Source organism: Onychostoma macrolepis, chromosome 24 (genome assembly GCF_012432095.1).
Source record: "Onychostoma macrolepis isolate SWU-2019 chromosome 24, ASM1243209v1, whole genome shotgun sequence".
NCBI classification, from domain to species: domain Eukaryota; kingdom Metazoa; phylum Chordata; class Actinopteri; order Cypriniformes; family Cyprinidae; genus Onychostoma; species Onychostoma macrolepis.
In genome coordinates this window covers 1,430,686-1,502,774 of record NC_081178.1, presented here as the reverse complement: position 1 = coordinate 1,502,774, position 72,089 = coordinate 1,430,686, and the positions used below count along the sequence as shown (strand labels likewise).

Below are 72,089 nucleotides of genomic sequence, written 5' to 3'. Positions count from 1 at the left end.
GAGCTCACAATATCATATTATGGTTGAAAGCTGCTACAAACCATGAAAATATTAACAAATTCACTTCACACCATGCCTTTAACATTATAAAATCCGGTATGAGTGCTGTTAATGGGAACAAAATCTTTTTAAAAATTGTTTTCAGTATTTGGAACAGAGCTGAATTAAAATAAAATATGAATATTAGATGGAAAAACTTAAAATGAAATGTTGATTGGTAACTAACTGAAATAAAAAGTTTTAGAAAATTTGTTATGTGGTTGTGTCATTTTTAACTTTTTTGTATTTCTAGAACTGTAATTTTAGTTCTTGAACTTTATTTTATTAAATATTAACTATAAAATATTAACTACAAGTTTTAGTAAATTTGTTTGCAAGTTTTAATATTTCTAGTAATTTCGTTTTTTTTTTTACTTAAAATGATTCTAGTTAGTTACGAAGGCAAAAGTTCTATTCTTTAAGTTTTAGCAAATTTGTTACACCATTTTGTCATTTTTTTAGGTTTTTATAATGAATGAATGAACTAAAATGATGAAAGCAAAAATGTAGAAATATTAAAAAAATACTGAAAAAGCACAAGACAAATACACAAACTACTAAAACTAAAACATAAAAGCCAATTCAAAATATTAATAAACATTACAATAGTACATAATACTAAAATGACAGTATCTCTAATAGAGCAATGAAAATACTCCTAGTTATTAAAATGAGCATAAATTAGGTATAAAAATATAAAATGTAAATATTTTAAGTTACAGCAATACAGATGTTTTTCACATTGAATTAATAACGAAAGGGAAAATGTGCTGAACTGTGATGAAATTAAAAAAAAAAAATTGCAAATATGCATTCTTTTCAGATATAAATATTCATTACTATTTGCATTGCTTTGGGACCCTTCTGCACCCTTTTAGACTCAAAATACAATTCATATTCAGCATTATTGATTTAACTGCACAGACAATCAGATGAGAACAAAATTTGGATTGAATTGATTTGAATAATTTTGTTTCATAATTGATGAAGTCTGCAACATTAAAATTGTTACTTTTCTGTTTTGTTGCCATGACGCTGCTTTGAAAAAAATCTGCATTTTATAAAGCACTACAGAAATAAATGACCACACACACACAACTGAGCGCAGACTGTGTACGCTCACTTTTACCATGCGAGTAAAACACAAGCTCTTGAATCAGAAGAAACAGACTGAGATGGTGTCATTACCCCGTAACCTCAGCGTGAGGCCAGATCTCAACAAACAGCACATCTGAGCACAGACCGACTGACACAAAAGCCAAGGGAGGCCACTGGAGGGCCGGGACGGCTCCAGCAGACGGGCCCCGGCTCCGCAGACACAAACAGAAGGGGACACAAATACACAGACGGACACAAAAAAACACACCCAAAGAGCTCGCTGATTCTCAGCAGAACAGAGTACGAGAGCCATCAATTGTCTGCTGAATGGAGCCCATCCCGGACGGGCCCCCTATTTCTGGGCTTTTCTCTAGGGGCCAGAAACAAACAAGGTCGGTCACAACGATGCAGACATTCAGCCATCAGCTCAATGACAGAATAAAACCTGAAATTACCTTGAAACTCCAACACTCGCCATGAAAAAAAACAAAACAAAATACAATAAATAAAACAACACTGGGATTGACTTCAAACTTTTTGATTGAATTTTTATTGATTTACACTTTTCATTTTCTTCACTTCTGAGCCAAATCCATCCATCACTGCGCAATAGAGCTGATTTCAGTCATAATTCAGTTTAACTACTATGCTAGAGTATTATAAGTTAACTTTTAACAGATACATTACTGTTTATAAGTTTGGAGTTGGAAAAATGTATTAAAAGAAGTCTCTTTTGCACACTAAGGCTACTTGTATTTGATCAAAAATACAGGAAAAACTGTGAAATATTGCAATTTAAAACAGCTGTTTTCTATGTGAATATCTGTTAAACTGTAATTTATTTCTGTGATGCGCAGCTGTATTTTCAGCATCATTACTGCAGTCTTCAGTGTCACATGACCTTCAGAAATCATTCTAATATGCTGATTTGCTGCTCAACAAACATCTCTGATTATTATCAATGTTGAAAACAGTCGTGCACAATATTTGTGGAAACTGTCATACATTTATTTTTCAGGATTCACAGATGAATAGAAAGTAAGAAAAAAAACAGCATTTATTTGAAACAGAAATCTTTTGAAACATTAGAAATGTCTTTACTGACACTTTTGATCAATTTAATGTGTGCTTGCTCAATAAAAGCCTTAATTTCCTTAAAAAAAAAAAAGATTATAATATATATATATATGCATTTAAATATGCAGTCCTTCTCTCCAGGCAAATTGACCAAAAAATAATAAAGATAAATGTGAAGAATTTTGCCATATTCACTTTCCACAGGTGTTTTACTTGCATATTGAATTATGCACTGTGTTGAGATTTAGGGTTAAAGGAAATTCATAAACTTAATTTCTGCCAGGGCATTATCTGTTTTTCCACAGATGTTTTTCTTAAAGTGTATTTAACACATTTAACATTTAATATTATGCACAGGCCTATTTACCTTTAAGAATCCATGCAGGAAAAAAAAAAAAAATGCATGTGCAGGTCTGAAATGTGATTCAAGGCCATTAAAGTATTCTCATGTCTGAACTCGCATGAACTTATAATGAACTTTTCACAGCATGTGACAAATCTTTAACAAATACATAAATCTACAGCAGAGTGTGCTGCAGAGTTCAAATGCACAAATTTGCACACATGCTCAAGGTGTATTGCATGTTTATTTATCCAATATTTTGGCTAATTTGACCAATGCATTGGCACCCAACCATCAATGCATAAAATGCATGCAGATTTATTGTTTCAACTGTCTGAGCTCAGTACTTCAGGAACTGTAATTGCTATTACTATAACACAGTCTGATGCACTGTAAACGTATGCAACCCAGTAATTTCATGGAATATTTGAGCTAAACTAAGCCCGAGCTAAACCGAACCCTCGGTGTGCTCACGAGCGCCACATGTGATGCACGACGAGGCCCGTGCGAGAGATAAATCCTGCAGAATATCACTGTTTACATACAGCATCCTGACCGCGCGGCTCGGCCCAGATAAGCGGTATCTGCGCAGGTAAACAAACGGCACAGCGAGAACAGCGAGTGAAACCGCAATCTCTCTTTGCTCTCTTCAAACACGCTCGCCTCATTTAAGAAAATAATAGAATCGGCAACAATAACAAACCTGGGAAATTACCCAAGACTTGCCAAGCAAGCATTTCATTTGCAATTACACAAGTGTAAATACGACACTCAATGGACTCTGATCATCCGAATGAAACACAAGACCCTGAAAACGGCCCTCAGAGAACAACGACACGCAAGGAAGAGGAATACGAGCATGCAGACTCATCACAGTAATCAGCAGTAAGCAGAAAAGCCTTTAACGTTTTAATTAATTCTGAACTTAACAACGCCAACTCTCCAGCTCCAGCTCATCTTTATATGAACTCCATGCACCTACATATAAATATACCTACACAACATATGCAATACAGAAAGATGGCTTTGCTTTATTCCAAAAAGTCTCTAAATAAAAGAAAAACATGAAACAGATTATCCAGATGATGCTGCTGAAGAAATACTTCAGTCAAAAATGTGTTCACACAACACACAAAAAAAAACACAAACGTACTTAAAAAGCTATTTATTGATTAGGCTATAAATATCTGGCACAATTACTCAGCTTAGTTAGTTGAGTTTGTTAATTCTGCTAAACCACTTTAACCAAACTTGTAATTCTTCTCCGTATTAAATTTCAATGTGTAACTCATTAAAAAAAAACAAAAAAACTCACGCTGGACAATATACAACCAAACAAAAATTTTGAAATACCAAATTAAGATTGAATTTTTTTTTATTATCATCATTATTATTATTGATCTCTGGCACAATCAATCATTTCAAATGTTTAATCTGTTGTTACACGATGATCAATCATTATCAATAATTTCTGAATTCAAGTACAAGCTTTTGCAAATGGTAAATTTGCCATTTATGAACTTCATGCATCCACATTTTGCATGAAGTTGCATATAAATCACCCAACATAAAACGAATATAACAAAAAAGACATGAAATACAGCAAACTGGCTTTTCTTTACTGCCAGTGGTCCCTAAATAAAAGAAAAACACGAAGCAGATAAATTATCCATAAAACACCTTGGAAAAAGAACGTCAAAATGTGTTCAAATAACATACAAACGTACCTAAACAGCAGTTCATTGCTTATAATATCTGGCAACGTAGTTAGTGGTGTTTGCTAAGTGGTTTACTACTGCTAGTGCCAAACTCGTGACAGTATTAAACTTAAAAGTGTAACTCACAAAAAAAGCGCATAAAATAAAATAAAAATAAAGCCATTTCTTGATTATTCTTAATCTCGGTCACAATCGATCACTTTAATTGTTTAAGCTTATTACCAAATGATCCATCATTCCTTGATATCATTTCCAAATTCAAGTACAAGCTCCTGCAAATGTCTTAAATTTGCCCTTTTATGAACTTCAGGCATTCTATTAAAGTTGCATATAAATATATAAAATAACCACCCAAAATAAATAGGCCAATAAAAAAAGAGCAAGCTGGCTTTTCTTTATTCCTAAAATAAAAGAAATCCCTTAATAAAAGCAAAAAAAAAACCATGAAGCAGATAGATCATTTACTACAGTCCTTGAAAAACAAAGTTCACAAGTGCTGTCGAAGAAATGCATCCGCCAAAAGCAAATATCATTTTAAACACACAAAAATGCTGACATACCTAAAAAAAAAAAAAAAGGGCTATTTATTGATTGCAAACCTCTGGCGCAACTATTGGTATTTGCCAAGTCAAGCATCATCACTATTAATGCCAAAACTAGTTTGACAAAACCCCTAACACTCAACATAAGACGATAAAGTCCTACAGAATAAAATCCCAGAATACTTCAACAATTTCTGCCATGAGAACGATGCTTTTAAATAAATCTCTTTGTTATTGCTCATTTTGATCTCCTTTATCACGGCCCAAAATGACTTTATGTTGTGCATTATGGGTAATAATCCAGACGGCCAAAGACATTGTCTGAACACAACCATTCAGGGCTTCACTTATCAAATCAGCTCCGATCTAAACCGTAGGTTGAGTATCTCCAAGTCAGGAGGAAAATACACATTCATGAATTCAACAATTCTCCTCATCCAGGGCTGAAAGTCAATTATGGGCATTTTGAGCAAATCCCAGCATCCCATCTCTGTGTTTGGATAACATTTCACGTTCTCACACAAAGATCTGACACGGCACAAAACACAAAAGAGACTGTCGAGGGTCTAGCAAACATTGCTTTTTGTGTAAAACTGATGCTCACTGAAGTCCATTTAATACATGACTTAAATACAGTTCAGTGAAACAGATTCGTATAAAAACAATGCAATGCATTCGCCTCAATGTGCTGCTCTCAACATGCATATGGCTGTTTTATCACAAATTGTGTTGTGACCGGCTCAAATATGCCCTAAAACAGAACACAATCTGTCTTTATAACTACATACAACATTTGCAATTAAAATGAATTTTCAACAGCTGATAACCTTCAATGTGATTTTTCATTTGACTCGCTCCTGATTGGAAAAGTTGCATTCCAATGAAAATCTTAAACTTCCCATTGGTAGTTATGATAGATGATTGATTAACCAGTCAATAATTGGCCTTTTTTAAAATGACTGCCACTGCCTGATGGCCTGAATCTTTAACAAAAGTAAATTTCAGAGTGCATGCATTCTGTTTAAATGCAATCGTTTAATTTTATTCTACACAGTAAAAATTATGCATGGAATTTGTGAGAAATGTTAAAAATTCAATGCAATATGATGCAACAAGTTCTTGCATGATTCAGTGATTCTACAAACCTAAAAAGATGAGTTCTTAACATCAAAACCCCCAAAATAACTAACACAATTAAGACAAAACAATAGTAAAAGTAGCCTATAAATACACTCAGCAAACAGCCAATAAATAATAACAGTAGTCGCAGAGTGTATTCATGCTGCAATGCATGCTGGTAAACCCTTAACCCTCAACAAGAATTGGATGACTGACTGTCAAAACAATAAGCGTTCAAGTAACAATTGGGTTTCTGGATGTGGATTTGTGAGAAGCTCAATTCAAACAATATATTCCTGAGAGATCAGCACTTCATTTCAGAATGTTTGGAATTCAAACTAGTGGTCGACCGATATATCAGCCGATATTTGGCATTTTTCAAATATCGGCATTGGCCGATAAGTTTTTCTGTGTGGCCGAAGTGTTCGAGGCGGGACTTTTATTTTGATGGCGGTGAGTACGGCAGCACCTGAGCACACACCGCTCACATTCTCCCTCTTGTTCGCCGTCGTCGTTCAGTTCTGTCTAATACGGACAGAAGTCTACCTAATAATCAGTTAAAATTAAAATGTATACAAAAAGCATCATAACAATTGCTTTAATTAATAATAAATGCAAACAATATTTCTCGTTTGCCGTCAGCATTCAGCAAATACGCATTTACATCATTTGAACAAATCGTTGAATGACTAATGAACATTTAATTTCACAAACCTTGCAAATTTAGTCGAATCCAGCTGCGAGAACTTGTGAAGTGTGCATGTGTACATCCTGCATGATCGCGTGTTTTCTGCGTGACTTTCGGTGTGAACTGTATGCGGACAGGAGGAGAGTTCAGCTTCACTAGAGATGCGCGGTCGAAAAACTTCAAACTCGTGATTTTAAATTATGCTGTGCTTTATGCATTTGCCCACTGTCATATTCATGTCATTTTCACTGTGTGCTGTATATAAAACGAGTGTTACCTTGGCTTTATTTGAAAAAATGATTCCCAATGCACACAAACTTCCCAGAATACCGAGTGCCCTGTTGGTTACAGTGTTTACTTAATTTTTAATTATATTTTTATTAAATATTTATTTATTATATTAAAAAAAAATACTTTGTCTTCTAAAGTATAAGTATGTTTATTTTACACATTTATTTTTAAATTTAAATTTAAATTATTTTAAAATTATTTAAAATAATTTTAATTATTTGAAATTTCTTAAATATGAATTAATATAAATAAAATTATATCGACTTAATATCGGCCACCCATATCGGTCGACCACTAATTCAAACCCATTCAGATTATTTTGTTATTATTGGTAATAATTTAATAATGATTTGTGAAATTTACTAGCAATTTCTAAGTGATAATTGTTCCAAAGTTTCTTGTTCAGAAATATTTTTACAAATTTTCACAATACATGTAAATCTATTATATGCCTGCCAAGCAATTAATCAATTAACAGGATAAATGAAAATACACAGGAAATAAATAAATAAATAAATACATAAATAAATAATAATTATATTATTATAATAATTCAATTACCTAGATTTTTTGATTATTAAAATTTAATCAAAGCATTAAAATGGACTCATTTTAATTGGACTCAAAAAAAAATTTACAGAAAAAATGGAATTTGCTTTTAACGAATTGTTGTTAAACTGTGTAAGTTTCATGATTTCAATTAATTAGACATGCAGTTTTCTGGAGGAAAAAACAGAATCCAGAGGAAAACGAAAAGAATTTGGGAAAAAATAAAACCGATTTTATAGTGTCCTATGAGCTGGAGGTTTAACCACATCACTAAATGCAGCACTGTAGTGTAAACACACAAGAAAAACATGTACTGTTGCTTTAAATCCCAGTTCTTGCTTCAGGCAACCCATCCCCCATTTCTCACAGACCCCCCCACAATCTCCCTCTCTCTCTCTGTGTATTGCTCTGTTGCTCGCCCAGCCCCCCCCCACCCATGCAGCACAGCTTGCATCCATATCGCAGCATGCAAACGGCCGTATTTCCCTCTGGATGATCCGCTCTACAGCGCTGATGGACTACTAGCCTATACAGTGGCCATTTCAGTCCAGAGAGGAATTCCAGTCCCCCCTCCCCCGTCCAGCCAGGAATACACAGATCTCTCACACACACACACACACACACACACACACACACACACACGTGCGAGGAAAGCAGACTCACACACCCCATTGTTCAAACACGCAAAACACAACAGATATGAGCAGCAAACGAAGCATCAGGGTAATTTGTTTCCACCAATAGAAGGCTGTTTAAGCGCCACACCGCCCTGCTTTTCTTTTTACGGCTGCGTCCGCTCCGCTGGGAATCTTGGAATGCTCTACGAGAAGACTATTACACAACACACACACCACAGCCAAAACATCAGGCTTTACGAGCCCTCGCGGCATCGCTAAAGCATTCAACAACCCCGCCGTCAATGACAAACACATTTCACCTTCAATTCAGAAGCAGAAATGAAGAAATTGAAGGATTGTTTGCCGTGTGACGCTGTTTTCATGACAATTAAACAATTTCCCCAAAATTCTCATGATTGTAATGCAAAAAAAAAAAAGAAAAAAAAGAAAAAGTATCAAGACATTTTAGCTTGAAATCAGAAGGAAGAATTAAGAAATATTTTGCATAAGGAAATTTGAAGGATATTAGTTTTTTTTTTTTGCATTGTGACTATTTTCATGACAATTAAACAACATTTTCTTTAAATTCCCATGATTATAATGATTTCCCATGAAAATCTGGAATCTGAGGGTGCAAAAAAAATCGAAATATTGAGAAAATCACCTTTAAAGTTGTCCAAATTAAGTTCTTAGCAATGCATATTAATAAACAAAAATAAAGTTGAGATTCATTTACGGTAAGAAATTTACAAAATATCTTCATGGAACATGATCTTTACTTAATATCCTAATGATTTTTGGCATAAAAGAAAAATGTATAATTTTGACCCATCCAGTGTATTTTTGGCTATTGCTACAAATATACCCCAGCAACTTATGACTGCTTTTGTGGTCCAGGGTCACAAATCTCTACAGAACAATAAATAATGGCATATGCTAATTTCACAAATGTACTATAAAACTTAATATCTAGTGGTCAAACAGTATGGGTTTTTTCATGACCGAAACCATTTCTGCACAGCAGGGTTTCTGATGTATACATAGTAGTAATACAAATTTAATGACAACATGAATTGCTTGAATTTTACATAACCTTTACTTAAAACAACACAACATCTCATCTCTGAAAAATGTCTGGTGCTTTTGTATCTCAATGTAATTATCTTACAGCTCTTAAATCTTATATATATATATATATATATATATCCAACTCACTCAACCTTCAGAAAAACACCAACTTTCACCAAAGACATTAAACGCCCTTGAAAACCAACTCTATTGACCCAAAAACACACTGAGACTGACGAAAACATCATCTGACGTCTCCAAAGTTGCTTTCAAACCAATTTTCCAACAACTTCTTGGGTCTTTTCACTGTTGCAAACAAATACTATGCCTAAACCAAAGTCCTTGAGGGTTTGGAGGAAAAACAACCCTGACCAGTTGTTATCCTTCATATGAACCTGGATAACCAAAGGAGGCTTGATGGGAACTCAGAGACTCATTATATTCACAAAACAGAGACTTCACACACTCCTCAAGACATCTGAGGAATAAAACCTCTAAACTTAGAGATATATATCCCTCATTACACATTTGGGTCCGTTTTGACCCGGAAGAGACACACAAAAATACAAGTAAAAAAAAGCATAATTTTTAGAAAGGGGAGGAAACTTTGCAAATGTTTTAAGACCTTCAAAATACAATTTATTTTAAGAGATGTAACCATTAAGGAAAAATTCTGATCATTTTGAAGCCAAAATACTTGTAAAATGTATAGGCTATTTGTGCCAAAAAAAAGAAAACAATATATTCGTAAAATATATTCAACCTTTTCCCCATTTCTCACACACTTTTGGGACTGAATTTTGTTGAATATGTATGAATTGATGAACCATTGCAGCATGAACATTTTTATATGTTTTTCATCTGAAAATAATAGTTTATGCATGCATTTTGTATTTTGACATAAATATAGGTTTTATAACTTTGGACTGTTTTTGAGCAATCATGAGTTTAATTCAATTCCATTCATTCCAATGGTGTTAATACTGTCAATTTGTAGAATATATGCTCTTATAAATATCACACAATAACATATAAAAATTAAAAAATCAAATCAATATTTAAAAATATATATATATTGCGTCAATTTATTGATGTAATTGATGTACGTTTAACTTAAAATTTCAAAGAATTCCTATTTTTTATTAATAAAAAAGGGGCAAATACAATAATTACATGTTAACATTCATAACTTTGAGATTTTTTCACATTGACTCATGAATGTTAAGTTCATAATCAGATACAATATGGTTTAAGTTGAAGAAAAAAGAAAAAAAAGACGATTCTTCGGGTCCAAACAGACCCTGAATGAGAATATAGTTTACAGATCATTATGCATTATGAGGAATATATAAAATCATAATTATCTAACCCAACAAGGCCATTCCCGATGCTGAAACACTGGGAACTCTGCCCTGATATCTCTGACACTGTGTGTTAATATTTGCTCGGAGGTTGTTTATTAAAGTTCACAGTGATATTAAATGTTATTTAATCTGAATTCAGCATGAAATTTGGATGTATAGATCCACCCCTCCCCCAAACCCCTCCAACACAACAAAGCCACAGCAAACACACACTTACTGCATGCAGAAGACTTTATCAACGTCTATGCATGTGTGCTGCTTTGAGGAATATGAGAGGAATAAATCCTAAAAGACATTTGCACAAATCACTTTATATAATATAGATGCACAAATCATTTAAACACCGATATAATCATGCATAACTTGATTCAGAAATGCAACTCTGTGAAAATTAAAAATCCTTGGATTGAAGGTTGACTGTCCTTGTGTTATTGCTGAGAATAGTGAGTACTAGTATTTGTAGTTATGAATGAATGCGAGCACTGATCGAGCTTTACTCATTCACATCTACAAGACTTACTGAAAACAGAGATATTTCAAATGCACTTATAATTATTCACCAAAGCCAGGTGCAATCCAAACAAACATGAGAATTAATGCAAACACATCGCGTTTTAGCAATAAAAAGCCTAGTGCGTTATAATCACGCTCGTTTATATACGTTAGTAGGAAAAGAGTCAGATAATCATGCAAATCTCACCCAAGTCTGGTCACAAGAATAAAAGAGCGCTTACCTGCACTAAAAGTTCCCAGAAGAAGTGCAAAAGTCAGCCAGGAAGCGAACATATTCCTCTAGTGACACAAAAACACCCCGGATTTTCTCCTTTTCAGTGTTTTCTGCTTTGCACACATTTAAAACGATCGGGGAAACACACACACACACACATATATGCACACACACAAACACGCACGCACGCACACGCGCGCGCACACACACACACACACACGAGCCCGAGTGACCGTCGGCCTGATGTCCACCCACCGATCGGGCTTAATCAAACTTTAACACATGCACAAATCCATCAGGAAAAGCGCCTATTCCAACAGAAACGCCGTCCGGTGCGGAATAACCGGCGATTTCCACCCAAATCCCGTTCGCGTGTGAAGCTTTTCCCGTGCAAGAGCGAGAATGGCAGGACGGGGTTCGATTCTGACATGCACGGAACTGAACTGAGTCCAAAATGGCTTCGGAGAGCGAAACGCATCCAGCAGGGAAACCAATTTCCCAATTCTACTAAGGCGAAGCCTCGGCTCATGAATATTAACTACGCAACGTGACGCTGGCGCGGATGCGCGCTCTGATTGGCCGAGCTCCGGTCAGCCCTCGGAGAAGGCCTGGCTCATGAATATTAAATCGCTTACGTGACTGGACGCTCCCGGAAGGTTGTAGAGGAACGTCAGCATGGCCTAATTAATATTCAGTAGGCGTGGCTTCGCCGTAGTAGGATTGGGAATTTCGCAGCAGGGAAACCCGGATGTTGAAACACAAAGAGAGAAATGCAAAGCTTTTGAGCCCATATGATCACACTACACAGTTTACACAAATACACACACAGCACGACTGTTTTAAAGCCAACACTGCGGTATTTTGGTGCAAATATGAACAGGAAAGTACTTAGTTTGTACTAAAAACAGGCTTTATTTTTGTATTATTTTGAGTATTATTTGTTATTGTTTTGATTTGGAGGTGAACTTCATTGATTGATTCACCTGAATATTAGTTATTGAGATGTAACTCCTAAGATTAAATGTCTTTTGGAAGCTGGTCAAGAATAAAGAATGCATAGAATCCGTTTTATTAAAGGGACAGTTCATACAAAAAAAATTAAAATACTGTCATCATTTAATCGTCCTCAAGTTGTTCCAAACCTGTATGATTTTCTTTCTTCTGCTGAACACAAAAGAAGATATTTTGAAGAATTTGGGAAATTAAACAGTTGACGGTAGCCATTGACTTCTATAGTATGGGAAAAAACAACAACAACAACAAAAAACTATGGAAGTCAATGGCTACCGTCAACTGTTTGGATAATTTCAAACAAAATTTGCATATAAATTAAAACTATATGCATGTAGAAATTAAATAAAAAAGAGAAATAAAATATAAAGAGAAATATAACCCATAAAAAATCAATACATTTTAAATCTGAATGAATAAATAAATAATTCTGTAGCTATTATGTTACATTTAAGATAATATTTCAAGATAATAATCTCAAAATTAAACTGTACAGAGAATGAAAGACAAGAGTATCAGACAAGAAAACTGAGTTTTGAAACTTAAATTAAAAACCTTCAAATCAAAATAAAATATCTGGTGCTGTTTATCACAGAATGTACTCTTTAAAGAAAAAAACCCAATAACTTCTAAATGTGTAGATATACACTCAACCGTCACATACTGTAATTTTCATGTCAAGTGAAGCGGCGCAGATGACAACAAACATCTTTGAAGAGCAACAAAACAAAACCTCACCGACAGTAAAGCTGTTTAATATGATTTAAAGACTAGTACTGTACACAGCATGATGATTCTTCAGACTAACATCTTAAAATGTTTTATCAGTATCACATGTGATTGCTTTCCAAATCCTCGAGAGGAAAACCTCTTTAAAACTCTCGAAGTGATTCTTTGTTATAAAAAAATACTAAAAGAAAGAAAGAAAATGCTAAATTAATCGAATATAATTTCCTGATATTAATACTGTTTATAAATATTTTACTAGAGTAGATAAACTGTATGTGCGTGAGCGTGTGTAAAGTTTTGAATAATTAGGAGATTTTATTCAATGTTTTTGAGTCTTATGATCACCAAGTCTGCTTTTATTTGATAAAAATATAGTAGAATTATTAAAATAAAATATACTGCATATAAATATATATATATATATATATGTATGTGTGTGTGCGTGTGTGTGTGTTGTGTTGTGGTGTGGTGTGTGTGTGTGTTGTGGTGTGGTGTGGTGTGTGTGTGTGTGTGTGTGTGTGTGTGTGTGTGTGTGTGTGTGTGTGTGTGTGTGTGTGTGTGTGTGTGTGTGTGTGTGTGTGTGGTGTGTGTGTGAGAATATGAGTGTGTGTGTGTGTGTGTGTGTGTGTGTGAGAATGTGAGAATGTGAGTGTGTGTGTGTGTGTGTGTGTGTGTGTGTGTGTGTGTGTGGTGTGTGTGTGTGTGTGTGTGTGAGAATGTGAGTGTGTGTGTGTGTGTGTGTGTGTGTGTGGTGTGGTGTGTGTGTGTGTGTGTGTGTGTGTGTGTGAATGTGAGTGTGTGTGTGTGTGTGTGTGTGTGTGAATGTGTGTGTGTGTGTGAGAATGTGAGTGTGTGGTGTGTGTGTGGGTGTGTGGTGTGGTGTGGTGTGGTGTGTGTGTGTGTGTGTGTGTGTGTGTGTGTGTGTGTGTGTGTGTATGTGTGTGTGTGTGTGTGTGTGTGTGTGTGTGTGTGTGTGTGTGTGTGTGTGTGTGTGTGTGTGTGTGTGGTGTGTGTGAGAATGAGTGTGTGTGTGTGTGTGTGTGTGTGTGTGTGTGAGAATGTGAGTGTGTGTGTGTGTGAGAATGTGAGTGTGTGTGTGTGTGTGTGTGTGTGTGTGTGTGTGGTGTGTGTGAGAATGTGAGAATGTGAGTGTGTGGTGTGTGTGTGTGTGTGTGTGTGTGTGTGTGTGTGTGTGTGTGTGTGTGTGTGTGTGTGTGTGTGTGTGTGTGTGTGTGTGTGTGTGTGAGAATGTGAGAATGTGAGTGTGTGTGTGTGTGTGTGTGTGGTGTGGTGTGTGTGTGTGTGTGTGTGTGTGATAGATAGATATTAATGATATAAGATTAAAGCGTGGCTCTCTGAATATTTCAGCTAAATAATCATAAAAAAGATCTGTGTCTCTTGAATTTATAATACAAAACATTAGTTTTAAATTAAGTTACGATGCTATTAAGTAAGCAAAGAAAGTCACATTTCTTGTAAAATGAGTTTTATCAGGCTGTTTTGCAGCTTTAGAAAATTATGAGTCAAAATATATTGTGGGTAATTACTGTTGACACCGAACTGCTTCCGTACACTGATTCACTAACAAACGCAGAGCTATTATTTTGAGAATTATATTGTTGTGAAAAATCAGATCCTCATGTCACGGTGAAGAAGGAGACAAACCTCGGGGAGCACTATAAAAATGACTGCTTTCAGAGCGTCTGAGGCGTGTTTCATAAATCTGAGGAGTTTTTAGGCTCGTACAGAAGGTTATTTCTCACACTGACAGCAGTGCAGTGGTTTTAAAAGCACAGCGGCCGGCAGAGATTGAGAGACGAGAGACGCTCCAGAACTCTGCTAAGCAGCTCTGCCAAACAGCACTTAACCCAATAACTAATATGACGACTTGAGTCATTACGACCGGCTTCATGATTCAACAATGACACACAGAGATCACATTGATCGCAGATCAGCAGAGCCAAGAGACACATGCACTGCATCACATTCACTGCAAAACTGAGCACTACTTTTAAACAGTGTTTCACAGATGAAGAGCAGTTAATCATAAATAATCTAGTTTTATGATCAACCGCTCGTCATCTGTCAAATACTGTACGCTACCAGTCAAAAGTTATTTAATATAATATAATGAAATTATATTATTTTAATAAAAGAATATAATTAAGTTTTTTTTAATGTTTTTGAGTCTCTACAGCTCACCAAGTATGCATTTATTTATTTATTTTTTATTATGCAAACAGACACTACTTACAGATGACAAATCAAAGTCTGCATTTATTTGATAAAAATATAGTAAAATGAATCAAATAAAATTAGTCATTTAAAATTAGTAAAAGTAATATTGTGAGATAAATATAATTTATAATATGAGATATAATATAATAATATAATAATATCTAATATTATAATAAAATATATAATTTGAATAGATTTTCATCAGTATATTTACAGAGTCATTATAGTTAACTAAAACTAAAATTAAAAAACATTAAAAATGTTAGTAGAAATAAAAATGTTAACTGATATAATATAATAAAAAAAAAAAAAAAAAAATATATATATAGGCAACATTTCTCATTTTTCATTTGTTTAAACTGATGTACTAAAATAATTTACACTGAAATAAAAATTAATTAAAACCATCTATACATTAAAAAAGAAAAACTAATAAACATGACGAAAACAAAAAATACTAAAACTTTAACAAAAAAACAAACAAACAAAAAACAAAACAAAACAAACAAACAAACAAACAAAAATATATATATTTAAAAAATAACTTACAGAAATAAGATTAGACATTTTTAAAAAGACAAAAAAAAAAAACACAACAAAATTACTAAGACTAAAATTTAAATTAATTAAAAAAAAAAAAAAAACGAAAAATATAAAAATGTAAAAGAATAGAACATTCATACAGCAAACAGCTATTTCAAATTAAAATAATATTTCACATTTTACTGTATTTTATCAAATAAATGCAACCTTGGTGAGGATTTAAAAAAAAAAAAGTAATTATTCTAAACTTTTGAATGTATACTACCAAACTATGATCCTGAGTTTATGTTTAAAATGAACACGAAATGCCTTCACACTCCAAAGCATTTGCTTCTGTGACATTTTTCTAACTGAAACATGAAATTAATGAGAAGAATATGGATAAGGATTTCATTCTTGATTACATGACCCGAGAAATTAAATTTCTGTCACATTTTCAGACTTTTAAAACACTTTTCATGCAATAGCAGACTGTTTTCTTAATTAGTCCGGGTTGTAAGTTTTGGTTGAGTCGTCCTGTCAGTCGTGTCGATGAAGGCCGGCTGTTTTCCTCTTCAAGGGCACTAAATCTCTGAATGAGACGGCGACGCTGCCCGGGTTAATGGAATCTGGCCTGTTAAAAACTCCTGAAAGCTGCATAAAAACAGGTGTAAAACCAGTTTACATGACGACAGCGACCTCATTCTGGTATTAAAGCGGCTTGAAACTCAGCAGATGCTGAGAACAATATCAAATGCAAATAACGGTTTTTGTAATTTAAAATAAATAATCCCAACATTAATATATAAAAATAATTTCACTGATTAATCACATAAACATTTTTCAATTTTTTTCATAAAAAGGAGAATCTTACAACTGCAAAGAGACATAACTGGTGAAGGATCATCTGAAGTCGCTGACTAAAGAACTAACTAATAACAAAATCAATTAATTTAATTTATTATTAAAGTATCACAGGTTCCAATATATATATATATATATATATATAGTATATAAAGGATCACAACTGTTTTCAACATTGATAATAAATCAGCATATTAGAATGATTTCTGAAGCATCATGTGACACTAAAGACGGGAGCATTGGTTATGAAAATTCAGCTTTTTTATCACAGAAATATTTTTTTTTAAGTATATTAAAATAGAAAACTGCTATTTGAAATTGCAGTAATATTTCACAAAATAATTTTTTTCCCCTGTATTTTTGATCAAATTAATACAGCCTTGATGAGGTTGATGAGTTGCTAAACTATTTTACTGATAAAGTCATCAGTTTAATGCTGTATAGCACAGCGCTGCCTTTGTACTTTTGACTGAATTGCCAAGAAACTTTTATGATAGCTGTTGTTGTTTATTAAATATTATTAGTCAAATAATATTTTATATAAATAATAGTAGTATTGGGAAACTGTGTGTGTTTGTGATGATGATTTTAGTTTCATTGTTCCGCCATTAGATGGCAACTAAGGCTTTTTTACAAGTCAGCAGTAAAGTCTTTTAAATTGAAAAATACTAAATCATAGTTTTGAACAAGGACGTTATTTATACTCTCAACAACAGCTTGTACGCAGCCAACAAATGCACCGAACAGCTGTCATCAGAAATCACCCTTAACAGATGAAAGGATAGCACGAGTCAATCAGACATTCAAAATAATTGTGAATATGAGACTGATCTGAAGAATGAATGCCGTATCAGATGCAGGTAATCACACTCACTCAGTCCATCTCTCTCTCATAATACTCTACTATACATAATACACTGCTTTTACTACAGTTATAAAATAAGATTTGAATGAAGCAACTAGTTCTAAAGTGACGATTTGGTAACAGAGGCTTGGGCTCAGCTGTTAAAGGGGTGGTCTAATAGATTTTTTCGAAGGCTTGTTTGTGTTTATGGGGTGCACAGAAATGTGTTCATGCTTCGTTAAAAAAAAAAAAAACGCATTATTTTTCAAGTTTTTGAACAGTAAGATTTTTTTTTTTTTTTAAAAGAAGTCTCTTCTGCTCATCAAGCCTGCATTTATTTGATCCAAAATACAGCAAAAGCAGTAATATTGTGAAATATTTTTTACTATTTAAAATAATGGCTTTCTATCTGAATATATTTTAACCTGTAATTTATTCCTATTATTTGTCATTACTCCAGTCTTCAGTGTTACAAGATCCTTCAGAAATCATTCTAATATGCTGATTTTCTGCTCAAGAAGCATTTATTATTTATTGTTATCAATATTTAAAACAGCTGAGTAATTTTTTTTCAGGATTATTTGATGAATAGAAAGATCCAAAGATAAGCATTTATCTGAAATAAAATGCTTTTGTAACATTATACACTATACCATTCAAAAGCTTGCAGTTAATACAATTTTTTTCTTCTCTTTTTTGGGGGGGAAAGAAATTATAGAAATTAATAATTTTATTTAGCAAAGATGCTTTCATTTGATCAAAAGTGATTATATCGATGTTTATAATGTTACAAACTATTTCTATATCAGATAAATGCTCTTCTTCTAAACTTTCAAGTCATTAAAGACAACTGAAAAAATTCGAATCAGCTGTTTTCAACATAATATTAATAATAATAAATCGTTTTGAGCAGCAAATGAGATTGTTAGAATGATTTCTGAAGGATCATGTGACTGGAGTAATGAAGCTAAATATTCAGCTTTGAAATCACAGGAATAAATTACATTTTAAAATATATTCAAATAGAAAACAGTTCTTTTTAAATAGTCCAAATATTTCAAAACCTTTTCACTGGTTGTGTATATATTACTATTTTTTTTATATTGTGGTTGCTTAAGTTTTTAATATACTCTTTTACATTTTATTTTTTAGTTTTTTAGTTACTGATTGATTGCTTTTAAGACCTGAAAGGTGTTTTTTTTTTTATTAACTGGTAGAGCAGAGCACTAGCAATGCCAATATCTTGAGGGCACATATCAATAAAACATATATCTTGAATGCACCGTAAGATATTTTTGTATAAAAGCACCCGGCAAATGCATAAAATCAAACACACATAGAGTCAGGAGCCACAGAAATCTGCAGGATGAACATAAATGTCAAAAGTCAAAGCAGTGGCCATTCATCTGTCCTTCATCATTCCTTTAAAACAGCCTTGATCTAATGCACCTCCACTCACTGAATATAAATTGCCGCACACCCCTCAGAAACTAAAACACCAGCCACCTGTAACTAATATTAACCCACTGGCACATTGTAAAAGACCTTAAAAAAACCTTTAGATCAGTGCTATTAGAGGATGCTGGATTCTCTCTTGAGATTCAGGAAGAAAATGACAAAATCTTCCAAAAACCTGAACGTTTAAGATGAACAGGTGAGCAGAAAACACACTCACACGCAAATGTGACCCTGGAGCACAAAACCAGTCTTAAGTCGCTGGGGTATATTTGTAGAAATAGCCAAAAATACATTGTATGGGTCAAAATTATTGATTTTTCTTTTATGCCAAAAATCATTAGGATATTAAGTAAAGATCATGTTCCATGAAGATATTTTGTAAATTTCCCTTTTTGATTAGTAATATGCATTTGCTAAGGACATCATTTGGACAACTTTAAAGGCAATTTTCTTAATATTTTGATTTTTTTTGCACCCTCAGATTCCAGATTTTCAAATAGTTGTATTTTGGCCAAATATTGTCCTATGCTTATTTATTCAGCTTTCAGAGGATGTATAAATTGACCCTTATGACTGGTTTTGTGCTCCAGGGTCACAAATAAAGATGAATTCCATGATTAAAAATTAAGTGCATGACAAAAAACACTGACTTGTGACACTGGAACACAGAAGAACACAAAACGCTGAAGAGGGCCAGAGCTACAGAATGTGAATAATGAAAATTATTTATTGACTGTGAACATTTGAATTGAAAAGTAATTTCACTGATACACTTAAAAAGTACAGAAACACATCTGATCTTAATGTCTATATAAGGATTTATTACACACATTTATTCTGACATGTTATTTCAGTGACCGAAGTTCAGCTGCAGTATTAATGTCATGAAGAGAAAAGAGAGTATATAACATCTGACTAATACTGATTCATCATGCAGCTCAAAGCATTATGGATAGAATCCCTCATCAGTTCTATTCTGATTCATCAACACAGTTTCACTGATGATCTCCTAGAAACCAAAAACCCAGGATAGAGCGTCTGAGTGAATGTGGTCTGGACTGTGTGGATGAGGCTCATTGTGTCAGAGACGCTGTAGAAGGACAGAGTTCCTGCACTGAGATCCACATACACTCCTATTCTACTGCTGATGGACTCTACAGGGAGAACAGTCTCTAGCTTATTGTGTCTGAATGAGTAACTGGAGGAAGTGCAGATCAAACTCCAGGACTGATCATTACATCCAAACAAACACTCCTTACTCTGTCCCTTCCTGCTGATGTTGTTCTTATATGACACTGATATACGCACACCATGATCACCTCCTCTCCACTCCAGCTCCCAGTTACAGCGTCCACACACACTCTCTCTACACAACACCTGAGACCAATGATCAAATCTGTCTGGATGATCAGGATACGGCTGATCTGTTTTAGTGCCAGTAATCACTCTGTTGCTCTTAGACAGACGGAGACGTTTATATGCTGTGTTTGGATCCAGAGTGAACTGATGGGAATCTAATGGAAATAAAACATATCAGAATCAAGAATTATGAACCTGTTTGATCTTTTCATGTAGCTGAACTCTTCATGTTCAGTGTATCATCAGTGTCTCAGTACAGATGACCAGATATCTGTGCAAATCATCATTTACATCAATAATAAACTATCAGTCAGCAAACAAATTTGGCTCAGATTTGGCATGCATCTGGCATACAGCATGTGAGCCAAACATGGCCCGGGTTTGGCTGAGATGGTGCCGGGTTTAAGACGGCACACAAGACATGGCCCAGATGTCAAATATAGATATGTGGGCCACGTAAGTATGGCCGAACTTGACCCACATTTAAAATCCATTTCAAATATTTTTGAGTAAAATCCCAATGTCTTCCCATACAGAAAGGTAATATATTCACATATATGTGAAACACTGTTAAATATATTGAAATATATTTTTAAAATGCATAACAAAGCTCAAAAGTCTAAATATATGTGCTCCTAGAATCCGTGTTTTCATTGTTATACGGTAGGGGGCGCTAGTACACATCTTCTGCACAGAATTTCCAAAAACCCCCAAAAAAAACCACTAGTGAAGAAGAAACTCAAACAACAGATGTTTCCACATGTAATCTAACACGATCATCTGACATAAAACAGCATCAAAACTGTGTAACGTTATGGAATAAAATGTCGACCAATGAAGAGGTAATAACGACTGTCAAGCTTTGGGGTGTTGACCGACTCCATCTACGTTTTATCATTCTGAATCCAATTCATATTCTTTTTTCAGCTTTTTGTTCAAAATGTTGTTTATTTCTTTATTTTTTTATTTATGAAACTTACCCACATTCAAGTGTTTAAAAAAATAATGCAAGAAGCTAGAATAAAATGTTTTTGTTTACAAGCAGATAATCTGTTCTTTCTTTTGATGTTTTGCATGTGCAGATATTCATACAACAAAATATATACACATTAATACCTAAATAGGCACGTAGTAGTATACTTAAAGTATGACGTAAAGTTCACTTAAAAAAAACGTACAAGTATACTTTCAGTATAAAACTACTAAACTAGTAGTTTACTGAGACTATACTTCAAAGTGTACTAAAAATGCTACTACAAGTATTTAATTAGTAAACTATCAGTATACCTATAAGTTCACTTTTAGTATAATTGCAGTACAAGCTAAAAACATTTATGTAAATTAGTTGTGTACTCAAAGTTTGCTACTGTTATACTTAAAGTATACTTAAAAGTATACTTTTATATACTAGAAAGTGGGCCAATTTAGTCCCAAGGAGTATTGAAATAGTACACTTACAAGTATACTACTAGTACACTGATATTTGTATACTTACTACATAAAGTATACTTACAAATATACTCAAACTTTACTTAAGTATACTTAATAAAATAAACTTGAAGTATACTACTTCTTGGTAAGGTAGTTTTTCTGCTTGTTTTTTTACTGACTTACATTGTAGGAAGTCGTTCCTGGTCCTGGGAACAATGTTGGTGAATGTGACTGTGGAAATCAACAGACATGAACATGTGATTCTTATGATCCTGCATTCATTCCTAAGACATTTCTAATATGATGTTATCCATGATATGAGATGATGATGGACTCGTTTCTGAGAGCAGATGAATCTCCAGGACTTTACCTCTGTCTGAGATCTTCTTGAGCTCCTCTTTGCAGAAATCCTTTACTTTGTCTCTCAGCTGATGGACAGATTCTCTCAGGCCATCAAAAGAGAAGAGAAAATCGTCATTTACGTCTGTAGATTCAGGAGGTGCTGAGAGAGACTGGAAACTCTACAGAAAACAGAAATCAAAACTCATCAGCTCCACCATTCACCCAATAACCTGCAGGAACATCAGATTTGTGCGGCTCTTGTTGACTTATCTTTAGTTACTCACCTCAATCCAGCACTTTCACAGCTTCAGCTACATTCTTCTCATATTCATTATAGAGCTACAGATTCTAGTGTTTTCCACACTATATGTGAACTTTCTAGGAAATAATTTGGATAACACATCTGCTAAGAACATAAATGTCCATTTAACAGTTCAAGCACATCAATTGAGTCTCATTGTAGGGTTGAGTAGATTTGCTCAAAAACAGCAGCTCACAGGCTATGATTAGATTAGACCATTATTTATATTATTTAGAGCAGTTAGTGACACTGAAACTTCGAAACAATGATGCTGTATATTAGCAATCAGTCTCATCAGGATTTCAGACAGAAATGCAAGGTGCCGTAAATTGTTCGATTTTGCATTAAATTCGGCAATTACAGAATTGTGAAATCCTGGAGTGACTGAACAATGCTTTAGCGCCTTGAAACCAAAAAGAACCTAACCGTGTCTTAAAGGCATAGTTCAACCAAAAGTGAATATTTTCTGTTAATTTACTCACCCTTAGAGCATCCAAGATGTAGGTGACTTTTTTTCTTCAGTAGAACAGAAAAGAAGATTTTTTTAGTAGAAACCGTGGCCCTTGGAGATTCATAAATTGCAAGTCACCGGCCCTTTGATAATAAAAAAAAGCATATCAAGAAACACAAAATTAACTCTCTCCTGTGAACTCACTCAGCGCTCCAGTTCCTACAAAAGTCAGTGAACTGAGGAAACAGTTTGACTGATGAGCTGCTGATTTGCGCATGCGTGAACCAAACACTTGAATGAAGGGTACAAATGAAAGTTTTAATGGTTTGTCATTGTTTATATAAAAAGTTGAGAGACTAGTTTATTAGGGGCCAAGCACCGAAGGTGCGTAGGCACCTATTGTATCTGTTGGCATTCTTATTCTTCTTCTTCAATTTCTTCCGCTCTTGAGTCTATGGCAGCCCATAGAACCTTTTGGGGGAAAGTTGTAAAATTTGGCACACTGATAGAGGATAGTGTCAATAGTAACCACATCAAATTTGGAGTCTCTAACTCAAACTCTCTAGCACCACCACTTGTCCAAAATTTCACTCATGTTTGTGCTAAAACCTTTTGAACCGTAAGCCACAAAATGATTTTTTTTCCCTCTGAATCCTTGGCTCAAGCAGAGTCGAATGAAGTCCAAATTTTAAAAAATCATAAGGTTTAGTTTTTTCGCTATATTCAATTGTTCGCAAAACCTACTTTTTCAAACTCGTCCTAGACGGTTTGGTCCGATTTTCACCAAAATTGTCTCAGATCATCTACAGACCATGCTGGCAAAAAGTTATGGAATTCATGTCGATTAGTCCAACCGTTCTCGAATAACGCGCAAATGAATTCACAGAAAAGCACGCAAAAATGTATCTGAGGCTATCTCCGTAACGGTTTGGTGTATTGAGACCAAACTTGGTGTGTGTTATAACAAGTATGACCTGAGGCTACCTGCAGTGTTTCGGCGCTGTGCCACCTAGTGGTCAGGAGATATGAAAAATGGTAATTTTTGCTTATAACTTCTCAATGGTTTATCCAAAAAACTGGTCTCTTTAGATTCGTTGCATCATGCCGAGTCGAACCATATCCAATTTTCCCATGTAAGCTATTTTGGGCGTCGGTCATTTTGAATTTTGTCATAAAATACTATATTTTACAAATGAATTGACGTATCGTTATGAAACTCGGTATGCTTCTTCGGCACCATGCCCTGATGGTGCTCAAAAAGTTTTGGGACAGTGCCGCCTTGTGGTGAAAAGTTATAATGAAATTTCTAAAAATGCTTATAACTTTTGCTTACATTAGCCTATTGTAATCAAACTGATGTTGATAGATTCCTTGGTTCATGCCGAGAACACCGATACCAATTTTGCCATAATTGGCTGAACTTCCTGTTCGCCATTTTGATTCATGTTGAAAAACTACTTTTTTGAACTCCTCCTAGACCGTTAGTCCGATTTTCAACAAATTTGACTCGGATCATCTTCAGACCATGCTGGCAAAAAGTTATGGATTTTGTGTCGATATAAGAAAACGATCTTTGTTTAGCGCATCAACGAATTTGCTGAAAAGATGCCAAACTGCATCTGAGGCTGTATCTCAGCGAAACTTTGACATATTCGCACCAAACTTTGTATATGACATTATCACCTCACACTGAACTTAACTGAACACAAAAGTTATGGATTTCATGTCGATAGACATAACTGTTTTCACATACCACAGCAACGAATTTGAGGCATGATGCCAAAATGACACTTGAGGCTGTATCTCTGCAATGCTTTTGCTGTTTACATCTCTGGATGTAAACGCAGCTACTGAAACTTTATGCTCTACCTTAACTTCTTGTCTAGACGACATTTGTCCTCTCTCCTCTAGGTCAGCACGGGCTGCCCCTTCTAACCCCTGGTTATCAGATGTTCTTCGTGAACATTGGACTAAACTCAGAGCGGCAGAGAGAAAATGGCGCAAATTAAACAACCCGTCGGACCTGAGTAGGTATCAGTCTCTGCTCTCATCTTTCTCTGCTGATGTCCACACTGCCAAATCCTCACATTTCCACAACAAGATCAACAGCGCTCCAGACATGCGTAATCTCTTCAGAACATTTAATTCTCTCCTCTGTCCCCCTCCACCACCTCCCACCACTTCTATTACAGCTGATGACTTTGTAGCTTTTTTTACAGACAAAACTAGATTGATCAGTGATCAGTTCTCACCTCCACGCACACAGGACCCTCAACCAACCACATCCACTGCTAAAACTCCCATCTTCTCCTTCTGTCCCCTGACGGAGGCTGAAGTATCCAAACTTCTCCTCTCCAACCATCCTACAACATGTCCTCTTGACCCAATCCCCTCACACCTTCTGCGAGCAATCTCTCCCACGCTCTTATCGGCACTCACACACATCATCAACACATCCCTCCTCACAGGCATCTTCCCCACTGCGTTCAAGCAGGCTCGGGTAACCCCACTGCTCAAAAAACCTACATTAAACACTTCTCTTATAGAAAACTATAGACCTGTCTCTCTCCTTCCATTCATAGCGAAAACACTTGAACGTGTTGTCTTCAACCAGGTCTCATTGTTTCTTTCACAGAACAACAAACTGGACGCTAAACAGTCAGGTTTCAGGAGTGGCCATTCAACTGAGACTACGCTTCTCTCGGTCACTGAAGCCCTGCGAATTGCAAAAGCCCATTCCAAATCATCAGTCCTCATTCTGCTGGATCTATCTGCCGCGTTTGACACTGTCAATCATCAGATACTCCTCTCCACCCTCTCATCACTGGGCATCGCTGGAATTCCACTTCGCTGGTTTGAATCCTATCTCACTGGTAGGTCTTTCAGGGTGGCCTGGGGAGGGGAGGTATCCAAAGCACATACACTGGTCACTGGGGTTCCTCAGGGATCGGTTCTTGGACCCCTCCTCTTCTCCGCATACACTACATCACTGGGTCCCATCATACAGGCACATGGATTCTCCTACCACTGCTATGCTGATGACACACAGCTCTATCTCTCCTTTCAACCAGATGATCGAACGGTAGCTGCAAGGATCTCAGGTTGCCTGGCGGACATCTCGGCATGGATGAAAGAACATCACCTTCAGCTCAACCTGGCAAAGACTGAGCTTCTTGTCTTTCCGCCGCTCCAACTCTACAGCATGACATCACGATCCAGTTAGGTTCATCAACAATTACCCCATCAACTTCGATCAGAAATCTTGGTGTAATCTTTGATGACCAGCTGACCTTCAAAGACCACATTGCAAAGACTGCTCGATCTTGCAGGTTTGCACTACACAACATCAGAAAGATCAGGCCCTTTCTGACGGAGCATGCTGCACAACTTCTTGTCCAGGCCCTTGTCATTTCTAGGCTGGACTACTGCAATGCTCTTCTGGCTGGACTTCCATCAAACACAGTCAAACCTCTACAAATGATTCAGAATGCGGCGGCACGACTGGTCTTCAAGGAACCCAAAAGAGCCCATGTTACACCTCTCTTTATCTCATTGCATTGGCTACCAATTGCAGCTCGCATCAAGTTCAAGACACTGATGCTTGCTTATAGAACAACCACAGGCTCAGCACCCGCCTACATGCACTCACTATTAAGAATCTACATCCCCTCCAGAAGTCTGAGATCTGCTAGTGAGCGACGCCTCATGGTACCATCACAAAGAGGCTCAAAATCACTCTCCAGAACATTCTCGTTCACCATTCCTGGCTGGTGGAATGATCTTCCCACCCATATTCGGAGCGCTGGATCCCTGTCAATCTTCAAGCAACAGCTGAAAACTCATCTCTTTCGACACTACTTGACTTCACCCTACACATAAAAAAAAACAACAAAAAAATACTTTCTCCTTATTTATTCCTTCCCTTGCTAGCTTGTACTTATTTAAACAATGCCTGAGACTTGGTGTTACAAGCACTTCGTTTGTCGGATTGCCTCTTCAAGATGAATCGCTTTATGTATTCCCCAAATTGTAAGTCGCTTTGGATAAAAGCGTCTGCAAAATGACTAAATGTAAATGTAAATATTGACACCAAACTTTGTGTGCCATTGTCACCTCACACAGAACACTCCACATCGATTTGATAACAGCGCCACCTATTGATCAAACGTGATAAACCAATAAATCATATTGCTATAGGTTTATATATGTTTTTTCAGCCGTTTTGACTAAAAACATCCTAAAATGGCTTCAGTTACTCATTTCTGCAGTTGGTCTGTTGCTTGCTTCTGTAGTGCTTGGCCCCGTGATTGCTGCTTGCAGCTATATTTCACTTTATATGCTTTAGACATGTAAAATATCCACATTTCACATCATTATTGGGTGCTTTAATATTCTAATTGTGTATACATTATGTCATTGCGTGAATGAATGAACTAGTGAATTGAACCAGTGCATTGAAAATAACTGTCTGAAAGAACTGGATTTCCATGTTGCATGAGGGTCTAGATTACCAGTAATAACGCAGTAAATAATGTCCAGTTTCTTGTACAGACAAACTGTTTCACTTCATAAGACCTCAATACATTGTCAAGAACCACAGGTATTCATTTTGTGTTTCCTGATTTGCTTTATTTTTATTCTCAAAAATGTGCAGCCGCTGACTTGCATTATATCTATCATGATCTCTAGCTGGAGTGCCCATGAGCTGCTCTAGAGGGCACTCCATCCCTTACCTTCACCTTCTCACCCCATCCTTACTCCGTTGTCATGCCACCCATAGCAGAAGACTTAGCCATTCCTGGATCCAGTGGCTTTTTGAGTGTTTCCAGGTCGATCATGGACCCAGCAATCAGGTTGGTTTGCCTCCGACAGGGAATGCGTTCTCCCAAGGACAACATTCAAGACTTTGGACATTGCAGAGCCTCCAGCCGACATGGATGTCATGCGACAGTCTTCAGCCCTCATGACCAAAGAAATTTGGGGCTGATTTCTAGTTTGGTGGACTTACTGCTGGTTTCAGCCAGAGCAGCAGGCATCCCAAGGGCTGTTCCCATATCCTCAGTGCTCCCTGTAATGGTGGTAGCCATCCTGTTTGTTTGGGCTACACACTACTCTACTACTCCTCCTGAGCCTGCTCCAGTCCACGAATCTGCTCCAGAACCCACTGCAGTCTGTGGGTCTGGTCCGGAGCCTGCTCCAGTCCATGAGTCTGCTCAAGCTCCTCCTTAGGTGGCGGTGTCCACTTCTGAACTCTCAGCCTGTCCTGTCACGGCCAAGGAGGCCATCTCTGAGCTCTTTGCCTGTCCTGTCCCAGACAAGGAGGCCATCTCTGAGCTCTTTGCCTGTCCTGTCACGGCCAAGAAAGCTATCTCTGAGCTCTTTGCCTGTCCTGTCACAGCCAAGGAGGCCGTCCCTGAACTCTCTGCTTGCCCTGTTATGGCCAAAGATGCCATTGCTAGATGTCTTCCTGTCCTGTTACGGCCGCAGACACTGTTGTTAACCTCTCTGTACTCTCTATTCCAGTCCTGCCTGATCCGCCTTGGTGGATGCCTGCACCATCAGCTCCACTGAAGTGGTCCTCAGTGCCATCAGCTCCACCCTGGTGGTCATCAGCTCCACCGTGGGGATCTTCGGTCCCATCTGCTCAGCTGTGGTGCTCTTCAGCTCCACTAGCTCCGCCCTTTTGGTCTTCAGCTCCACTCTGGTGGTCTTCTGCTCAGCCTGCTCTGCCCTGGTTTCATACTCCGCTGGCTCTTCCTCAGTCTCCAGGTCCTCCATCTCTTTGGGTTGTTTCCTGGTTTGTGATCATTTGTTGCCTGCCTTGACCGATGCCTGTTATTTGGATTACTCTTTTGTTTTGCCCTGGGACATAGTTGTTTACTGGTGTTTGACCCTGCATGTTTCGACTATGCTCTTTTAGAAAACTTTCACTTGGATCCGCCATTTTTCACATCGCCTGTAACAATATCAGTGACCAAGGAACACAGTTTCAGCTAAAACTCTTTTTTTTTTTTATTTGTGGCACCTTGAATTTTTGTGTGAAATCCTTGTGGGACTGATTGCTAATATATAGAATCATTTCATGTTTGGGGTCTTCATGGTCAAATTTATCATGCAGGCAAATAAATATTAATTTTATCAGTTTTGAAGATCACCTGATCCAATTTTTTAAAAGTTGAAAAGTTAGTGAAGTTTTGAACTGTTGGTGGAGTTTGACAGCTTAATATATCTTCCGGGAAAAAGAGCTCAGAGAAATGATTCCTAATGATGCGTTTCCACTGGCACGTAGCAAGTTCAGTGGAGCAAGCTTTTTCAATTAATTGCTATGGAAGTTGATCTTAAACGCTTGCGCAGTGCATTGTGGGATTGAAAGCGGCACGGAGAAAGCATTGAGAGCGGCCTAGAGCATCAAAAAGTTTGGCCATTCCTCAACTTTATGCAAATATAGAGTGAAAAATGCCAGGCGACAACCAATCCTTGTGAAAAGAAGATGAAACGTAAACAGGGTGTAAACATTGTTTTCAGAGGCGTGCTCTTGCCATAATTTAACACACCCTGAAAGCAGTGGTTTTGTAGTGTTGCCAGCGGCACTGAGCGCAGATTTGACGCTGTAGTGGAAACGCACCGTAAGAGATTTCCAGAGCTGAAAAATCATTTGTAAACAGCATCTCTCTCAAAAGAAGATGATCAGATGAGAGTCTGACTGATGATTATATAATAATACACTCATGAAATGTTTCTCTGTGAGTCTCGTGTCACAGAAGGATCTGGCTCAAGTCCACTATGATCCTGTTCTTCTAGATCTCTGCGGAATACTTTAAAAACAACGTTCCTAAAGATCAAATTAAAAAGGCTTTGGAAATCTCATCATCTACAGTGCATAACATCATCAAAAGATTCAGAGAAACTGGAGAAATCTCTGTGCGTAAGGGACAGGGCCGAAGACCTTTGTTGGATGCACATGGTCTTCGGGCCCTCAGACGACACTGCATCACTCATCGGCATTATTCTGTCATTGACATTACTAAATGGGCCCAGGAATACTTCCAGAAACCACTGTCGGTAAACACAATCTACCGTGCCATCTGCAGATGCCAACTAAAGCTCTATCATGCAAAAAGGAAGCCATATGTGAACATGGTCCAGAAGCACCATCGTGTCCTGTGGGCCAAGGCTCATTTAAAATGGAGTGTTTCAAAGTGGAAAAGTGTTCTGTGGTCAGACGAGTCCAAATTTGACATTCTTGTTGGAAATCACAGACGCTGTGTCCTCCGGGCTAAAGAGGAGGGAGAACTTCCAACGTGTTATCAGCGTTCAGTTCAAAAGCCAACATCTCTGATGGTATGGGGGTGCATAAGTGCATATGGTATGGGCAGCTTGCATGTTTTGGAAGGCACTATGAATGCTATAAAGGTTTTAGAGCAACATATGCAGCAGGACAGCAGCATATATTAGCAGGACAATGCAAAACCACATACTGCAGCTATTACAACTGCATGGCTTCGTAGTAGAAGAGTCCGGGTGCTGAATTGGCCTGCCTGCAGTCCAGATCTTTCACCTATAGAGAACATTTGGTGCATCATTAAACGAAAAATAAGTCAAATACGACCATGAACTCTTCAGCAGCTGGAAACCTATATCAGGCAAGAATGGGACAAATTCCAACACCAAAACTCCAGAAACTCATAACCTCGATGCCCAGATGTCTTCAAACTGTTTTGAAAAGAAGAGGAGATGCTACACCATGGTAAACATGCCCCCGTCCCAACTATTTTGAGACCTGTAGCAGGCATCAAATTTGAAATGAGCTCATTTTGTGCATAAAATTTTAAAAATTCTCAGTTTAAACATTTCTTATGTTATCTATGTTCTATTGTGAATAAAATATTGCCTCATGTGATTTGAAATTCTTTTAGTTTTCATTTTATTCAAATTTAAAAAACGTCCCAACATTTCTGCAAATTGGGTTGTAAATCAAATCAAATATAACATTTTATTTGTCAGGTAAAAATGTATCATGCCAATTACATAATTAAACAGCTAGAAGGCAATTCAGAATTAAATTTAGTTCCAATTCAGATAAATACATAACATCCATTGTTTGAAGATGAATCTAAGAGATGAATACCTGACAGCAGATAGACACACAGCAGCATGTGAGTTCTAGAGCAGAGCTCCAGAATCACATATGCTGGGGGGTTTTCCGGCTACAGTATCACAAAGTAATGTTTTGTCAATTTGCTTATATATCCAGACCAGAACAAACAAATCTTCAAATTAGTTGTAAAAACATGAAAGACCATTTGGTTTGTTAGGATCTCGCGACCCAGGGTCGCACCTGACCAGAGATAGGAAAACATTCTCATAGACCCTGAGAGAAACCCACCTCTCAGCAGCAAAACACAAATCTACAAATGTTTTCAATCTTTCTCATAATATAAGTGACTGTGAAATTGAGACAATTTTACCAATATCATAGAGAGCTTTAGAATGATACTAAATATGAAGGGGAAAAAACAGATTCACAAGATACATCTTATGAGGTATATACATATTCTTATTGAACAGAGTGAAACCTTTTGGGGGAAAAGAGTGAGAGGCAGAGAGGACAGAGGGGAGAAGGGGTTCGTATATTAGCAAGGGGGGTGTTGTTTGCTTATGGTGTTGATAAGAAGCCAATAATAAAACATAAAATAAAAATAATCAAGGCTTAACACTTGAACACAAAAATATAAATTTTTATTTGTTTACCTGCATGTTAATATGAATATTAGAGAACTGTAAACTTGCAAATAACAAAAAACATTGCAAATGTGTTAAACTATTGAAATATTAATTTCCTCAGAGATATTTCAAGTAAATTATTTATTTTCAGGGGTTGACTGACAAAAACAACTGGGAATACCTACATGGCACAGTTAGTTCCAGAATGAACAGGGACTTTTGCGAGGTTGACCACAGGATTAGGTCCGGCTTTAGGTTAGTTGTAATGATCTCAATCAACCTGCACTTTCCAGTCCTGGGCATTGTCCAACAGGGTCGATTCCATTTTTGTAATCGACTTTACTGGAAGAATATGCCACCTTTATGAATGCGGTGGATTTTAAGACTCCAGGCTTTGGACGAAAGAGGTCATTTTTCAAGAGGTCGGACTGTTTCACTCCGTCTTGAATTGCGCTCATGGAAAGCGCTCGAGAAACAGTATCTCTTCCGCTTACAAATTGATTTTTTCCCGACATTCACGTTACATGATTTGGCTGGTTTTTACGTAGAGAGCGTGACAGCGCACCACATTAAAATAAATGATCATTCATGTTTTCATAACCGCTGCCAAATTCAAAAACTAAACTAAAATTAAAACATCTTTGAGAGCAATTTCTATTAAGGTTAATAGGGATTTTAAGATGTAGCCTAATTAGCGATTTGAATAATTAAGTTACTTACTGAGTAACTAAGTTACTTTTCAGACAGAGTAATTAGTAAAGTAATTTAAATACAATATTGATGATGTAATTAGTAATAGTAATTAATTACTTTTTGAAAGTAACTTACCCAACACTGCTTTGTACATATCTCTGCCTCCTCTTGCTGTCGGACTTTGGCTACTATCAGATTTTTTCTGGGCAGATGTTGCCTTGTACCATTTGGGTCGACTTGCCCTGAGTCCAAAACCCTCTTCCCTGCTGCAATTACCCTACAATGTCACTATGCCTGAGAGCAGATTTTGCTTGCTGTATGACCTCAGTTGGGGTCCAGTTCCTCCCAGTTGCCAGTCTGGGAGCAGACACTTGTATTGTAGCATCCTAAGACTTGGTCAGGGTCATGTTCAGTCTCACTTTGGTGCATTTGTACTCTTCATTGATCTCAATCAACACAAACAGAGGTTGAGAAAAGCACAGAAACTCATTGTCAATCTGCAGGACTCACACACACTGATGCTACTGTCTATAGGATTTATTAAATTTATTCTGACATGTTATTTAAGTAACAGACGTTCAGCAGTATTAAAGTCAGAAAGAGAAAAGAAGAGAATCTATAACATCTCACTGTTACTGATTTATCATGCAGCTCAAAACATTATGGATAGAATCTCACGTCAATCTATTCTGGTTTATCAACACAGTTTCACTGATGATCCAGAACCAAAAGCAAACCCAGGATAGAGCGGCTGAGTGAATGTGGTCCGGACTATTATGATGAGGCTCATTGTGTCAGAGACGCTGTAGAAGGACAGAATTCTTTCATTGTGATCCACAAACACTCCTATTCTACTGCTGATAGATTTTACAGGGAGAACAGTCCATATGTTACTGTGTCCAAATGAGTATCTGGAGGGAGAGCAGAACAAACTCCAGGACTGATCATTATATCCAAACAAACACTCATAACCCAATCCCTTCCTGCTGATGCTCTTATATGACACTGATATATACACACTTCCACTCCACTCCAGCTCCCAGTAACAACGTCCACACACACTCTCTCTACACAACACCTGAGAATAACTATCAAATCTGTCTGGATGATCAGGATACGACTGAAGTGTGCCAGTGTTAGTAATCACTCTGTTGTTCTCAGACAGATGGAGGAGTTTATTCACTGTGTTCAGATCCAGGCTGAACTGACGGGAACCTGATGGAGATAAAACACATCAGAATCAGGAATTATGAATCTGTTTGATCTTTTCATGTTGCTGAACTCTTCATTCTCTTCAACTCAAGTTTTTCTGCTTGTTTTCTTATTGACTTAGATTGTAGGAAGTTGTTCCTGGTCCAAAGAACAACGTTAGCGAATGTGACTGTGGAAATCAACAGACATGAACATTGTGATTCTCACGTCAGGACAAAATTATCCTGCATTCAAAGACATTTCTAATATGATGTTCTCCATGATATGAGATGATGATGGACTCGTTTCTGAGAGCAGATGAATCTCCATGACTTTACCTCTGTCTGAGATCTTCTCGAGCTGCTCATGGCAGGAATCCTTCAGTTTGTCTCTCAGCTGATGAGCAGATTCATATAGTAACTTACTGGCAAGTTAGTGTAATTAAGATTTACAGTAGCAAACTGTATTTGATTTGCAATCCAATTCATCAGTATACTACTGTAATTCATTCATTTTAATTTAGATTTCATTAGATTTTATTAATTTTTATATAGAATTCATTTTATTTTTACTCTACATAGGCACTACTGGCATTCAGTTAAAACAGACACAATAATTACAAAACATAAAATGCTTTATTTAAAACATTGCACGTATAACACTTAAAAATTTAGGCCCCGTTTACACTAGTGCGTTTTCGTTTTAAAATGGCGGTTTAGAATGAAAACGATCCCCGTTTACACTACACAACCGAAAAAGCATGCCACGTGACCATTCATACAGGTACAACCATAGATATGTATAGGTAGATCCCTGTTATTTAGATGGCGGACGCATCTGCGTGCTTGGAGCGGTCGAATGGGGAATCTACCCATACATATCTATGGGTACAATAATGAGGATGATGTTATTGTTTACACGGTCGTCAAGGATACGCAGTGGGAATGTGGCCAGCCACGCCATCGTTATTAGTGTAAACGATAGGTGTAACCGTAGCAAAAGTTATGCGTTTTAAAACGAAAATGCACTAGTGTAAACGAGGCCACAGTCTTCCAATGCTGGAACAGTGCAACTTCAGCATTTCTCCTGTCTTAGGACGTTTTGCAGTGCATTATGTTGTGTCCTCTGGATTCATCCTCACAAAGAATCTTTAGGCAACAGAAACATAATGGGGGAAAAAGACAAACAGCCAAAGAATACACAGCCATCTGCAAAACCCAGGTGCTGCTCCAAAACATGGCCACCACCTTTGCTCACCCTCCACTTTGTTAGTGACATAAATGTCTTCTCTGAAAAACAAGAAGTAGAAATGACACACTTTTAAAAGGCAAACCCCATATAGAATACACAAACCTCTCAAAACCATAGTTGTTCTCTTACCATGCATTATCAGTCTCAGGGTGGCTGGCATGTTCATATCTTTCTTGATGCCTCATTGCAGTTGCCTTTAAAACACAAATACAAAAAAAATGCAGTAAATCTTAAATTCTATTAAAATTCTTATTACCGTCCAACATTAACTACTAACACCTGAACAAAATTTCACATTAGTTAACTTAATGTTAATATGAGATAAGCGTTGCTCGTTAAAAATAATTTTAATTTGGTAACTTAATTCAATAAGCTGACAAAAGCCGTTTGAAATGACAGCGCAGTTTACCATAGCAAAGTTTGTTACCGCCATGTTGATGGGTAAATATTACTAGGTTAAACTGGTGTGCAAAAATCTGACACAAACACACAGACAAACGTACATATATTTTTACCTTGCTTGCTGGCCTTATTCTCTCGTAAGGTGCATCGACACACAGCATAGATGTTCTCCGGAGCTCTTCCACTCTCGTGTGGGTTCATCCCCGGGAAAAACCTGCGTCGCCATTTGATAAAAAACAATATAGAACCCATTATATATATTATCTACAGTGGATGCGGACAGTAAAGTGATGCCCCGGTATATTTCTGACGTGCAGATGTACTCCAAGCGCTCGCGCTGTTGCTGACACGAAGTACAAACGGATTTTCCAATCATTACAAGCGATGTAACACATCCAGTGTAGTCAGTCCCAAGCTGTTGCGGTGTTGTAGACACGGTGTAGGGCAAATCGTGTCAATCCAAATGTGAGAAATGAGGAAAATAAAACAACCTCAATAGAATGGCGCCAAAGAGGCCGTTACAGCAAATACAGTAGTATACAGCAATTTTAAAAAATACAGTAATTCTCTGTATGTGGGGTCTGACGTCACAGAAAATTCCCATGATGCAAAGGGTATTACAGTTATTTACCGTAAAGGGAATTTGCAGTATTATACTGGGTGATATACAGTAAATAACTGCAGAAATTACAGAAATGTCTAACAGTGCAGCCAATAACCTGCAGGAACATCAGATTTGTGTGGCTCTTGTTGACTTGACTGATCTTTAGTTACTCACCTCAATCCAGCACTTTCACAGCATCAGCTTCATTCTTCTCATACTCGTTATATCACAGTAGAGCTACAGATTTTAGTATTCGCTACTTGCACTATATGTGAACATTCTAGCACTCTGTTTGGATGATTAAACATCTGCTAAGAATGCAAATGTCCATCCAATTGCTCAAGTACATCAATGGAGTCTCATTATAGGGCTGAGTAGATTTGCTAAAAAAAGCAATTCAAAGGCTATGACAATTTTTTACAATTAGAACTATAAAGTATAATAATTAAAGACACTGAAACTTCACAAACATGACGCTGTATATTAGCAATTCTTCTAGACCTGTGTTACCTGCAGGAACTGGATGTGATCCTGTGTGTGTGAAAGCTGCTCCAGCTCAGCGTCTCTCCTCCTCAGATCATTGATCTCCTGCTCCAGTCGATCCAGTTGTTCTTCAGCTCGACTCACTGCTTGCTTTTCCTGATCTCTGATTAGCCGTATCAGCTCAGAGCGGCTTCTCTCAATGGAGCGGATGAGCTCAGTAAAGATCCTCTCACTGTCCTCCACTGATGTCTGTGCAGAGCGCTGTTAGGACACACAGTGATTCAGGCTTCAGTGAGTCTGAACTGAGACGGAGACAAACTTCTCTTCTTCTCCAGACTCACCTTATGAGACTCCACAGCCTCTCTCAGCTGCTGAAGATCTTTCTCTCTCTGCTGGATTCTCTGCTGGAACGTCTTCTGCGTCTCCTTCAGCTGCTTCTGCAGGACAAACAGATAACAGTAAATATTACAGGAAACTACTGGCACTAAATCATCATGTGAACAGATTAGGGTTGTCACCTTCAGCGAGGCAAAATAAGACACCCATTCACAACACAAAATTTTTATAAAACAATAGGCCAAGCCTACCTTTAGAAGCACGGATGTGTCTGTCACTTTAAACGTGTTGTTTATCCAAAAAGGAAAATTCTGTCATACCCAGGTCGTTCTTATCCTGCATAAACTTCTTTTTTTTTTCTGTTGAACACAAAAGATACTTTGAAGAATGTGGGTAACCAAACAGCTGCTGGTCCTCAGTAACTTCCATAGTATAGAAATAAATACTGTCAGAGTCATTGGGGACCAAAAACTGTTTGGTTGCACACAATGTTCAAAGTATATTCTTTTATGTTCAACAGATGAAAGAAATTATTACAGGTTTGGAACAACTTACGTGTAAACGATGACAAAATTTTCATTTCTGAGTGAACTATCCCTTTAAGCCTCACGTCACAGAAGTCAGTTAACTCTCAGCACATAGAAACTTTTTCACCTAGATATCACTCTATAGAGACTGTGTCTGTTCCCCGAACTAGAAAATACAGAAAACATCCAAACCAAAGTAATAGTAACAATTTAATTGATGTTCAACAAATAAAAAACAGATATAATACAGATAAACAAATGATAAAGCTTGACTTATTGAATATTAGATCCCTTTCTTCAAAAGCACTTTTTGTAAATGATATGTTCACTGACCATAAACTAGATGTGCTTTGTCTGACAGAAACCTGGCTAAAACAAGATGATTACATTACTTTAAACGAGTCTACACCCCAAGATTACTGTTACAAACATGAACCGCGCCCAAAAGGTAAAGGGGGAGGTGTTGCTGCAATTTATAGCAATATTTTCAGTATCTCTCAGAGGTCGGGTTTCAAGTATAATTCGTTCGAAGTAATGGTGCTTCATATAACGTTATCCAAAGAAACAAGTGTTAATGATAAATCCCCTGTGATGTTTGTACTGGCTACTGTATACAGGCCACCAGGGCACCATACAGACTTTATTAAAGAATTTTCTGATCTTCTATCGGAGTTAGTGCTGACTGCAGATAAAGTCCTAATCGTTGGTGATTTTAATATCCATGTTGATAATGAAAGAGATTCGTTGGGATCAGCATTTATAGACATTCTAAACTCTATTGGTGTTAAACAACACGTGTCAGGACCTACTCATTGTCGAAATCATACTCTAGATTTAATACTGTCACATGGAATTGATGTCAGTGGCATTGAAATTTGGCAGCCAAGTGATGATATCTCAGATCATTATCTAGTCTCCTGTATATTTCACATAGCTAAAGCTGTAAAGCCAACTCCTTGTTACAAATATGGTAGAACCATTACCTCTACCACAAAAGACTGCTTTATAAATAATCTTCCTGACTTATCTCAGTTCCTCACCATATCCAATAGCTCAGAACAACTTGATGTAACTGAAACTATGGACACTCTTTTTTCTAGCACTTTAGATGCGGTTGCTCCTTTACGCTTAAGGAAGATTAAGGATAAGAGTCCAACACCGTGGTATAATGAGCACACTCGCGCCCTAAAGAGAGCAGCCCGGAAAATGGAGCGCAGCTGGAGGAAAACTAAATTAGAGGTATTTCGTTTAGCTTGGCGGGAGAGTACCCTATCCTACAGAAAAGCATTAAAAACGGCTAGATCTGATTACTTTTCGTTTCTTCTAGAAGAAAACAAACATAACCCTCGGTATTTATTCAATACAGTAACTAAATTAGTGAAAAATCAAGCATCAACAGGTGTTGGCATTTCCCAAGAGCATAGCAGTAATGACTTTATGAACTACTTTACTTTCAAGATCGATACTATCAGAGATAAAATTGTATCCTTGCAGCCATCAGCTACAGTATCACTTCAGATAGCGCACTATAGATCCCCTGAGGAACAATTCCATTCATTCTCTACTGTGGGAGAGGAAGAATTGTATAAACTTGTTAAATCATCTAAACCAACAACATGTATGTTAGACCCGATCTAAACTACTAAAAGAGCTGCTTCCAGAAGTCATAGATCCTCTTTTGGCTATTATTAATTCATCATTGTCATTAGGATATGTCCCCAAAACCTTCAAATTGGCTGTTATTAAGCCTCTCATTAAAAAAACACAACTTGACCCCAAAGATCTAGTTAATTACAGACCGATCTCAAATCTCCCTTTTCTGTCAAAGATACTAGAAAAGGTAGTATCCTCACAATTATATTCCTTCTTAGAGAAAAATGATATCTGTGAAGAATTCCAGTCAGGATATAGATCGTATCATAGTACTGAGACTGCTCTCATTAGAGTTACAAATGACCTGCTTCTATCATCTGATCGTGGTTGTATCTCTTTATTAGTTCTACTGGATCTTAGCGCTGCGTTCGACACTATCGACCACAACATTCTTTTGAATAGACTAGAAAACTTTGATGGCATTAGTGGAAGCGCCTTAGCATGGTTCAAATTGTACTTATCTGACCGCCATCAGTTCGCAGCAGTGAATGAAGAGGTATCATATCGATCACAAGTGCAGTATGGAGTACCTCAAGGCTCAGTAATAGGGCCGTTACTTTTCACGCTTTATATGTTACCCTTGGGAGACATTATCAGGAGACATGGTGTTAGCTTTCACTGTTATGCTGATGATACTCAGCTCTATATTTCTTTGCGGCCCGGGGAAACGCATCAAATTGAGAAACTAACGGAATGCATAGTCGATATAAAAAAACTGGATGACGAGTAATTTTTTACTGCTAAATTCTGAAAAAACAGAGGTGTTAATTATCGGACCTAAAAACCTCACATGTAATAACTTAGAACATTATCTAACACTTGACGGCTGCTCTGTCAATTCTTCTTCATCAGTCAGGAACCTAGGTGTGCTGTTTGATAGCAATCTTTCATTTGAAAGCCATGTTTCTAGCATTTGTAAAACTGCATTTTTTTCATCTCAAAAGCATATCTAAATTGCGACTAATGCTCTCAACGTCAAATGCAGAAATGTTAATTCATGCGTTTATGACCTCAAGGTTAGACTATTGTAATGCTTTATTGGGTGGTTGTTCTGCACGCTTGATCAACAAACTACAGTTAGTCCAAAATGCAGCAGCTAGAGTCCTTACTAGAACCAGGAAATATGACCATATTAGCCCGGTTCTGTCAACACTGCACTGGCTGCCTATCAAACATCGGATAGATTTTAAAATGTTAATTACTTATAAAGCCCTGAATGGCTTAGCTCCTCAGTACTTGAGCGAGCTCTTATCACATTATAGTCCTCCACGTCCAATGCGTTCTGAAAAGTCTGGCCGTTTGATAATACCTAGAATATCAAAATCGACTGCGGGCGGCAGATCCTATTCCTATTTAGCACCCAAACTCTGGAACAATCTACCTAACACTGTTCGGGAGGCAGACACACTCTGTCAGTTTAAATCTAGATTAAAGACCCATCTCTTTAGCCTGGCTTATATTATATAATATTTGTCTGTTTCCTTCCTATTCTGTTTCTCAGTCCGTATCCGGTCAGATGGTGGATCAGCACCAAGAGATGATGTCTACAGCCCTGATCGTCAGCGGAGACCAGGACACCCAGATGACCCACAGAGACATATCCCCAGTGAAAACCTCGATTGAATACAATAAAATAAAAAAAAAATAACAAAATAACTAAAATATAATAAAATACCTAACTACATAATACTACTATTGTTAGAAATTACAACAAAATTAAAATAGAAATATAAACTTTTGAACTGCGGGTTTCGTCTGGTCAGAGGAGAACTGACCCCCGACTGAGCCTGGTTTCTCCCAAGTTTTTTTTTTTCTCCATTCTGTCTCAGAGGGAGTTTTGGTTCCTTGCCGCTGTCGCCTCTGGCTTGCTCAGTTGGGGACACTTAATTTCTAGCGATTATCGCGTGATTTGATTGCACAGATACTATTTAAACTAAACTGAGCTAGACAATGACATCTCTGAATTCAATAATGAAATGCCTTTAACTGAAAATTGAAAATTGAGTGTTTAATCTTATTATACATTACTGACACTCTATCCTCCAATTTGATACTGTTAAGTGCTTTGACACAATCTGTATTGTTAAAAGCGCTATATAAATAAAGGTGACTTGACTTGAAAGTCAGACAGTCCACCGTGAGCAAACTTCTCTGCAAACTGCGCGTTCATCATTAGTTAGCTACCAGACAGACCCATTGATAACTTTCCCATTCAGCCCTACATCTGGAAAGCCTTGTGTTCAAAGGGCAGATGTGAGCTCTAGATGTTTTAAACCGCTTTCTTTCTAAACAAAGACGCCAAAATGAAATCATGCACAAATGAGCTTCTCTAATACTTCTTAAGAAATTCAATGTGTTGGCCTTTATGGGACAAATCATGTCCCGTATTGATTTGATACGGGATGCATCATTTTGGCTTTAAATACGGGATGAACCCTAGAACAGACGAATCCAGTAAAAGTGGAACTGATAACTAATGGCTGTAGATTCAAAATCTAGAAGAGATGACTGATTGTTTACCACTGAAAGATCATTTGTTTGAAATTAACTTTAGTCAAATGTATTTGAATCAACTGTAGCCAGCTTTATGAACTGTTCTAAAGTGTGAACCAAATAGCCCATATAACTAGCCTAAAAGTGTGAACCAAATGGCCCATCCTGTCAGGACATCATAAGGTTACACTATCATTGGCTCTCCATGGGGTGTTATTGTGTTGCCTGTAGCACATTTGTTATCAGGTATAAAGGTCTGGTCTCATAGACAGTACCTTGGGTTAAGATTGTTGAAGGATGACATGCTAACATCACTGCTGAAGAACTGCTACACTGCTACCTTCAATAAATTCTTCTCCCCACAAGAACTTTGGTCAAGCTTACTTATTTTATGTATTAGAGAAATCTAGTACATTGGCGAGCCACCCAAACTACTGCTCAGCCAAATACAGCAAAATCTAACAATTTGGCGAGAGCCAGCCAGGAGAGACTGACAAGAAGAGAACTCACCAACTGCAACAAGAAGTGAACAAAAGAGTTTTGGAGATTCTACAGTTTTTGTGTTGAAGATCAACAGACCGCACCTGTGGACATAAGTTATTTGAATCAACTGGATCCTGTCTCAAATATCCTAATTTGGTGAGTGAAACTATCAGCTCTCTAAAAGAACTTAAAGAACACTCTTTCATAAGTAAGCAGATCATTTGATGTATGTAGTGTAACCATAATAACCAGTGTAGCGCTGTTTAAGAAATTTTGGCTTAGGCCTTTCTCTTGAGTCTGTAGGAACCTTTTAAGTGATTTAGTTAATTCTCCTGAGACTGTAGGAGCTATAGAAAAAGTGATTATAGCTTGGTCCTGTTCTCTTGAGTATGTAAGAATCACTTAAGAAAGAGGTTTAGTCCGTTCTCATGAGACTGTAGGAGCCATAGATGTGTAATTATAGGCTTCGTCCTGTTCTCTGGAGTCTGTAGGAATTGTTTAAGAAACAATTTAGTCCGTTCATCAAGACATTGTAGAAGCAGAGGCTTGGTCCTTTCTCTTTTTGTTTGTAGGAATTGTGTAAAAAACAAAAAAAACAAAAAAACAATTTAGTCCATTCCAGAGACTGTAGGAGCCATAGATAGCATTGGGGCTGATGTTGCTGCAAGAATTGGGAATTCTTGACTGGGTGCTAATTCAGTAGCCACTATTTTAGATATAAATAATTTTCCAACTTGGTTAAAAGAAGATGGGCATAAAGCCATGACATTATAAGTTTGTTTGCCTTCTGTTGAAAGATACAGAAAGAAAGATATAAAGTAAATTGTCTAAGGGACAAATTTGAAGCAAAGTAATTCAGCCTTCTGAGCTAGGATTCAGAAAGAATTGAAGTCTTATCACTCAGGATTTGTCAGAAAATTAGCCTTAATGTAAATGTTTTGTTTTAAATGAAGTATTGAAAACTGAGTTATAAAAATATTGATTTGTCTGTGTAACTGAAATGGTCAGTCTAACAGACTGCTGTGAATTTAAATCAGAATAAGCACCTTTTTACGGCTCTAACAACTTTTGTTCTGTTTTCACACCTCTGAGGGCACTTTTCCTGTACTTTCCATGGCTGAGTCTGCACGAAACAATGGTAATGCCTCTGCTCTGAGACCAACAACAGAAAGACATGGGACAGAACCTCCAAATGTGACCATTGATCAGATGTTGGACAATCTGAATGTATATTTGGACAAAAGGCTGGGACTGAGGGAGTACCATGATGATATGTGCCAGAGGTACAGCATTAAGCACTCAGAGAGTGGACTATGGGCATTGCCGGACATTAAAAGGGCTTATGGAAAGACACAGCGCTTATGGGCAACCACCAAGAAAGATGGATGGTCTGTGATTTTGGTCAAACAAATTATGCAGCATCTGCAGAAGTGTAAGACTGACAAATTGCAACATGAGATCAAAGCAGAGAAAGCAAAAGTTCGAGCACTGGCTGAACAATTGCAGAATGTAAAGGACAAAGAAAGACTGTTAATTCAGAATGACAATTTGCTAACTTTACTCTCCAAACAACTCGAATCAAAATCGTCAAGCAGCTCTGATGACAGCGACGCAGACATCAACACACATGCTGGAATTACAAAGAATAACTTGAAGGTTAGACTTGCTCCTGTAATTGTCAAGAACAGAAGAACTGAAGTTGAAATCAACAATGAGGAGGAGTATGAGGAAAATGGTGAACTACGAACTCACACTGTAAAGAAGTTGGTAAAGAAATATGTTCCATGCAGAACATACCAGCCAGCTATTCCAGAGCAAGTTGACAAATGGTCAAAAGAATTGCCAGATGTGTACAAGCAACCACGGAAAGTTTGGCAATTTCTTCAATGCTTGCAGAAAATCTATCATTTACATCCACTGGATGGTGTGATGATTGTTAATGTGAACTTAAGAGACAATGACCAAAAGACACTAACAGAAAGTGTTGAAAGAAGGATTGGTGAATCTCAAGAAAACATTGAGTCTGGATGGGAAACTGTACAAACTTTCTTGTTCAAACTGAAACCTGCAGAAGTTAACTGGGCTAAAATTACCTCTTGCATGCAGAAGACAGGAGAAAGTGTTGCAGAATTTGAAGAGCGCTTCAGACGAACTTGTATGGAACATTCTGGAATGAATGAAAGTGAAGATCTTGACAAAGACACTGGACTGCCCCTGAAAACATCATTTGTAAATGGGTTAAAACCAGAGATTTCTAAAGCCCTTAAAATCAGGTATGATGACTGGGACAGCACTGGAACAGCATTCATGCAGATTGTTGAATGGTCAGCAAAGATTGAAAGAACACAGGAAGTCAAACTCCGATCTTTGCAATCCAAACCTTTGCCATGCAACAACCGGACAATTGGGAATGAGCATGAAGACAGTGAATATCTGAGATACTCAAGAGCAAAAACTCAGGGAAGATGCAGACATTGCAACAAGGAAGGACACTGGGTTCGTGATTGTAAGCTGAGTTTGAGACAAAGTGATGAAGAGGAAAACCTGTTGAATAGGTTTCAGCAATTGACAGCCAAACAAAAACAGACTCTGCTAAATGCTGTGGAGCCGCAGGGAAACTGAAGAGCCTCTCTCTGCAGCACCAGCTAGTGACATCTCATCCAAAAGCTGATGGACTCCATGTGTATGCAAACAAGACAAGTGAAGACACCATACAGAAGGGAAAAGCATACACAGAAACTGCAACAACTGAAGCTAAAGATGATGTCCTAGTAGGCAGTGCTGCTAAACAAGCCGTAAAGGAGAGAGGTGAACATACAGCGGCATTAAGACAACTTCAGAAAGATGCACAAACAGCTTTGCATAGTAAACAGATTCAAACTGAAGTGTCCATAAAGCAATCGTCCATGTTAATGGAAGATGGAGCAAAACTGCATGATGACAACCAATGCATTAAGGAAAACTACAAGGAAAATGGACTATGCCCTTTTGAACATGCCACAGGCCGGCCCATGTCCAATGAAAATCTGACATCTGACAGCCTTGTCCAAACTGATGAAAGACTCAGCCTGGCAGTACACAATGCCAAGAATCAAGTGTTGGCACCTCCAAAGGGGGCCCATGGTATAGTGCCTAACAAATGGGTAAAGATAAAAAAAAAATCATTTGTCACAACAAGAATCCAGGTGTCACAAACTGAGCCGATAACCAAGGGTGAGAGGTGCAATGTGACTTTATTTAAATGAATGAATAAACAGAGGAGGTGAGGGAGTCGATGAGGGTCCAGGAAGGGGTAAAGAGTAATGTCCTTGGGAGTGAGTATCCGGGGAGCAATGGAAGTAATCGTAGGTATTCGCTGGAGTAACGGTGGAGTGTCACAGGGGAGATCTGAGGAGGAAGCACAAGAGAGTTACGGGAAAAGAGGAGCCTGGTCTGTGTTCAGGGTGTGAACCGTAGACCGGACGATGAATGCCAGAGAGTGTGAGTGCTTTATGGGAGTGCTGATGAGGGTGCGCAGGTGCTGGTGATTAGAATGCAGGTGATTGCGATCTCGTGATTCCTGGTGATGACGGAGACAGTGACTCTCTGACACTACCCCCCCCTCCAGGGGCGGCTCCTGACGCCCTTACACGGCGACGGGGGCGACCTCGACCTCTGGGTGCAGGACGGTTAGGATGGTTGCGATGGAATTCCTGGAGCAATAGGGGGTCAAGGATGTCGTCCCTGGCCACCCAGGATCTTTCCTCAGGTTCATAGCCCTCCCAGTCGACTAAGTACTCCAGTCGGCCTCCCGCGCCGTGAATCCAGGATTTCGTGGACCTGGTAGATGGAAGGTTGGTCCAGGATGTCAGGAGGAGGAGGCTCGTCCGGTTCTTGTGAATCTGGGGTGAGAGAAGAACAGGGTTTTAACAGGGACACGTGGAATGTGGGGTGAATTCGGTACCTGGGAGGGAGCTGGAGCTGATATGCAACCTCATTGATCTGCCTCAGAATCTTGAACGGACCTATATAGCGGGGACTCAGCTTTTTACAGGGCAGGCGGAGTCGCAGATCCCGGGTGGAGAGCCACACTCTATCTCCAGGATGATAGGTGGGAGTAGACTTACGGCGGGCATCTGCGAAGGCCTTATGTCTCCGCACTGCCCGTTGCAGATGGACGTGCGCTGAGTCCCACACTCTCTCGCTCACCCGGAACCAGTGGTCCACAGCTGGAACCTCAGACGGCTCTCCCGTCCACGGGAAGAGCGGTGGTTGGTAACCGAGTATGCACTGGAAGGGAGTTAGGCCGGTGGTGTCTTGCCTGAGGGAATTCTGTGCATACTCGGCCCACGGGAGGAAACGGCTCCAGCTGTGTTGATCTTCGTAACAGTATGCCCGGAGGTACCGTCCAAGTTCTTGAATCTTCCGCTCAGTCTGGCCATTTGTCTGGGGATGGTAACCCGAGGACAAACTCACTGTGACTCCTAGTAGGCGGAAGAAGGCCTTCCAGACATGGGAAATGAACTGAGGTCCACGGTCGGAAACGATGTCCTCAGGGATTCCATAAATGGCGGAAGACGTTGTGAAAGAGGTGTTCTGCGGTTTCCATCGCAGTGGGCAAGCCTGAAAGGGGAATCAGTTTGCAACCCTTGGAGAATCGATCCACGACTACCAGTACACATGTGCTCCCGTCTGAGTCTGGTAAATCCGTCACAAAGTCGATTCCGATGTGGGACCACGGTCGGCGAGGAATAGGGAGAGGAGTGAGCTTGCCCACGGTAGCTGACGAGGAGTGGAAGACATGGCGCAGACTGAGCAACTCTGGACGTACCGGGTGACATCACGGGACATACTGGGCCACCAGTACCGAGCTTGGAGGAGCGAGAGGGTCCGCTGTCTGCCTGGGTGTCCAGAGCCCGGCAAGGAGTGAACTGAGCCCAGAAGGGGTATCCGAAGATCCGTAGGGACGTAAGTCTTCCCTTCTGGGCCTCCCGGCGGAGCAGGTTCGGTGAGGGTGGCGGCTCGGATGTCGTCGTCAATGTTCCAGACGATGGGATTTACTATGAGGGCTGGAGGGAGAATCGGTTCTGGATCGGTGGGGGAGTCTGGTGAATAGATACGTGAGAGGGCATCAGCCTTGCCATTTCGGTTTCCGGGACGGTAGGTGATGGTGAAGTGAAATCGAGTGAAGAATAAGGCCCACCGGGCTTGACGGGAGTTGAGTCTTCGGGCTTCACGGAGGTACTGGAGGTTCTTGTGATCGGTGATAACTGTGAATGGATGTTGGGCTCCCTTCAGCCAGTGCCGCCACTCCTCAAGGGCCAGGTTAATGGCTAGGAGTTCTCTGTTGCCGATGTCATAATTCTGCTCCGCGGGGGTCAGTTTTCTCGAATAATAAGCGCAGGGCTGGAGGCTGGGAGGCTCGCCATAATGTTGTGACAATACGGCCCCGACGCCGGTGTCAGAGGCGTCCACTTCCACAACGAAAGGCTGATCGGGGTTGGGATGGCGGAGGATAGGGGCCGTACTGAATGCCTTCTTCAAGGCGTCGAAGGCTTCGTGGGCGCTGGGATTGAAGGACAGGGACTTGGGTTTTCCTCGGAGCAAGGTGGTAAGTGGAGCTGTGAGCATGCTGAAATCTTTGATAAAGCGGCGATAGAAATTAGCAAATCCCAGAAACCTCTGGAGTTCCTTGATCGTTTGGGGAATGGGCCAGGTGGAGACAGCTGATACCTTCCCCTGGTCCATCTGTATTCCTTCTTCGCCAATGATGTAACCGAGGAACTGTACCGTGGGGCGATGAAACTCGCACTTTTCCAGTTTGAGGTAGAGCTGATGGTATCGAAGCCTCTCGAGGACCTGCGCAACGTGGTGGCGATGGTCGGCCAGGTTCCAGGAGTATATCAAGATGTCATCAATGTACACCACGACGAAACGATGGAGGAACTCCCGGAACACCTCGTTCATGAACCCCTGAAATACTGAAGGGGCGTTGGCAAGGCCATAGGGCATGACCCGATACTCATAGTGGCCAGACGGAGTAATGAAGGCGGTCTTCCACTCGTCCCCTTTCCTGATCCGAACGAGGTTATATGCGCTGCGCAGGTCCAGCCAGAAGATGCGGGCCCCACGGAGTTCCTCGAGGCGGCCGGGACCAGGGAAGTGGATAGGGAGTTTGACGGTTTGAGAGTTGAGGGCTCTATAGTCAATACAAGGTCGCAAGCCCCGTCCTTCTTACCCACGAAGAAAAACTTGAAGCCGCTGGAGAACTGGATGGCCGGATATATCCCTGTTTGAGAGCCTCCTCGATGTATTCCTCCATAGCCCCACGCTCCGGGATGGACAGAGGGTATACTCGACCCTTGGGGAGTTTGTACCCAGGCAGCAGATCTATAGCACAGTCCCATGGCCGATGAGGTGGTAGTTGTGTGGCTGCCTGCTTACAAAAGACATCCTGGAACGCCCTGTAATCAGATGGGACTTCATGAACTTCCTCGGAGTCAGGACTCTCAATCCGTGTGGAGGCCACTTGGAGTTCTGAGAACTTAGAAGTTGGTCGTGGAATTCTCTTGAGACACTGTTGATGGCATCCTTCACCCCAACGGATTATCTCACTGGTCTCCCATCTGATTACCGGAGAGTGGAGGATGAGCCAGGGGCGTCCCAGGATGATATCCACGGTGGAGCTCTCCAGTACCAGAAATTTTATTTCCTCCTCATGCAGGATTCCCACCTTGAGTGGCATGGCTGGAACCTCATACTGGACCCGCCCACGTCCTAGCGGCTTTCCGTTGATCGTCTCGACTCGGAGCTCCTGGGATCGTCGTTGGAGGGACAGGCGGAGACGACCGGCGAAGTCCTGGGAGATAAAGTTCCCCGAGGAGCCCGAGTCGACCAAGGCTGTAGCTGAAACGGATTGCAGAGGGGTGAGTAGTTGTACTGAGATAACTGACAGTTTGGAGATCAGGGGATTGGTTTGAAGTGTACTCACCGCAGGACGTGGGGGTCTAATGGGACAGGCCTTGATGAAGTGTTCCGCTGAGGCACAGTAAAGACACAAGCCTGATGTTAAACGTCTTCCACGTTCACGGTTAGAGAGACGAGCCGTGTCAACGAGCATGGGCTCTGGTACTGGAGGGGTGGCAGCGGGTGAGATGGGCTGGTGAGCGGCTTCGGACATGTCGCAGGCGGTGAGACGCTGGGAGATTCTATTAGCACGTTGCATGAATCCTTCCAATCCCAAGGAATCGTCGTAAATCACCATTTGTCTGCGAATAGAAGGCTCCAAACCTTGTCGATAGGCGCTGATGAGCACCGCTTCATTCCAGCCGCTTGAGGCCGCCAGAGTGCGGAACTGCAGAGTGTATTCCTGGGTGGAAGAAGTGTTTTGACGGAGATTGAGGAGTTGGTCAGACACCGAGAGCGCTCCGGTAGCTGATCCAAACACTTCCTTAAAATGACGGGTAAAAGCTTCATAGGAATTAATTATGGCAGTATTGGCGTCCCATATTGCTTTAGCCCAATTTAACGCTCTCCCGGACAGGAGAGAAATTAAAAAAGCTACCTTGGAGCGCTCGGTGGGGAACTTCTGCGGCTGCATCTCCAGATAAAGGGACAGTTGGAGTAAGAAGCCGCCACACTCACCCGAATCACCCGCGTAGGTAGCAGGCAGCGCCATGGGACTGGCCGAGGCAGATGGAGGAGCTGGAGGTGGAAGCAAGTGTAGCAGTTCCAGATCTGCTCATAAGAAATTTCACACGGGAGACGGCAGGGACGGATTCACATCACTTCCATTTATTAAGCCTGGAACACATTGGGACACTTAATCAGAAAAACTGTTCTCCACGCTATCCTCTTTCCGCGTCTCACACAAAAACAACCCGGAGATAAGGAGAAACTTTTTTGCATCTTGCCTCGCCAGCGTCCATTTGCGGTCTGAGGCTGACAATTACAACAATTTTCTGTTAACAGTGTGAAATACATTAAAACATAAGAAATAAAGAAATTGAAATATAATTACTGGTTGCATGTTGTTCTTTTCACATGTATTATCAAAAGTTAAATGTATAAAAATTAATGTTCACGTGAACCAGCATACAAACATTCCCCGAAATATCATGCATATTCACAATGATATAGAGACACGAATTCAGTGCATAAACCAAAAGTGAAGCAATAGAATGTTTTTCAGAATAAGGGGAAAGAGAAAATAATAAAACAATATTCAAAACCAGTTCGCATACATTATCATTCAAATCACTTTTTTTACTGTTTGAATTAAAAGGACTGAACATACCTGGAACACATTGGGACACTTAATCAGAAAAACTGTTCTCCACGCTATCCTCTTTCCGCGTCTCACACTGCACAAACCACCAATTGATTAGTTCCACGTGCGTCAGATAAAATTCACGTAAAACTCACATAAATCTCATAATATACATACTCAAAATCGTTTCAGAACACATTCAACTTAGAATTTGATGAACTTTAGTCAAATGAACATTGTTAAACGTACCAAAAACAACCCGGAGATAAGGAGAAACTTTTTTGCATCTTGCCTCGCCAGCGTCCATTTGCGGTCTGAGGCTGACGTAACTCCCGCACTCCCCAAAGGCATAGCACGCAACACAGATAAGAGTCCCATTTACACAAAATACCATAATTAAAGTCCCTACACGCAATAACACAGAAAGATCCCTGTAGGTGTTTAATACATAACTGTCTTTTAGCTCCACAGAAAATAAGTTTTGGGAAGTTCATCACAAAGAATACAATAAAATTAATATTCATCTTCCCAACTGGTTACACAAGGATGCCCGCAGAGTGTTCACTAGCTCCTCCAGGATATCTGATAACCAAGGGTGAGAGGTGCAATGTGACTTTATTTAAATGAATGAATAAACAGAGGAGGTGAGGGAGTCGATGAGGGTCCAGGAAGGGGTAAAGAGTAATGTCCTTGGGAGTGAGTATCCGGGGAGCAATGGAAGTAATCGTAGGTATTCGCTGGAGTAACGGTGGAGTGTCACAGGGGAGATCTGAGGAGGACGCACAAGAGAGTTACGGGAAAAGAGGAGCCTGGTCTGTGTTCAGGGTGTGAACCGTAGACCGGACAATGAATGCCAGAGAGTGTGAGTGCTTTATGGGAGTGCTGATGAGGGTGCGCAGGTGCTGGTGATTAGAATGCAGGTGATTGCGATCTCGTGATTCCTGGTGATGACGGAGACAGTGACTCTCTGACACCAGGTGGGAAAGACCACTTGAGGATCTTTTAGTAACTGATGCAGCAGTTAAAGCGCAGGGAAACAATGAGTGGATTGATGTGAATTTGCCTAGAGACGAGGGATAGATGGCAGTAGTGTTTTTCAGAGTCCAGATATGGCGGGACTAGGGTTTATAGGCTCTAGCTTGTCGCCTGAGGACGAAGACATGAACATTTCACCACTGATAAACGCTGTAGTGTCCTGCCAACATTAAATAGGGACAGTTTTATTGGTAATTAGGCATGATTTGTTTAAAACCTTTTCTTTGGAAAGATACGTTTGCCTTTTCTCTTGTGTGTGATTGCAGGTGTTCCAGAGGATGAGCAAAGACATCCAAAGCTTGGACCAAACTGCACTGACCACCTAGATGAACACGCCTGAACATCCACAGAACACAACGACATCCACCACTTCCACAAGATTGCAACATCAAAATAAAAAAGGACTTAGGCATTCAAGATAATGCAAACCTCACCATGAACTCTTATTCTGTCATCTTAAGTAATGGAGCCTGTATGCAGCATTCTGTATTCATGATTACTGAAAAGTATGTTTTGTGATCAAAAATGATCAAAGGGGGGATTGAAAGATCATTTGTTTTAAATTAACTTTAGTCAAATGTATTTGAATCAACTGTAGCCAGCTTTATGAACTGTTCTAAAGTGTGAACCAAATAGCCCATATAACTAGCCTAAAAGTGTGAACCAAATGGCCCATCCTGTCAGGACATCATAAGGTTACACTATCATTGGCTCTCCATGGGGTGTTATTGTGTTGCCTGTAGCACATTTGTTAAAGGTCTGGTCTCATAGACAGTACCTTGGGTTAAGATTGTTGAAGGATGACATGCTAACATCACTGCTGAAGAACTGCTACACTGCTACCTTCAATAAATTCTTCTCCCCACAAGAACTTTGGTCAAGCTTACTTATTTTATGTATTAGAGAAATCTAGTACATTGGCGAGCCACCCAAACTACTGCTCAGCCAAATACAGCAAAATCTAACACCACCATTGTACATGAATTAATATAAAGTGAAAATATCATAAAAGTGAAATTGACGCAGATGTAGAGCCTCAAATAGAAAGCGTTTCTGCATCATTAATCATTTCTCTACACAGAAAATTAACTATTGGATCACTACACTGAGTATTAACTTGATCGCTAGTTATAAATACCTGTTTCTCTGTCCTCTGTGCTGCAGCTGATACAATGTCATGTTTTTTTTGTTCATATTTTGTACAGAGCTCACAAATACATTGTTTGTCAGTAATACACATTACATTTCCAGATGTATCTCATGTTTCTGGCAGATCATCTCCTGCAGTCGTTCAGTGGCATCGATCACTTTGTGTGGCTTACGTGAATGAAATTCCTCATGATGGTCAAAATGAGTTTGACAATATGATTCCTGACACATCAGACAGGACTTGACGGCTTTGTATTTTCTTCCAGTACAGACGTCACACTGCACATCTCCAGCTCCAGCGTAACAGTCAGCAGGTAGTTTGGTCTTCTTCAGTTTCTCCAGCAGTTCAGTCAGCACGGTGTTTGTAGCTAAAGCAGGTCTTGGACTGAAGGTCTGTCTGCACTGAGGGCAGCTGTAGACTCTCATCTGATCCTCCTGATCCCAGAACCCTGTAATACAGCTCTTACAGTAACTGTGTCCACACTGGATCACTGGATCCTTCAGGAGATCCAGGCACACTGGACACGTGAACTCATCCTGAGAAATTCTGGCTTCTGCCATTTTAATGCATGAATACAGAGACACAAACACACAACACCTCAACTACACTTCAGTTTCTTTTTCCCTGAACTCATGTGTTTCCTGTTTCTGTGTTTGAGTGCCGTGTTTAAAACAAGTGTCTCTGACTCTGCAAATCATGAAATGTCTACCACAGGGGTGTCAAACTCAGTTCCTGGAGGGCCGCAGCCCTGCAGAGTTTTGTTCCAACCCTGCTCCAACACACTAAGCATGTAGTTTTCAAATAAGCCATAAATGACTTAATTAGTTGGATCATATGTGTTTAATTAGGGTTGAATCTAAACTCTGCAGGGCTGTGGCCCTCCAGGAACTGAGTTTGACACCCCTGGTCTACTAGATGTCAGTGTCAGACAAAAAAAAAAAAAAAAGAAAAAGCACAAGTTACAGTGAAGCAAGACAACAGCTTTAAAATCTGCAGCAGTACTGCATCATGAATAATACAGGATTACTACAGGTCACGTGACCTGCCATCATCCACTGTTAGGCAGTGCTGGGTAGATTACTAATAAATTGTAGTCTGTTACTGATTACAGATTATATGATGAAAACTGTAGTGAGTAATGTTATTTAGGTTATTCATTTTAGGTCTGTCACAACTGCGCTGTAGACAAACTCACTAGGAGGAAGATGAAAGTTTCCATCTTTACTCCAAAACAAAGGTACAGTAATCCAAACATCGGGTAGATAGAGCACAACACTGCAGTAACATAGACAAGACTAGACGACTAAAACTGAAAACATAGGAACTTAAATACACAGGATAACGAGGTGACAAAGCTGAATGGGATCAAAAATCTAATTAGTAACCATGGTGACAAATGCGGGCAGGGCAATTGTGCAAATGAAGTCAAACTGAACTAAAGCTGTGACAGTATGCCTCCTCCCGGAAAGGTGCGACTTCACACCGGCAGATGGATAGAGGAGGCTTTGGTGGAGGACTGAAAGGTGAAAACTGTGGAAACCAAGGTTAGTGGAGTGAGCCAAGGAAAGGTCAGGAGCAGGGGGAGCCAGATGGTGATCCAGGCTACAGCCAGTACAGCGATCCACGGCAGCAATGCTGGAGGGAGGAGCCATTAGAATGTGGACTTCAATGCTGCCATGGTGATGAATGAAGGAAGGAAAGAGCAAAGGCTGAGGAGTCAGGGCGATGGGCCGAGGTGAAGTGATGGTATCAGTGGCTGGTGGTGGAGCCAGGGGATCCATAGAGTTAGAGCGACACGTGTCACAATCTGAAAACCAACCCTCTCCATTGACTTTGTATTGCTGGAAGCTGCCTTCTTGTCATTTCTGGCTTATAACAAAAAAACAGAACAATGTCTAAAAGCTGTTATGTGACAAGGTGTACAGTAAACAAGCTAAAAAAAAATCCAGAACTACATTTTTATAAGCTGTTGACCCAAACAAGCATTTAAGGACACAAATAGTTGTAGATGTCAGGGTATTTCATAGTTGTCAGGGCATCTATGTGCAAGTGACGGGAGTGTGGGATGGACAAGGGGTAATGAATGGGACACAGGTGAATCAAATGAGACACCCAACGAGAGGGAGAGTGGCTTTCCATCCACTCATACTCCACTATTACTCCCACGATGGATGGTGCTGCCAGCTCATGCACCTGGTCAGACTTGTGAGGCTTGCACTCTAGGACGATGATTTGCTCAGTCGCTCCCTATGTACGGTCTCACTCATTGCGGCAGGTTTCGGCTCTCTGTCTGTAGTAAGTTCTGGCAGGCACTCCGTGCATACACAAACACACTAGGGCTGTATCCGAAATCGCCCCTACACCCTCATTCACTATTCCCTACATTAGTCCACTCATACAGTTCACTTGAAGGAATGAATGAAAACGAGTGAGTGAATTCGGACACTCAATGCACCGGAAGGACTGTCGCTTTTGCATATTTGCTTGCTGTTTAATAATCATTTGAAACGGGCAGCTCCAGTAGTAAGATTGAAGGATTTATCTTGAACTCTTTTACAGAAATTATGTATAAACCCTAATAGTCAATTTACAATTAATTTGTACCTGTGTTGTATTACGGCGTGGACGAGTGCTTCTAAAATAAATGAATGGATGATCCAGCTGCGGGTGCCATCTTCTGGCGAGACGCGGGAATTCATTCGGCGCGCGACTGTCACAGTGCATTATGGGTTATCTCTAGCTGTTGAGTGTACATCGGTTGTACACTCGTTTTTGCGGTGCATTGTGGGATTGAATGAGTGCACTCGAGAACGTCCACTATGGTTTCGAACACCACTTAAAATGGCTGTCCCCTCAAATGCACTATTTGAGGGTATAGGGGGCGATTTCGGATACAGCCAAAGAGAAAGATGAAAATTTCAAAGGTCTTTAATCCAAACACAGAGTAGACAGAGCACAAAACTGAAGTAACGTAGACAAGACCAGACAACTAGAACTGAAAACACAGGAACTTAAATACACTGGATAATGAGGTGATACAGCTGAACATGTTAGCAAATCAAATCAGTAACCATTGTGACAAATGTGGGAATGGTGCAAATAAAGACAAAGGCCAAACTCAACTAAAGCGTTCTCCAACTGGGCTTAATGTAAAAGTGGTGGCCCTCTGTCACGCCCATGGATTGTCTGTGTGTGTGTTTTTCTCCCCATGTGCTCCCCGTGACCTAGTTTCTCCCTCTCATTGAGTGTCTCATTTGATTCACCTGTGCCCCGTTCATTACCCCTTGTTAAGCCCTGTATTTATAGTGTTGTCTGCCCCTTGATTCCTTTGTCCAGTGTTAAACGTCTAGATGTGCTACGTGTGTCTCCTGCCTGCCTGTGTTACCCTTTGGATGTTTATTAAAGACTGTTGTTTGAGATTATCCCTTGCCTCTGCGTTGCTCGCTTCCTCACATTAGGCATTGCTGACACTCTCCTCCTTTACATAATAAAGCAATTGTTAAATTGTTCCAAACCAAGCATGATACTTTTTTGATACAATATTCTCAGGCACGAGCTTGAATGTTACTCACCGTTAAATTTTTTTCTGGATTCTTTTTTATAGTCTGTTGTTCCTTTTCTTGAACTCGCAACTACATTTTCATACTTTTTCATAACTTCTACTGTGCTACTAGATTTCTTGAATTTATTTTTTTGTTATCTCCTGCCAGGCTTTTGTTTTGTGCAAATAATTGACTGATGGGTTATAGTGACTTTGGAAAGTATTTTTACTTTTTGCATGTTCTTCTCCCTTTCGTAATCTGTCCAGTTTGGTTTACATTTTCTGTAATGTTGGTTGTCTCCATACCGCAAATATATTAATACAACTGTGGATTTAGAAGAGATTATGTTTGTGGTTCGTTATGTTCTGATTACTGTGAGATATAGTAACTATAGCAACTGCAGTGCCTATTGCCGTATGTTTCCAGAAACTACCAGGAATTGCTTAGTATAAACACTTAGGTAAGGGTGACAGCTAAGACATTTGATGCAACGCTCTTAAAGAAATCCCTTGCCTTTGGGAATTTTTTTTACCCTCAGGGATACCCTGTCAGAATACTTAAGGGCTTTCATGCAACCGGGCACAGGACTGTAGTGATGATGAAGTGAGTGAGGGCCGCGTGTGAGCCTGAGGGAAGGAGGAGACAGATGGAGCTGTAGGGGTGAAGGAATGGAGCGCAGCGGAGATCCCGGAAGTCCGTGGTGATAATAGAGTGACGACTGACCAGGGTGGAGTTGGTGGGGTCTCCGGCGTGGGAGGCAGGCACTCTAACAATGAGGCTAAAGACCGCAGCCTCTAGCATCAATTGCTAAAACGCCTCAAGAGATCAGGGGAGTGAGGTTTACACGCACATCTCTTACTGGCCTACGACAGTTACACCCAGGGTTTAAATTGGGCCGGGGCCGTCCGGGGCTAAGCCCCGGCACATAGACTCCAGGGCTCGACATTAACACTTCATTAATGCCAGACAAGTAACATGATTAAAACATCAATAACCAAAAAAAACGATGTAAACACCAAAACGTAAGTATTATTCTGATTTTATTACATTTAGAGTAAGTGGTGAATAGTGGATATAGCTACTGTATATAATGCATCTATTGACAGTATAATGTTGCGCTGCTGAGGCGAGGTTCACGCAACCTCTCCAGGAGAAATCAAAACGCGCAACACTAAGAAACTCAGCATACTGAGGTAAAAATTCAAAATGGAAAGTTTTATATTTAAAATACAGTTAGTTAGGCAACATCACTCACCATTACAACTGTTTAATAGTTCTATAAACAGTTCAATGAGCAAATACAGTAATATTAGGTCACTTTTTTGGCGGAACCACAGCGCATCTCAAAGCAACCATCCGATTCATTGCTGAATGATTCAGTGTTTTGAACGAATCGGTTGAGTCAAAGTATCATTAGCCCATGCATAAACATCTGATGAATCTGACGTTTGAACGAATCGTTTGAATGAACGACTCAATGACTCCCTCATTAAACGCTCACTACTGGCACCTACTGGCGTTTTAATTTAGTTTAAAAGTATAATTTCCACCATTTCTTGTTTGTATATTCAAACATTTTTTTTTTTTTTTAAAGAATCTCATAATTTAATGTAGTTGTATTTTTCAGTGTAAATGATTTAATTTGATAATTTGATATAGATAATAACAATCACATTATTATAATTGAATTTATAGATCAAATGTAAGAATTTGAAATGAAAGTTAATGAGATTAGTGGGAAAATGCCCTCTATAAAAGGTAAAAAAAAAAAAAAAGCCCTTGGATAAAATATAAAAAAAACATGCAGATTTATAGCCTATGTCACAGCTGATAGAAAACCGATGAGAATATTGCATTAGAATAAATCATATTTGCAAAAATACAACACACACACACACACACACACATATAATACATATATATTTCCATTTTCCTCATTTGTAAGTCGCTTTGGATAAAAGTGTCTATATACAAGCTCGATACCATAGAGCCCCCCCACACAACAAATCTCAATTTAACCCCTGGTTACACCTATCAGACATTCAAACTAATTGTGAATATGAGACCAAGCTGAAGAATGAATGCTATATCAGATGCAGGTAATCACACTCGTTCAGTCAATCTGTCTCTCATTAAACTTTACTATAGGCTACATAATACACTGCTTTTAATACAGTAATACAATAAGCTTCAACGTTCCTTCGTTACTAGTTCTAAAGTGATGTCTTGGAATTAATAGAGGCTTGGGCTCAGCTGTTAAACTGTCAACTTTAGATTTGAATCTGTGGCGGAAAGAAGTAGCTAGCACAAAAGTGGGCTTTTAAAGACACTGTTATTTTTTTTATATATTTACACACTTGTGCTGTCAAACTGTTGTATAAATGCAATATCGGAGACATGAGATATGGCTGTATATCGGCACGCTTTGATTACCTATGGTCGAATCACAGCCATGCCAATATACAGCCATATCTCACATCTATGAGTGTGATATTGCTCATATGTATACACCACCAGTCAAAAGGTTTTGAACAGTAAGATTTCTGCTCATCAAGCCTGCATTTATTTACAGCAAAAGCAGTAATAGTGAAATATTTTTTTACTATTTAAAATAAAGGCTTTCTATTTGAATATATTTTAATCTGTAATTTATTCCTGTGATAAAAGCTGAATTTTTAGAATCATTAGCCCAGTCTTCAGTGTCACAAGATGCTTCAGAAATCTAATATATTGCTCAAGAAACATTTATTACTATTATTATAAATATAGTAAAAAGTGATGATAAAGACATTTATAATGTTAGATAAATGCTCTTCTGATAAACAGCCCAGTCATTAAAGACAACTGAAAAAAATTCTAATCAGCTGTTTTCAACATAATATTAATAATAAATGTTTTTTGAGCAGCAAATGAGAATGTTATAATGATTTCTGAAGGATCATGTGACTGGAGTAATGAAGCTAAAATTCAGCTTTGAAAATCACAGGAATATATTACATTTTAAGCTATATTAAAATCGAAAACAGTTATTTTAAAATGTTACTGTTTTTACTGTACTTTGGATCAAATAAATGCGGGCTTGGTGAACAGAAGAGACTTCTTTAAAAAAAAACATTACCAGTAAAAAGTTTTTGAACAGTTGAATTTGTAGTGTCTATATTACTATTTTTTTCATATATTGGTGCTTAAGATTTTAATATACTCTTTTACATTTTATTTTTAGTTTTTAGTTTGATTACTTTTGAGACCTGAAAGATGTTTTTTTTTTTCTTTTTTTTTATTAACTGGTAGAGCACAGCACTAGCAATGCCAATATCTTGAGGGCACATATCAATAAAACATCTTGAATGCACCGTAAGATATTTTTTGTATAAAAGCACCTAGAAAATGCATAAAATCAAACACACATAGAGTCAGTGTCATGTAAGTAGACTCGGGACAGATGTTAGTATTGTAATGCAAAATCTTTATTCAACAGAACGAGTCGGTGAGCAATCTGAGTGAATGGAGAGCACAAACCTCAGTGATGGTTGTACTGGAGAACGGGCGATGACGATGGAGGAGACAGACGTTGGAGAGGAGAACAGGAGGTAAGTACAACAGGTAAGTTTCTCGTAAATCCAAAGCTTAGGAAAGCCAGGAGAGTCTACTTCGATGAGACAAGACCGGACAATGAGTGAGACTGAGGTGTGTGCTTATGTACTGTGGTTATGTGGCTGTGGTGATGGGGAACAGGTGCTGGTGATTAGTACTCAGGTGAGGGTGCTCTTTGTGATGACGTGGTGGGAGAGCCTGGCCGTTTCGTGACAGTCAGGAGCCACAGAAATCTGCAGGATGAACATAAATGTCAAAAGTCAAAGCAGTGGCCATTCATCTGTCCTTCATCATCCCTTTAAAACAGGCTTGATCTAATGGCGCTTTTCCACTGCATGGTACGGTTCAGTATGGCTCACTTTTGGGGGGTTTTCCACTGGGTACAGTACCTGGTACCTGGTACTTTTTTTAGTACCACCTCGGCTGAGGTTCCAAGCAAACCGTACCGTTACCAAAACGTGACGCGTAAACTCTGCTGATAACTGATTGGCCGGAGAAAATCGTCACTGCCTGCGTCTTTGAACTTGCGGGACGAGACACAACAGACATGCTAGATTTAATTTTAAATCAGCACAGCCAGTGAAGGATCGAACGCAACTGTTTAGAATGAGCGCACCTTTCTTTTAACAACCAAAAAAAATGGCTGTTTGTTTTCTGTTGAGGAAGCACAGACGTTCCTCTCATTGATAGCCGAGGAGCGGATCGAATGCAACTGTTTTGAACGAGCGCACCTTTCTTTTAACAACTAAAAAAATGGTTGTTTCGTTGTCTGTTGAGGAAGTACGGACGTTCCTCTCATTGATAGCCGAGGAGCGGATCCAGCGAGAGCTTGATGGAGCAACGCAGAATTAATACGTTTTTTAGGAGTCACGGCAGTAGAGGCGGCGCAACTATAACAATACGTGAATAATCCCGCCCACTCTAAAGCGGTACTAAACTGCAGTGGAAACGCGAACTGAGCCAAACGTCCCATGCCGTTCTGAACCGTGCCGAGCTGAGTTGTACCAGGCAGTGGAAAAGCGCTATAAAGCACCTCCACTCACTGAATATAAATTGGCGCACATCCCTCAGAAACTAAAACACCAACCACCTTTAGCTAATATTAACCCACTGGCACATTGTAAAAGACCTTTAATAAACATTTAGTTCAGTGCTATTAGAGGATAGCCTGGCAATACCAAACTCTGCGACTTCACTTTGCTTCGTAGACAGAGTCTCGAAGGGCATAATTGACAAGTGTTCACTTTCTCGTGGGGAGGCGCTTGTCTGAAGTTTAAAATCATTGGTGTACTCGTAAGCCAATCACATAACGTTTGGTTATGACATATGTTATGCGCCCGCTCAGCCGCCTCGAACTTTCGCTGTAAACACAGGTATGCGGCGAAAACAAAACCATCGAGCAAAATACCGGAGTGAAGATGGCTGTGAACGACTTTTGCAGGTTATGTGAATTAAGTCTACGCATCCTTCAAATTCAAAATGTGAACCAAACACTCATCTTGTTCGGGCTTCAGTTGGCAAATGCCGGGAATATTCTCCACAACAGAGCGAATAGCATCCCGTGTCTTCATGTCCGCTGTCGTTTTAGATTTCCCTAACCTATACTACAATCTTAAATTCGGCGCTTAGCGTCTACGTCACGGCTCTCAGCCCGCCCTCTGTTCGTTGGTTGGACGGCTGGTGTGGAGCCGGAGATAATCTGGGAGCTGGTTTGCTATATCAGACTGAGTACAGAAGCGAACTGAAATTGAGCGGAAGTACGAAGTCTGACGTAGTCAGGCTAATTAGAGGATGCTGGATTCTCTCTTGAGATTCAGGAAGAAAATGGCAAAATCTTCCAAAAACCTGAGCATTTAAGATGAACGGGTAAGCAGAAAACACACACTCACACATGAATAAAGATGAATTCCATGGTTAACAATTAAGTGCATGACAAAAAACACTTGTGACACTGGAACACAGAAGAACACAAAACGCTGAAGAGGGCCAGAGCTACAGAATGTGAATAATGAAAATGATTTATTGACTTTGAACATTTGAACTGAAAAGTAATTTCACTGATACACATAAAAAGTACAGAAACACATCTGATCTTAATGTCTATATGAGGATTTATTACACACATTTATTCTGACATGTCATTTCAGTGACAGAAGTTCAGCTGCAGTATTAATGTCATGAAGAGAAAAGAAGAGACTCTATAACATCTCTGTTACTGATTTATCATGCAGCTCAAAGCATTATGGTTAGAATCCCTCATCAGTTCTATTCTGATTCATCAACACAGTTTCACTGATGATCTCCTAGAAACATAAAACCCAGGATAGAGCGGCTGAGTGAATGTGGTCTGGACTGTGTGGATGAGGCTCATTGTGTCAGAGACATTGTAGAAGGACAGAGTTCCTGCACTGTGATCCACAAACACTCCTATTCTACTGCTGATGGACTTTACAGGGAGATCAGTCTCTATCTTATTGTGTATGAATGAGTATATGGGGGGATTGCAGTGCAAACTCCAGGACTGATCATTATTTCCAAACAAACATGCCTTACCCGATCCCTTCCTGCTGATGCTCTTATATGACACTGATATACGCACACCATGAGCACCTCCTCTCCACTCCAGCTCCCAGTAACAGCGTCCACACACACTCTCTCTACACAACACCTGAAGATAATGATCAAATCTGTCTGGATGATCAGGATATGGCTGGACTGTGGTGGTGTGAGTAATCACTCTGTTGCTCTCAGACAGATGGACATGTTTATTCACTGTGTTTAGATCCAGAGTGAGCTGATGGGAATCTGATGGAGATAAAACACACCAGAATCAGGAATTATGAATCTGTTTGAACTTTTCATGTAGCTGAACTCTTCATGTTCAGCGAATCATCAGTGTCTCAGTACAGATGACCAGATATCCTGTGCAAATCAACATTTACATCATAATTGATAAAACTCTTCTTTCACCTTCTACAGGAAGAACATTAAGACACTCAGTGAGTTTTTCTGCTTGTTTTCTTACTGACTTACATTGTAGGAAGTCGTTCCTGGTTCTGGGAACAATGTTGGTGAATGTGACTGTGGAAATCAACAGACATGAACAGTGTGATTCTCATGATTCCTAAGACATTTCTAATATGATGTTATCCATGATATGAGATGATGATAGACTCATTTCTGACAGCAGATGAATCTCCAGGACTTTACCTCTGTCTGAGATCTTCTTGAGCTCCTCTTTGCAGAAATCCTCCAGTTTGTCTCTCAGCTGATGGACAGATTTTCTCAGACCATCAGAAGAGAAGAGAGAATCGTAATTTACGTCTGTAGATTCAGGAGGTGCTGAGAGAGACTGGAAACTCTACAGAAAACAGAAATCAACACAAATTTTTTTTCTTCAGTAGAACAGAAAACAAGATTTTTTTTTAAGCTGAAACCGTGGTCCTTGGAGATTCATAAAATGCGAGCTAGTGGCTTCCTGTCTTTGATAATACAAATTTTGGGGCAAAGACATTTTGGGGCTGATTTTCAGTTTGGTGGATCCACTGCTGGTTTCGGCCAGACCAGCAGGCATCCCAAGGGCTGTTCCCATATCCTCAGTGCTCCCTTTAATGGTGGTAGCCATCCTGTTTGTTTGGGCTACACACTACTCTACTACTCCTCCTGAGCCTGCTCCAGTCCACGAATCTGCTCCAGAACCCAATCTGGACTGTGGTTCTGGTCTGGAGCCTGCTCCAGTCCATGAGTCTGCTCCTGCTCCTCCTGAGGCGGCAGTGTCCACTTCTGAACTCTCAGCCTGTCCTGTCCCAGACAAGGAGGACATCTCTGAGCTTTTTGCCTGTCCTGTCACGGCAAAGGAGGCCATCCCTGAACACTCTGCTTGCCCTGTTATGGCCAAAGATGCCATCTCTGAACTGTCTGCCTGTCCTGTTACGGCTGCAGACGCTGTTGTTAATCTCTCTGTGCTCTCTATTCCAGTCCTGCCTGATCCGCCTTGGTGGATGCCTGCACCATCAGCTCCACCCTAGTGGTCATCAGCTCCACCGTGGGGATCTTCGGTCCCGTCTGCTCTGTCCTGGCTTCGTACTCCGCTGGCTCTGCCTCAGAGGTCCTCCACCTCCACAGTGACCTGGCCCTCCATCCCTCCCTCTGTTCTGCCTCCCTCCTGGACTTCTGTGACACTTCGGGGAGCATCTGGAAGCCACTCCTTAAGGGGCTCTGTCATGGTCTCCAGCTGGAGTGCCCATGAGCTTCTCTAGAGGCCACTCCTCTGTTGGGGACACCATTTCCCAGAAAGCCCAGTCTAGGCACTAATTATAGAGACATTTGTTTCCCTTTAGGAAGACTATTTAAGTTGCACTCTCACACTCACACATTGCTAGCTGTGTCCGAAACCACTCCCTATCCACTATATAGTGCACTATATCGGGTGTCCGCCATTTTGTAGTGCTGTCCGAATTCTGAGTGAACGACTTCATTCCCTACATTCGTTCACTACTTTTTACCCACAATGCATTCTGATTTCGAGTGTACAACCGATGTACACTCGCTGAAGCACTATTTCCCACAATCCAATGCGGAGAACCGACGAGCTGTTAGAGCGAGCGGGAGCGAGCAAGTTTGAACGAGAGATGCCGTTTAATTTGCAAAAATGATGAATTTGGTGGATTTTTAAAAATGTTCGTTGGTAGTGTATTCATTCTGATGTCAAATTAACGGTCGCCTGAGGGCGCTCTATGGTCATCTTATTTGAGTGCAAAAATGCTGCTCGGGAGAGTTTCAAGATACTACAAACAATAAATACATACAATTATTAATATGTGCTAATGTGAGTTTATTTTTGTTGACAATATTTTAATAGTATTTAATGATTATGACCATATTACAGAACAAATGAATAATATACCATCAATGAAAACCACAAAGCTGATTACAATAGTCATTTTAAGTATTATTGCTATTAATATTATTTTCTAAAATGAGGTACATGAAATATAAAAGTACATCTAAGATGTTTTTGCAACAGCCAAGTCTCACGCGCAGTGTACACGTCACTGTCCGAATCCGTTCACTTCATTTAGTTCACTCCTTTCTAATATAGTGCACTCAACTGCCTTACACTATATAGGGATTAGTGAATGAGTGAACGAGTGAGCGATTTCGGACACAGCTGCTGAGTCTTATTTAGCTGTTAGAGGACATTTCTAAGCGTTTCCTTGCCTTTGTGTTTTTGTCTTTGGGTTGTTTCCTGGTTTGTGATCGTTTGCTGCCTGCCCTGACCGCCTTTTATTAGTGGTGCTTGCCAAAGGCAAGGCATCACTATTGTTATCTTGCATACTTATTATTCTGCTTCTTCTTCTTCTTCTGGACAAAACTTCGGTTCGCTACTCCTCCCGCACCGTTTGTCACAGACCCATGAATGAGGTGTCAAATCGACCAGCTCATTGAGGAGAGGTGTGCTATATCTTTTCTAAGTGATTGGATCTACGATGTTCGCACAGCGGATGAAAAAGAGGGCAAAAAAGTCCCATTGACTTACAATGGTGGAATGTTCATGAATTTGAATCTCAACTGTCACTTTCTCACACACACACACACACAGGCCCTTAGGAACCCCTTCTCTCTCTCTCTCTGTAACTCACACACACTCATTTGACTCAAATTTTAAGTAACCAATAAGTAATGACCTATGATCTTCATGGCTACACCCTAGCAACCACTTACAGCACCCTAGCAACCACCCCATATACCTCCATTGAAAACAGATCAAAAGGGATATCTTTGGATAGAAGTGTCATATAAACATGCAGGTTTTGCTCTTTTGACTCGTGATCGCAAACAGGACTTCCTTCATGCATGCTACACATGCTAGCATTGAACAGCTACATGCTAATAGTTAAGTGTTAAATTAGGCTAAGAACATACAAAGACAAAACTTCGTCGCGCACTACTCCTCCTGCCAGGGGCGGATCTAGAAAATTATTTTTAGGGTGGCAAAGGGGTGGCAACACCAAAGCAAGCTCCCATCCATAGTTTTTGGGGATTGATTGTCTGACATGCACAGTTGTTCACAAATATTGCATTACCATTAAGTAATCATCTATACTGTTTAAAATGAAAAATAAATAACATTTCAATATCCATCATGGCACCAAGTCAATACACAATATAAAAAACTTCAACAGGTTATAAATGTTTCTGAACTTAAGCGGTTCTATTAATATTGCATAGGCTACTTAGATGGTATAAATCATGTTTTAGTGCAAGCTTAAGAGTAACACTTTTGAATTTCCTAACATTAGAAAGAAATACAATAATAAGAAGGCATTGAAACTGGATCAGTTTTGAAAACAATGTTTGATTTTCTGTTATTACCAGAGGTGGGAATGTCTGTAATCACCCAAAACACACTATCAATAGTCTAGCAACACCCCAGCAACTGCAAGAGCCTAGCAACCACCCAGAATAACCTAGCAACCAACTAGAAACACTTTAGCAAACATCTAGAACATCTAACTGACCAAACTATTTATGTTTCTTAAACAAGAATTTAAGACAAGCCAGCATAAATGTGTCATTCAAACTTTTCAATCTAGTTATTACAGGTATTCTTAAATACTTACAATTCAAATACACAGATGACTTTCCTGCCCAGTGAACACTCATGAGATCAATAACACTTAAAAAACTCTTAGGATTCAGGAATTATTATTGCAGCTCAATGTCTGTTACAGTATACAACAGAAATTAAATTACAGATAATAATAATAATAATTCAGCAATGAACTTTGGGGAACAGATCATTTTCATTTTACTACTGTAAAGTAATTTTGCAGTAGATGGAAAAACACTAGTATAGTAGATGAAAAAGAATTGTATATGAACTTGGTATGCACCACATAGGCCTAAAGTACAGTAAACAATAAAAATAAGTAAATTCAGCATCATCTGCACATTTGGTCAAATTTCATTACAGTATACAGTAGTTTCCTGGTCTCCTGACACAAGACTATATCTCTAGGCAGTCATTTCTCAGTTCTGCAAACATGCAGTAGCTACACATGAAAAATGATTACAAATAAAATTTGACAGTCACACGTTTGAAGGTGTACAACATGTGCTACAGTTTACTGTACATATAGAATATGGAAATTTCCATCATCTAATGTACTGGTACTGTAGTGTAATTATACTGAATGCTCTCTTCTCTCTGTTGTTAGGATGCAGATTCTGATTGGTGTCATCAGTTTTGCTGCCTAATGTTTAACTTACTCATTGTTAAACTTTTTGAGAAACGTGTCTTTGTTTTGAGAACTGAATGAATGATTTGGGAAAATGGGCCAATTAAAATCAGTTATTAACAATCGAGAAAACTGCAATACAAGATTCTTACCTAACTCTGCTATTAGTTTTCGTGATCGGCATCTTCTTATTGATTTCATGTTATTGTTTCGTCCGATATGGCAGAAAGGCCTCTATCTGATGATAGTGGCACGAGCGGTCAGAGAATCAGATCACCAAACAATTACGGGATGAATCTCAGACATATCCGGACGGGATTAGATTTCTCAGAGGACTTCTGAATAAACCGAGAAGCAGTATCTGATTCACGAACAAATGTAAAAACAATTCGTTATGGGCTGCGCTTTGTGTTTTCGAATCAAAAAGAACCGGTTCATAAGAGTCATTTGTTAATGAAACCGACTACACTGGGCGCGCTGCGTGCGCGTGCAACCATAGTGCACCATCTTGCACTGTCATCGCCGCGGCTGAAAAGTAGCACATGAAGCACTGCTTACATTTATATTTTATTCTGTGATAATTCTGGGGTGGCAGGTGGGGTGGCACATCTTTTTCTTAGGGTGGCAGTTGCCACCCCGTGCCACCCCGGTAGATCCGCCCCTGCCTCCTGCACCTTTTGTTGTAGACCCATGAATGAGATGTCAAATCATGCGACATATTGAGGAGAGGTGTACTATATCTTTTATAAGTAATTGAGTGTACGATGCTCGTCTGGTGGACGAAAGAATTTGGGCGAAAAAGTCCCATAGACTTAACATTGGCACAAAATTAGTGAGATTATATCTTTGGATCAGGAGGTCACAGAGACTTGGGGGTGGGCTCATTTGACTTGGCCTATCAAGCAGCCAATAAGTACTGACATGACAACTTCATAGCTATGCCCTAGCAACCACTTACAGCACCCTAGCAACCGTAAAAGTACATTAACAAACCATTTTTCAGCACCAAAACACTGCAGAAACATGGGGTTGGGCTCTGTTGATTCAGACTGTCAAATAGTCTTTAAATATCATTCCATAAACTGTATAGCACACCATAGCAACCATTTAGAGTACCTTAGCAACTGAACAAACACATGAATAATCAATTTCTCAGCACCAGAAAGTGGTATAGATATGGGGGTGGCCTCTTTTGTTTGGGCTGAAAAACCAGTCTGTAAGTATCACCATGACGACTGTGCAGCTACATCCTAGCAACCACATAGAGAACCCTAGCAACCGTATAGCAACATAAAGAAGCCATATCTCAGCTCCACAACATCATACAGACATGGGAGTTGGCTCTCTACAATCGCGCAGAATACTGTATTATCTGCCCAGCGCCGAGTTTTGCCACTGCAAGCACCACTCACATTTTCTTCAGGAAATGTACATTCTAGTTTGGATTACTCTTTTGTTTTGCCCTGGGACATAGTTGTTTACTGGTGTTTGACCCTGCCTGTTTTGACTATGCTCTTTAATAAAGCTTGCACTTGGAACCGCTACTGTGTTGTCATGCCACCCGTAACAATATCACCAAGGAACACAGTTTCAGCTAAAACAAACTATTTGCAAAATCCTTGTGGGACTGATTACAGCTTTGAAGATCGCCTGATCCAATTTTTTAAAAGTTGAAAAGTTAGTGAAGTTTTGAACTCTTGGTGGCATTCGACAGTTTAATATATCTTCCAGAAGAAAGAGCTCAGAGAAATTTCCAGAGCTGAAAAGCCATTTGTAAACAGCGTCTCTCTCAAAAGAAGATGATCAGATAAGAGTCTGACAGACGATTATATAATAATACCCTCATAAAATGTTTCCCTGTGAGTCTCCTGTCACAGCAGGATCTGCTCAAGTCCACTAAGATCCTGTTCTTCTAGATCTGTGTTACCTGCAGGAACTGGATGTGATCCTGTGTGTGTGAAAGCTGCTCCAGCTCAGCGTCTCTCCTCCTCAGATCATTGATCTCCTGCTCCAGTCGCTCCAGTCGTCCTTCAGCTCGACTCACTGCAGTCTTTTCCTGATCTCTGATTAGCCGTATCAGCTCAGAGCGGCTTCTCTCAATGGAGAAGATGAGCTCAGTAAAGATCCTCTCAATGTCCTCCACTGCTGTCTGTGCAGAGCGCTGTTAGGACACACAGTGATTCAGGCTTCAGTGAGTCTGAACTGAGACTGAGACAAACTTCTCTTCTTCTCCAGACTCACCTTATGAAACTCCACAGCCTCTCTCAGCTGTTGAAGATCTTTCTCTTTCTGCTGGAACGTCTTCTGAATCTCCTTCAGCTGGTGCTGGAGGACAAAAAAATGATAGTAAATCTCAAATAAAACTACTGGAACTAAATAATCATGTGAACAGATATATCCAGTAAAAGTGGAACTGATAACTAATGGCTGAAGGGGTGATTGATCGTTTACCACCATTGTACATGAATTAATATAAAAATTTTGACCTTTTTTCACACTACAAGTGTAAGTAAAGTGAAACTGACACAGATGTAGAGCTTCAAACTGAAATTGTTTGTTCATCATTAATCTGTGGCTCTACACAGGAAATAAACAGAATATTGGATCACTACACTGAGTATTAACTTGATTGCTAGTTTTAAATACCTGTTTCTCTGTCCTCTGTGCTGCAGCTGATACAGTGTCATGGTTTTTATGTTCATATTTTGTACACAGAACACAAATGCATTGTTGGTCAGTAATACAGTACATTTCCAGATGTTTCTCATGTTTCTGGCAGATCATCTCCTGCAGTCGTCCAGTGGCATCAATCACTTTGTGTGGCTTAAGTGAATGAAATTCCTCATGATGGTCAAAATGAGTTTGACAGTAAGATTCCTGACACACCAGACAGGACTTGATGGCTTTGTATTTTCTTTCAGTACAGACGGCACACTGCACATCTCCAGCTCCAGCGTAACAGTCAGCAGGTAGTTTGGTCTTCTTCAGTTTCTCCACCAGTTCAGCCAGCATGGTGTTTGTAGATAAAGCAGGTCTTGGACTGAAGGTCTGTCTGCACTGAGGGCAGCTGTAGACTCTCGTCTGATCCTCCTTATTCCAGAACCCTGTAATACAGCTCTTACAGTAACTGTGTCCACACTGGATGGTCACTGGATCCTTCAGGAGATCCAGACACACTGGACACATGAACTCATCCTGAGAAAATCTGACTTCTGCCATTTTACTGCATGAATACAGGGACACAAACACACAACAGCTCAACTACATTTTCACTTTTGTTTTCTCTTAAGTCATGTTAAACATTTCCTGTTTCCTGGTTCTGTGTTTGAGTGATGTGTGTAAAACTGGTGTGTCTGAGTCTGTAAATCATGAAATGTCTACTAGATATCAGTCTCAGAGAAACACTCAAAAATTGCAAGTTACAGAGAAGCAGAACAACAGCCTTAAAAAGTGCAGTAATACTGCATCCTGATTACTATGTTATACCCTGAAAAGGGGGGAAATATTAAATGAGTCAAAACTCCAGCGGTGTTCTTTCTACTGAAACTTTATGTACTGTAGATTGATAAGACAGATTGTTATCGTGTTTTGTCCTGTTCTGCCCTTTTCCCATATTCCTGGCCATCTACCCCTACTATCTGGTTGCTAGACTGGTGCGACTTCTGAGATCCACTTCAAGCTATGGGGTCCCTGTCTTCCTGCCTAGCTCTTCCTCTGGAGCTGCCGACTCCGTGCTCGAGTCTGTTGCCATCTCGGACTGGCTCAATGGTCATCCCTCCTGCCCGTATTGTTGTCTGCCCTGCCCCTCTGTTTGGACTGATTCACTCCTCACTCTCCCTGTTGTTTCAAGTCTATGTCTTGTCAATAAATTATCCTTATCTGCTCATTTGCATCTGGGTCCCATTTCTTGCAGAACCCTGACGGAACGAACCAGCCAACTCAGAACCCAGCAATGAGCATTCGTATTGTTCCTCCCAGTACCGCCAAGGGGAGACTGGCACTCCAACAGGCAGTGGCATTGCTCCGTCAGCAGGGCCGGGAGGTGGGTTCATTTGCCCAGTCCTTCTGGACCATGGCAAGGGGCTTGGGGTACCCGGACTCAACTCTAAAATATGCTTTTAATCTCTGCTTGAATGACTCCCTACCACAATGTGAAATGGAGCAACTAAGAGGCCTAGATTATTGGACCTTTTCCAAGTATTTGCAACATCGCAAGGACGGGCAGATCCTTACACCGCCAGAGTCAGCCAGCAGAGACCATGCCACCCTCCCTCTCATGTCAAGTCAAATTCAAGACTCTCTTCAGGCTCCTACGTTAAAGCGTAGACTGAGGAGGAAGAGAGTGGCTAAGACTGCTGTATCTGTTTCCGAGTCCACTGAGTTAACTGCAGTCAGTGTAAAAGCAATCACTGCAGAGGATCCTAGGTCTGTTCCAGTTATCCCTGAGTCTGTCCAGTCTTCTTCAGTGATCCCAGAGCCAGACTGCAGCGACCATCCTGTTCTCTTACCCTCCCTGAGTCAAGTCCCAGATCATTTTCTGACTCCAAGAAGTACATAGTTTGCATGCAGTGGATATTCTCCAAAATTATGATGCAGAGAGACACAGAGGAGACAAATTGTTGAATAAAGTCGTTATTTTTATTTTCTTTGCGTACAAAAAGTATTCTTGTCGCTTCATAGCATTCAGATTGAACCACTGATGGCAGATGGACTATTTTGACGATGTCTTTCATACTTTTCTGGATATTGACAGTGTAATTTTCTAGGCAGTCAATGGGACAGTCACAAGCCTCTCGGTCTTCATGTAAAATATCTTAAATTGTGTTCCAAAAACGAACAAAGCTTTTACGGGTTTGGAACGGCGTGGGGTAAGTGATTAATGACAAAATTTTCATTTTGGGGTGGAGTATCCCTTTAATATGATTATTTAATATGATAATATGATTTTTTAAACACTGCATTTGTAACTTAAGTAATGTGATTATATTGATATAAGTAACTGTAATCAAATTACATAAATTTAAAATGTAACTCATTACTTTACTGCGTTAACAGGAACATTTTACTATGTAATGCGTTATACCCAACTCTGGAGGCATGTTTTATTATGGATGGATGCTCTTTATTTAACTACTTTTGGACTGTTGAAAAAAAAACCCCACCCATCTACTGACATTCTAAAGCTTGGAAGAGCAAGGATAATTTTTAATATATCTCTGATTGGATTCATCTGAAAGAAGAAAGTCATATACACCTAAAATTCCTTGAGGGTAAGACATGGGCTAATTTTCATTTTTGGATGAGCTAACCCTTTAAACTTAGTATTAAATATATCATATTAATATAAAAAGCAAAGAAAAAGTTATTTTTATATAATCAGTATTATAAAATGCATTAAACATTACATCAGCATTTCACAAACTGGCCTTAATGTAAGAACTGTAGTGTGTTTGTGAGTTGATTAAAAAGCTAATAATTAATTAAATCCTAAAAATGTAAAGTAAAGTAAAAAAAAAAAAAAAAAATCAACACTTAACCCTTGAACACTAAAAATACATATAGGTTAGGGGTGTGCCCGAAGCCGAATACCTTATTCTGAAAGGCACGGATAATGGCTTTTAAAACGAATAACAGATAACAAATAATTCT

At 39.4% G+C, this 72,089-nt stretch overlaps 3 protein-coding genes, 1 long non-coding RNA gene and 1 pseudogene across 5 annotated transcripts in view; 1 reads left to right on the top strand and 4 right to left on the bottom strand.

Annotated features, from left to right (window-relative positions):
- acvr2ba (activin A receptor type 2Ba) overlaps positions 1–11,753 on the bottom strand; it is a 45,078-nt gene extending 33,325 nt beyond the window's left edge. Inside the window, exon 1 of the mRNA XM_058765794.1 lies at positions 11,248–11,753. Within this exon, the coding sequence (XP_058621777.1) occupies positions 11,248–11,299 (52 nt within the window). The 5' untranslated portion in view covers positions 11,300–11,753. The remainder of the gene's footprint in view (positions 1–11,247) is intronic.
- Positions 11,754–19,833: 8,080 nt separating this feature from the next.
- LOC131532937 (tripartite motif-containing protein 16-like) lies at positions 19,834–52,623 on the bottom strand (annotated as a pseudogene).
- LOC131532939 (uncharacterized) lies at positions 34,054–36,155 on the bottom strand. The gene is made up of 3 exons (XR_009269006.1): positions 35,165–36,155; positions 34,779–34,843; positions 34,054–34,687 (listed from the first exon to the last, which is right to left on the bottom strand). It is a non-coding gene; the product is annotated as an uncharacterized LOC131532939 (long non-coding RNA).
- On the top strand, positions 36,936–43,503 carry LOC131532938 (uncharacterized). Its single transcript, XM_058764826.1, has 2 exons — positions 36,936–38,240; positions 40,156–43,503. The coding sequence occupies exons 1-2, from the start codon at positions 37,260–37,262 to the stop codon at positions 40,300–40,302; spliced, it is 1,128 nt and encodes a 375-aa protein (XP_058620809.1). The 5' UTR covers positions 36,936–37,259; the 3' UTR covers positions 40,303–43,503.
- A 6,427-nt stretch (positions 52,624–59,050) lies between the features above and the next one.
- LOC131532936 (tripartite motif-containing protein 16-like protein) lies at positions 59,051–69,707 on the bottom strand. Of its 2 annotated transcripts, XM_058764825.1 has the most exons (7): positions 69,087–69,707; positions 68,682–68,765; positions 68,368–68,601; positions 62,410–62,560; positions 62,233–62,280; positions 61,753–62,004; positions 59,051–59,432 (listed from the first exon to the last, which is right to left on the bottom strand). In XM_058764825.1, the coding sequence occupies exons 1-7, from the start codon at positions 69,657–69,659 to the stop codon at positions 59,416–59,418; spliced, it is 1,359 nt and encodes a 452-aa protein (XP_058620808.1). In that variant the 5' UTR covers positions 69,660–69,707; the 3' UTR covers positions 59,051–59,415. The 2 variants fall into 2 exon arrangements, with proteins under 2 accessions (XP_058620808.1, XP_058620807.1); XM_058764824.1 differs by having other exon boundaries at positions 59,051–62,004.
- Between the last annotated feature and the right edge of the window lie 2,382 nt (positions 69,708–72,089).

Bases quoted from the DNA above. Each gene is read 5' to 3' on its own strand.
- LOC131532938 (XM_058764826.1), top strand. From the start codon at position 37,260: ATGATAAAGCTTGACTTATTGAATATTAGATCCCTTTCTTCAAAAGCA. The intron at 38,241-40,155 runs GTATTTCGTTTA...TCTGTTTCTCAG, and splicing joins GGAGGAAAACTAAATTAGAG to TCCGTATCCGGTCAGATGGT.
- LOC131532936 (XM_058764824.1), bottom strand. From the start codon at position 69,659: ATGGCAGAAGTCAGATTTTCTCAGGATGAGTTCATGTGTCCAGTGTGT. The intron at 68,602-68,681 runs GTGAGTCTGGAG...GTGTCCTAACAG, and splicing joins AGGCTGTGGAGTTTCATAAG to CGCTCTGCACAGACAGCAGT. The intron at 62,561-68,367 runs GTAACACAGATC...TGTTTTCTGTAG, and splicing joins ATCACATCCAGTTCCTGCAG to AGTTTCCAGTCTCTCTCAGC.